This window comes from Chelonoidis abingdonii, chromosome 7 (assembly GCF_003597395.2).
Source record: "Chelonoidis abingdonii isolate Lonesome George chromosome 7, CheloAbing_2.0, whole genome shotgun sequence".
NCBI lineage: Eukaryota > Metazoa > Chordata > Testudines > Testudinidae > Chelonoidis > Chelonoidis abingdonii.
Window position 1 is genome coordinate 30105562 of NC_133775.1, and position 72089 is coordinate 30177650.

At 44.3% G+C, this 72089-nt stretch overlaps 2 protein-coding genes across 3 annotated transcripts in view; both read right to left on the minus strand.

Moving 5' to 3' along the window:
- Positions 1-6437: 6437 nt before the first annotated feature.
- Positions 6438-45896, minus strand: LPAR3 (lysophosphatidic acid receptor 3). 2 transcript variants are annotated; one of them, XM_075067770.1, is made up of 4 exons: positions 45842-45896; positions 28699-28744; positions 27988-28134; positions 6438-9347 (listed from the first exon to the last, which is right to left on the minus strand). In XM_075067770.1, the coding sequence occupies exons 2-4, from the start codon at positions 28721-28723 to the stop codon at positions 9016-9018; spliced, it is 504 nt and encodes a 167-aa protein (XP_074923871.1). In that variant the 5' UTR covers positions 28724-28744; positions 45842-45896; the 3' UTR covers positions 6438-9015. The 2 variants fall into 2 exon arrangements, with proteins under 2 accessions (XP_074923871.1, XP_032654749.1); XM_032798858.2 differs by having other exon boundaries at positions 27988-28744.
- Positions 45897-65285: 19389 nt separating this feature from the next.
- MCOLN2 (mucolipin TRP cation channel 2) overlaps positions 65286-72089 on the minus strand; it is a 38971-nt gene continuing 32167 nt past the window's right edge. The window contains exons 12-14 of the mRNA XM_032798857.2: positions 69626-69832; positions 67880-67998; positions 65286-65895 (exon numbers count right to left, since the gene is read on the minus strand). Of these exons, the coding sequence (XP_032654748.1) occupies positions 65859-65895; positions 67880-67998; positions 69626-69832 (363 nt within the window). The 3' untranslated portion in view covers positions 65286-65858. The remainder of the gene's footprint in view (positions 65896-67879; positions 67999-69625; positions 69833-72089) is intronic.

Sequence of the window (72089 nt, forward strand, 5' to 3'; positions counted from 1 at the left end):
TACTGTAAGAGTTTATAATATTTTGGAGAATCTTAATGAGTCAGGATACAAGCTAAAAGACTTAATTTTAAGCAGTAAAAATACAACATAAGAATTACTATATTTGATCAGACCAGTCAGCTACCTCGTCCAATATCCTGTTTCCTACATTTACCAGTACAAGATTCTTCAGAAGGTAAAATAAACCCTGTAATGGACAATTATAGAATAATCAGCCCAGAGAGCCCATGTTTCTTAACCCCAAGCAATCAGTAGCTGTTTTATGCCCCAAAGCATGATGACTGATCTCCCTTACACATTTTGATAAATATACATATGTGAATATAAATGTTACAGAAAAGGCAGACACAGTTAAACAAAGGGCTATTTCAGGGATGACATGATTATTCAGCCAGTCCCACAGATGTGTAGAGAACCTTTGCAGCAATATAAAACCAAGGACCGGATCCTCAAAGGAGATTATAAATTAAATTAGACATAAAAAATAGTGAGTAGCAATGACAGGTGATGGCAATAACAAATTAACATGGGTTTATTTTGTTGAGTATGTGTATTATATGTGATGATTTTCCTATCAGGTCATGAGAGAGAGCAGGAGAAAATGCACAATTGTGGAAGTTGGTGGTAGAAAGCTAATTCAAAGAAGTAAGTTCCTACACATTTTTCTCAGGTAAATATATATCAGATGTTGGGTCTTAGTATTCATTTATGCCAGTACATAAAATCAGTTTCGATATAAGATCCACTACTAAAGAATGTACTGCAGTATATAGAGGAGTACAGGACACAATTAAAGGGAGTGGGCAGGAGATTAGGAACTGGAAAATCTAAGTAAGTTAAAAAAAATAGGTATTTCACCTGATGCAGTGGGAAAAAATCTCTATATTGTAAAGAACTATTAAAAAAAAAAAAAAAAAGCCCAGGAACCATTATTTCAGAGATAAACAGGATGATTTGAAAAATGGATCAAAGTATAATAGTATTCACATTCATTTTCCAAAAAGATCTTGGGGGGAAAAGCCCAGCTTGACCCAGTTCCCTGTTTCAGGAATTATTTTTTCTGAGGGAGGCATGTATTTTCATTGCAAGGTTTTCTAATATTTTCAGGGCTTTTATTTTACAAAAATCCCAGAAAGCAAACCATCTGCATGAATTTTTCTAACTCACAGAAGGCAATAACTCTTCTTTTAGTTTGAGGGAAGCAAAAATTCCTCCTTAGATTTTAGTAATGCAAATAGGACCCCATCTATTCCACCCTCACTACAATATTGTGATCCAGACTCTCAGTTTCTCAGTGAAAGAATCTCAAATAAATAAATAAATGCTAAAAACAGTATTAATTCTACGCTAAATCTGTTCAATATTTAAAAAAAATCAGGCAATACAAATAAGGATCATCCAACAATATCAATTTGGCCTCACTGCTCATAGATCATATTTTTACTTCTCTTTTATATATAACAGTTATCTCGATATTTTACTGCCTTGTAGTGTAGGCTATAAAACATACAGCCTAGTTAACAGGAGGCAGGATGGCCTAGTGGCTGAGGCACTTGTCTGGGTTTTGAGAGTTCTGGATTCACTTCGCTGCTCACCACAGACTTCTTGTGTGATCTTGGAAAAGGCAGAGTCTCCATGTACCTCAGTTCTCCCCTCTGTTTAGAAAAACAAATGGAATCCTGACAATGAAAAATGTGTGAGGTGCTCAGCTGCTATGGTAATGTAGGGCGTGTATAAATCCGTAAGCTAGTAACTGAATTAACAGCTGCAATTCAGGTCTTTTGGTGATTTAAACTTTTTAACCTTAGGGCCCAGTTCAGCAAACACTACCATGAACAGTCTGACTGAAGACGTTGACCCTTCATGGTAGTAAGCAGTATTCCTGATAGACTGTGGTTGTAGGATGAAACCCATAATGTTTTATATACGTATATCAAATAAGTAAAGGCACTATGTTAGTGCACAGGGTTGTACAGTATGCATTTCAAATCACAGCTCACACACAGTTGAGTGTGTGGGATACAGACACACTAAGGCACGAGCACAAGCTAGTGGTAAGTAAAAGCACTAAGCACCATATTCATTTAGGTTGGATTCATCTGACTGCTCTATTGGCAAGAAAGCCTAGTCAGTGTTAACCCAGGTCACACCAACAATACACATCCTATTAGGGAGGGGAAAAGACACGAAGTTGCTAGGAACATTAATTACTCTACTTGCTTATGCAAGATCTAGCACTTAAAACAACAACAGCCCATTGTTCTTCAGAGGTCATCATAATCCTGGATTTTTTAAATGACATCGGTGAAAATCATGGCCATATAGACTTTATATGGGAACTAGCCAGAATATACGGCTCCCGCCCTCAAGCAGGCTGCAGAACTACAGTGCCAAGATCACACAGGAAGTCTGTGGCAAAGCAGGGAATCAAACCTAGGTCTTCCAAATTTGTCCTCTATCCACTAGCCTATGATGCCTATCCTATCTCTTGCTACATAGCCTCTATCTTTTGTAGCCAACATCTAATGACAAATGAATAGCGAGTGAGAAATTTCATATAGCATTCTGCTCCTTCTCCTAGCTACTGGGTCTGCGTAAATGGGATTTTATAGCTGTTCCTCCAGTAGTTTCACAGACTGGTCTTCCTGATGCACAGGAAATGTAAAGGGCCACCCGTGCATTGTCACTCTGTCTGTGCCTTCCCCAACCCACATGAATGTGTATCATGGGGCTTCCATGGCATGATAGTTCATCCAAGGGCCTTCCCTGAAAGAGTGAATTTCACCCTGTAAGGAGGTACAACACTGCTGGCACACAAATTTGGGGGCGCACACTTAATGTTGCTAGGACCCCATGGGAAAACATTTGCAGAAGTTATCATTCAATGGTTCCTCTTACTTGAATACAGAGACTGCTTTAATACATGGTCCTTGGGGCAAATTTTACTGACCTGCTGCAGTATTTGTGGTGCTAAATGGAATAAGGCAGCTTCTGAAGGAACAACCTCAATGTTAAATATTAGTGTGTAGAAAACATTTATAATTTGTAGGGAGGAACCCACAAGTAATACCAAGAAATTAGTATTTGACCTCTGACTTCTCTGAATTGCTTTCCTTGCATTTCAACCTTATATTAAAATAAAAAGGGACAGAAAAATCAGACTTCAAATCAATTCTCATCTGAAAAGCTCAGAAATATCCTTTCCACCAGAGGTCAGCATCTTAGTGTACCAGAAATACTACTGTTTGTTTGATTCTGAAAGTAAATGTTAATAGTTATCAAGGGTTTGCTGTCAAACTGGGAGTGTATACCCAAGGGGCTCTTTCCTGGGTCCAGTACTAATAAATAGTTTCATTAATGATTTGTACAATGGAGTTCAGGGTATCCTTATAACATCTGTGGATGACACCAAGATGGGAGAGGTTGCTAGCACTTTGGAGGACAGGATCATGACAATCAACAAGATGTTTTATTGAATTTCAAGTGCAAAATATATTACTTAGGAAGGAAAACTCAAATACATAACTACAAAATAGGGACTAACTGTCTAGGTGGTAGTACTGCTGAAAAGGATCTGGAGATTATAGTGGCTCACACATTGAATATGAGTCGTCAATGTAATGCAGAGCTCTTCCTCTGTGTAGCTCAAAAGCCTCTCTCTCTCTCTCTCTCTCTCTCTCAAACACACAAACAGAATTTGGCAAATTAAAAGATATTACACCTCAACCATCTTCTCTCTCACCAATGTAATGTAGCTGTGGAAAAGGATAACGTTCCAGGGTGTATTAACAGGAGTGTCACTGTGACACTCTGTATCTTGGAGGAACACCCTGCACCCCCATGTTCATCCTTATAATATGATTGTGTGGTATCCAATGCAAAGTTTGTCATGTCAGATGTCTTCAGAAGGCTCGTGATGCACTGAGCATTGTTGTTATAGTAATGTTATAGGTTGTAATTTCACAGATATAGTTATGAAGCTGAAAATGTGTCCTCATGTCTTAAAACAAGCCCAGGCAAAACTCTGCAGGAACAGAGGAGCAGTTCACACCTCATCAAGGCATGTATGGGGGAAACCCAGCCCAGCCTCACAGGAACGAAAGACATTGGCCTAGGCAGCAACAAAGGATCTGGTGGACTCTGGAGTGAGTCACCTCCCATCCCTTGGTCAGTTTGGGACTACAATGAGGTAACCCTCTCCTGATTCTGAAGGGGTGGGGAGTCAAAGCCAAGAGAGAAGAAAGAACATCGTAAAAGGGAGAGACATTTGCCGTGCTCTTCCTCTCTCTCCCATCTCCAGCTACAGACACCAGCACCACGCAACTGAAGCGCTGATCAAAGGGGAGAGCCTGGCTGAAGGGCAACCAGCCAGCCTGCGGGGAGAAGAATCTAAGTTTGTAAGGGCACTGAAAGTGTTAAGATCAGCTTACAATGTGTTTTCCTTTTATTTCATTTGACCAAATCTCATATTTGTTGTGCTTTGACTTATAGTCACTTAAAATCTCTCTTTGTAGTTAATAAATCTGTTTGTTTATTCTACCTGAAGCAGTGTGTTTGATTTGAAGTATGTCAGAGGCTCCCCTTGGGATAACAAGCCTGGTACATATCAATTTCTTTGTTAAATTGACAAACTCTCATAAGCTTGCAGCGTCCAGCAGGTATAACTAGACACTGCAAGATGGAGGTTCCTAGGGTTGTGTCTGGGACCAGAGATATGGGCTAGTGTCATTCAGTTGCACAATCCAAGCAGCAGCTGGCCAAAAGTGCTCACTCACGTAGCTGGGAGCAGCTTACATGCTAGAGGCTGGGCATGAACAACCCGGTAGTGGGGGCTCTCACAGCGAAGCAGGGTAAGACTGGCTCCCAGAGTTGAGGATTGAAAGTGACCTGACAGATCACTGGTCCAGATAACACCAGGGGAACATCACAGTCATATGTAAAGACACGGGAGGTAATTGTCTCACTCTACTCAGCAGTGGTGAGGCCTCAGTTGGAGCACTGTATCCAATTCTGGGCACCACACCAGGAAAAATGTAGACAAACTGGACAGCGCCTAACTGGAGAGCAACAAAAATTATAAAAAAAAAAACCTGACATATAAAACAGGTTAAAAAAAAAAAACTTGGCCTGTTTAGGCTTGAGAATAGCCAACTGTGGGGCGGGCCTAATAGTTTTCAAATATCTTAAGGGCTGTCATAACGAGGAGTTATTTAGATGTTTGCCATGTCCCCTGAAGGCAGGACATGAAGTAATCAGATTAATCTGCAACAAGAGAGATTTAGGTTACATACTAGGAAAAGCTTTCTAACGATAAAGTTAGTTAAGTTCTGGAACAGGCTTCCAAGGGAGGTTGTAGAATCTCCAACATTGGAGGTTTTTAAGAATAGGTTGGAGTTGGACACACCTGTCAGTGACCGTCTAGGTGGTTTACTTGGTCCTGCTTCAATGCAGGCGGATAAACTTGATGACGTCTCAAGGTCACCTTCTAGCCCTACATTTCTATGATTCCATGAATATGGAATAACCTCAGAGCTTGGAGTATGGTGAAGCCCAGAAAGAAGGAAAGCAAAAAAGTATGGAGGACAAGTCTTCAAATGGGACTAGAAGGTTTGTATAATGTTAGTTTACTGTCCCAGGGAATCTAATGTAAATATTTTTTAAAGTAAAGAAGAGTAACAGAATAACAGCAGCTCTGTATGGGAAATGTAATGCCAAAATGGAGGGTACATCATACAACTGAGAGGACTGTTGATATCACAGTTTTCAAGCTACTTTTTTCTTGGGTGGGAGAGTGGAAATACCACCTTTGGACTCGTTCCACTGAGGGTATTATTTATTATTTGCATTATGATAGCTCTCAGAGCTTGATCCTTCTTGGGAGTGCATTTTGCTAGATGCTGTACAAACATAAAATAAGACAGCTCCTTCCCCAAAAAGCTTGCAATTAGTCCTGCTTACTGAAAAAAGTGTCCAAATACGGAGGTTCTGAGGGCCAACTCCCATGTTCCCAATGGAAGAGAGAGGAAACTCTGCAAGGCTATTTTAGTCACTTACGTGGATTTTTCCTCAAGATGCTTCAAAAGTTGGGTTTGCAAGAAATGAGTCACCCAAAGTTAGACTGTTTTTGAAAATCCTAACCTAGAGCTTTAAATATGGCCCTGATTAACACACAGGGATTTTCTCAGATTTAAATTGAATCCTTTTTAGGGCTGATCCAGCTATGATTGTAGACACTTCTGTTAATAAATATAATTCCACTGAAATAAAACATATAAATATTCCTTATGGTTATTCAGGGGTAGGAATTACCATTTCCCACTCTTATGTCAAGCTTTGATTAGTCTTCACTCTGAAGACCTACAGGAATATAAAATATCAAGAGTATTCATTTTTGTTGTAATAGGAAAGCTAACCAAACATGAAACAAAATGCATACATTATTTTAAAGAAGTATTTTATTTTTCGGTAGCTTTGTGTATGAGCTTCAGCCTAGTATTATAAACAGTTTGTAGAAAGTAAGTCTACAGGCGTTAATATTTGCATCTCATGTCTTTATAGTGCCGTCACCTCTAAAAAATCCACAACCACTTTTCAAACCTTCCAAACTACCAAACCACAGAAGTAGTCTTTGCACAAAAACTTTCATTACAATGGCAAAAATACAAGTGTAAACCTTTTCAGCGAGTTATATAAATACAATATTTACTTTGAAATGTTAGGGGCCACACCTACAACCCAGTAATAGGACTACCTAAGTGACTAAGAACTGCTTATACTACATGGGGGTTTTGGAATGTGGTCCTTATTTAAGATAAAGAACTTTAATAGCTTACATAGCATTGTTACTATATCCTCTGATCCAAATTCTAGTCTTACTTCCACCAATACAACCCACTGATGTCAATACATGGGTGGAATCAAAAGCAGAATCTGACCACATCCTGACCACAGAAGTATTGTGGAAAGGCATCTGGGGGTCATAGTGGATCACAAGACAAATATGAGTCAGTGTAATGCTGTTGCAAAAAAAGCAAACATCATTCTGGGATGTATTAGCATGAATACTGTAAGCAAGACACGAGAAGTAATTTTTCCACTCATCTCCTGCCTGCTTAGGCCTCAACTGGAATACTATGTCCAGTTGTGGGTCCTACGTTTCAGAAAAGATGTGGCCAAATTGGAGAAAGTCCAGAAAAGAGCAACAAAAATGATTAAAGGTCTAGAAAACATGACCTATGAGAGAGGATTTAAAAATTGGGTTTGTTTAGTCTGGAGAAGAAAAGACTGAGAGGGGACATGATAACAGTTTTCAAGTACCTAAAAGGCTGTTACAAGGAGGAGGGAGAAAAAAATGTTCTTAACCTCTGAGGATAGGACAAAAAGCAATGGGCTTAAATTGCAGCAAGGGCGGTTTAGGTTGGACATTAGGAAAAACTTCTTAACAGTTAAGCACTGGAATAAATTGCCCAGGGAGGTTGTGGAATCTCCATCATTGGGGATTTTTAAGAGCAGATTGGACAAACACCTGTCAGGGATGGTCTAGATAACACTTAGTCCTATCTTGAGTGCAAGGGACTGGACTAGATGACCTCTCAAGGTCCCTTCCAGTCCTATGATTAACAAGTTACATTATCTTTCAACATTACATCATCTGCTATTGAGTTTGTTCTCTGAAGGCAAAGGCACTCTGATCTTGATTGACCAGCTTAAGATTCTTCGGGCCTGATTTTCTGTAGTGCTGAGCACCCACAGCTCTGTTAACTTTAAAAGGAATTGCAGGGCTCAGTACTTCTGAAACTCAGGCCGAAGGGGCTTCAAAAGTTGGGTTCCCAAACACTGAGACATGCAAAAATTAGGGACCATTTCTGAAATAATTGCCCTAGAACTTGAAATATGTCCCTGATCTAAACGCAATGCACAGGTAATGCAGCCACTTTTAAAAACACAAAGAATGGAAGTTATTCCACACATTAAATTTGATTAGTCACTGATAAATTCTTATTTTTAATCTAAATCTTCATTGTCTGCAGTCTCACGGCCTCTCCCCCAAGATCCACAGCTCTAAATCAGAGGATTAAATCTGTTCCAGTCTGATTTTTATACAGTGTATGAGAGATCCATTCATGTTCTGGCTTGTATCATTCCAATACACTTAGCTTTAAATAATATATATATATCATATATTAAACAGGCTTTGTTCATGGTGTTTTTGTTGTAAAAATTTGAATGTGAAATCTATTTTCAGCCACATTTCCCACCCAATAATGTCCAGAATTCACATGTGCATGTGATCTCGCCCATTGGCCAGATGGGGGGGGGGGAGGGGGGAAAGGACTTACTACTTCCAGCTAGTGCAATCACTCCTGCTACTCAAGTAGCAGTGGCTTGTGCTTTTGGTAGTGTTCTACCCCTGCCGACAACCTATGGTGGGGGTAGTTGCACATGCACACCATGGGTTGCTATTATAGACTTGCCCTTGACTGCCAAGTTGCTGGCATTAACTAGTTTTAAGGGAGTATAGAATTATTTGTGCTGAAGTGGGGGAGGGGTATGTATGAACTAGTATATACATTTTGTAAACAGAGGCAGCAAACAGGGTACATTTCTGGCCTACCAGCCCCAAAAGTGTCCCCTTGAGATACATAAGAAACTGATCAAATACATAACTTCAAACAGCCACACATGCATTGTTTAGCAATTAATTCTTCCTGCAGGTGTCTAGCAAGGAGAGTTCCATTATATTGTTTGTATTTTGTTTCCATGCATAGAAAGTCTCTCGCAACAACTTTATTCCCCTTATAGAGAAAACAATCTCATGTACTTAAAAAAAAACAGCACAGAAAGTTTTTTTCTTCAATACAATGTATTTTCCCTTTGAGTAATTATTTACAAGGACTTCACGTAACACTGTGGAGTTTGGGCTTTGGAACAGAGTGAACATATTCAATGATCTCCTGTTACAAGCCACTCCCCTCCTACCCCATATCTCTTAGGAAAAGTATATCCCAGGTTAGCTCATGAGTTTCCTTTGCCACTGATAGTCCCTTGAATAATGCTGTCTTCAATATATTGACCGGTAGTATCTGTGCTCCTGCTGAGCACTGTTGAAGGAATCCTTGAAGATCGTCTCTCCTGGCTTTTATCATCAGAAGAGCAGCACATGATCCGTCTCATGGTATTGGACATTTCATCATCTTTGTAAGAGTAAATGACTGGATTCATGACAGAGTTGAGCAAGGCCAGGAGAAGGAACCATCTTTTCACATGCTGAACCCCACAATGAGTGCAGTTCAGACCATCAAGCAGCAGAACCACCAACCCAGGGGTCCAACAGACAACAAATGCACCTAGAAAAAGAAAAAAAGAAAAAAGTGTTCAGACAAATAAATCCTGGCTTTGGGCACACAAGTATTTTTCCCCTCCAAGAGCACCAGATTAATTAAGAACAATATACACCAAATTGTACAGGGAAAAAACAACAAAAATTACGTCTATTAATTTCCACAGAAAGCACTTAAAATGTAAGAGCTTAGCATTTGAAAGACTACAAAGAGCATGAACTGGGATGCTAAGAGTCCATTGCCTCTTACAACAGGCAGCGAACGGCCCTTATAACATTAATTGGCTACTCTGACTAGAAGACACAAATAATCCTTTGGCACAAATACAACTGAGCTGATGCAACTGGTGCTTTGGCAGGTAGAAGGAACTCCTCTGTAAATCACATCTCTACTCTGTATGCTGGAGGCAAAGAGACCGCCATGCTACACCCCAAAGAGACAGCAAATCTACTGCCTGTTAGACTACAACTGATTGTGTTTGCAAAGTATGCTACTAATTTCATTCAATAGGAAAGCACATACTTTAAATATGCACAGAGAAATGGCCCAGCTACCCCAGGCTGCAGTACTCACTGTGGTATAAGCAATATTGAACCCCAGAACTTTTTTGGTACCCTGCCACACAGTGGCGTATTACTGCCTAGGCCAACAAGGCCTAGGCCTAGGGTGGCAAATTTGCTCACGCACCCTCCCCAACTCTGCCCCTTCCCCAAATCCCCGGCTCGCCTCCTCCCCCAGGCGCGCCACACTTCCGTCCTTCCTCCCAGGCTTGCTGTGTGAAAGCGCTGGGAGGGAGGGAGAAGCGAGTAGCGGCGCTATCGGAGAAGGTAGAGCAGAGGTGAGCTGGGGCCCACAGGTATAGGGAGTAACCGGTGGGAGGAGGGACCAGGAACTGCTCCCTGCCCAGTTCATCTCCACTCCACCGCTGCCATCCCCCGAGCATACCACATCTCCCCTTCTCCCCCTTCCCTCCCAGGCTTACCACGTGAAAGCGCTGGGAGGGAGGGAGAAGCGAGTATCGGTGCACTTGGGGGACAGTGGAGGTGACCTGGAGCCGGTGGACGCAGGGAATAACTCTTCGGGGGGCGGGGGCAGGGAACCGCTCCCTGCCCCTGCTCACCATCACTCCACCTCCACCATCCCCCGAGCATGCCACAACTCCCCTTCTCCCCCCTCCTTTTCAGGCTTGCCGCGAGGGAGCAGAGGTGAGCTGGCACGGGGGCGGGGGGGGAGAGGCGGCAATTTTTTGTGGGACTGGGGTGGCAAATCTGTTAATCCGCCACTGCTGCCACACCATTCCATACCAGAAACTGTCTCTCCACACAGCCCACTCTATGATCTTGTGCTATGAGTGCCAAGGCTACGGGCACATTTTCCTGCAGGATGAAGTGCATGCCAAGTACCTCTCTCATTTCCCTACCTATCCTTCTCCACAGGGCTCAGCACACTGAGGCAGAGGGGCCAGGGAGCAACTGAGCCAAGAGGGAGTTAGGGAGGAGATTTTGAGAAAGGGCTCCTGGGGGTAGAGTGGAGAGACGAGGGTTGTGAGGGGAGGAATTAAGATCTAAAACCAGGGAAGGGGGAAAAAACGAAAGAGATAGAAGAGATAAAGGGAAGTGAGAAATGGGCTGGCCAGGAGACAAAGGTCACCAGAAAGAGGACAAATCAGGAATAGCAGCGGAAGAAATGCAGATAGACCCCAACATTGGGGAGGGGAGAGAGAGAGGAAGGACTAGAGAACTGGGAACGGAAACAATATGAGAAAAAGTGGGGAGGATGAGGAGTTATTTTATTGAAGAGAAAAAGGCAACAAAAGGAAGTGAATGACAGAGAGCTCATGCCAGGCATCTCCTTGGCAGCCAAAGTGATGGGACTGAGCAAGGAGTAAAGAAACCACACACCCACACCCAATGCAACGGCCACCCGTCCTCTACACAAATATGCAAAGCCAGTTCAGGGAGGAGACACTACACAGAAAGGAGGAGAAAAGAAGAAAAGTGGAAACATCCAGGAAGGATGGAAATGGGAGAGAAAGAGAAATTAAGATGTAAGACTTATTTATATCTCTACCTGTTACTGCTATCCTTGTCAGAAGGGGCAGGAAAAAAAAAATCACACTTCTACAGGAGAAGGTGCAAGAGGAGGAGAATTTTCAGAGCGATTGTGGCATCAAACGGGCGATCTCCCTCCACCCCAACACGTACACTGCCAGCTTGTCATTCTTTGCTTTTAAGCCCAAGAAAAAGCAGCCATGTGTACCATAATACTAACCTACACAAGCCACAATTGCTGCCTGACTTGCAAAAATAGAAAATTACAACTCTGCACAAGTCACTTTGTGGATGATACAGTAAGGAAACTCTGCTTATGTATATAGATATAGTTTCCCTTTTTTGGGCTTTAAAAATCAGCAAAGAAGAACACTTTTAGCATTTATGCACGTCTCTGTTGAAATGCTCTCCAGATGGTCTTGGTATCCATTCAACAGCTTTGATATTAAAAAGGAGTCACCTTTATTTTCATAATACTGCTAGTTTTCCTAGATATAAACTGTGGGTGATGGGGTGGACTAAGAGTTCTGCCACACCCATCCCAGGCAAGGAGCAGTAAAGAGGTCCTCCAAGCAGGCTAGAGTGGATGCAGGGCAGGAGTCAGCAACGTGTCCATACACAAACACAAGTGTCCATGGTAAAAATTTTGAGGTCTGTGGAGGCGCTCACTTCAGGCAGTTTCCTGTCCCTGCTGTTGCTGGCGGAGGCATGGCTAGGCTGCTCTTCAGGCACCCTGCCTCCATCCCCCAGCCCTGAGCGCTGATGCCACAACTCCCAGCCCATTGGCCGGGAACTGCAGCCAATGGGAGCTGCTGGGGTGGCACCTGCAGATGGAGGCAGCGTGCCTGCAGAGCTGCCTGGCCACACATGCCTCCGCCAGCAACAGCAGGGACGGGGAGCCGCCCAAGATGAGCCTCCCTGCTGTTGCTGGTGAAGGCGCAGCCAGGCGACTCTGCATGCTGCCTCCATCCCTCCTCCCTGAGCACTGACTCCTAAGCTCCCAGCCCATTGGCCGGGAACCACAGTCAATGGGAGCTGTGGGGACAGTGCCTGCAGACAGGGCAGTGTGCAGAACCGCCTGGCCGCGCTTCCGCATAGGAGCCAAAACTTGCTGCTGCTTCCAGGAGCTGCTTGAGATAAGCGCTGGACAGAGCCTGCACACGCATACACCCTGCACCCCACCCTCCTGCCCCAGCCCTGATCCCCCTCCCATCCTCCAACCGCTTGGTCCCAGCCCAGAGCAACCTCCTACACCCCAAACTCCTCATCCTCAGCCCCACCTCACAGCCTGCACCCCTAGTTGAAGCCCTCACACACCCCCACACCCCAACCGCTTGCTCCAGCCTGGAGCCCCCTCCCTCACCCTGAACCCCTCATTTCTGGCCCCACTCCATAACCCGCATCCCCATTCCAGAGGCCCAACCACCTCCCACAGCCCAACTCCTGCCTCACCCCAGATCCCCCTCCTGCTCCACGCCAATGTCTTTCAGTAAGTCCAGTAATTTTGCCAAGTGTCCATCATGCCACATGGCGGTACTGACCCCTGCTGCAGGAAAAGCAGCCAATCAGGGCTCAGGATGGCCATATAAAAGGAGCTGCAGAACAGAGCAGTAGTTAGTTGCTACTTGGAGCTGGAGAAGAAAGGACTGCATGCCTGGCTGGAAGAGCAGGAAGACCATCGGCAATCTTCTGGGAGGGACCAGGGAGCAAGAGGCTTCTGGCTGGCTGCTAGGACTGAGCCAAAGACAGTTTGCTAGCAGAGACCAAGGGAGCAATGAAGTAGCTGTTGGCTGGCTACTAACTGAGAAGGGAGTGACCCCGGCAAGGGCCACAGGAAGACAATATCTCCAGGGAGGAAGCCCTGGGGATATGGCCCCATACCAGGGCCAGGACTTAAAGACTCAGCTCAGAGAGGGCTAGACAAACACTACCAGAGGGGTACCGAGATAGACCCTCGTGGACTGTATACCCCAGAAGGGGGGTGTGCTGGTTCACATGCAGATATGAGTGTCTGGCTCAGTCAGAGGACAGAGTCACTGAAAACCCACCTAAGAACCACCAAAGGGGGTCTCCAGACCATAAGAATGCAGACACACCCAACCAGCAAGGGGCACTCATGAGAGGTGGGTGCCAGTCATGTTACACTGTGTAAATACAACACTGAGGATGCAGTGCACAGTTCATTTCAAAGAACTTGGAAATGCAAGAGTTATAATTCTAACAGTAACATCAAAATACTGCATTGTACATACAATACACACACACACACACACACACCCAACAAGCTACACAAAGAAGTACATGGCGTGATTTCAGAAATGATGAGCAGCCATCGCTCCCATTGTTTTTAAGAGAAACAGATTGCTCAGCACCTCTCAAGAGCAGGCCAGAAGAAATGAATTCAAAAGCTTTAATAAGTGTTACAATTTATGAAAAACCATGCACAAGGCAAAAAGGTTGTAATAGTTGTTAGGAGACTACAAAATACTTTCTAAACTATCCTTTCACTAGAAACCACTTCCTAAAGTAAGGAAAGAAAATTCACCCACCAGATTTATATTCCTTTTTGGATAATATACCATGGAATGGAAAGATTAAAGGCTGGAGCTTTCATAAAAGATGCATTTAACTCTACTGTAGCTCGAGTCTGGATTTTTGTGGCCCTAAATACCAATTTTATAGGTTAATTTTGAATTAGTGGTCAGTAGCAGTTATTTGTGAATTCTGTTGCTAGAAGGTTATGAGTAGATCTCTAAGCAGGGTGTTCAGAGCTGTAGCTCACAACATCAGATCTGGTAATCAACTTTGCAGCATGGATTATGGTTCAGAACCAGAACATTGCATAAATAGAGATTTATTGCACTGAGTCTTACCCAAAGCCCACTAATGTCAATGGAAAGCCCCCTTTCACTTCAATGGGCATTAGAATAGGCCCCAGTTAGGAAGAGACCACACTCTACATTGACATCAACTGTCACGGAATGTTTCTGGGCCTCTGGGGTCTCAGTGCAACTTTTTATGAAACATCAGGGGCTAAAGGAGGATGCCAAGTCTCATGCTCCTTGCAAAGAAATATAAATTAGCATGTGAACCATCTCTGCATCCAAGTAAAAAAGGGGGAAGCAGTTTACCACATTATTTATTCTTTACCATATTGCAGGACCCCATCCTGCTTCCACTGACGTCAATGGGAACAGGAGCAGGCCCCAAATTAGTGTATAAATGTGTTTTTTAAAAAGTGTCAGCTAGTAACTTTTTGCAGACTAAACATATGACAAACTCTAGGAAATACATCTACTTGCACAAACAACATTGTAAAGAGAGTAATGGCAACCCACTGGACATAAAAAAAAATGTCCTTTGCAGAAATTTCTCTAGTATCTGTGTGATGCACAACATCCCCTCACTTCCCCGATGGAAAGTTGGAACTCCAGACATTTAGGCAAGGTCTACACTGTGAGCTAGGGGTGTGATTACCCTGCCCACAATCGTGCTAGCTCTCATAGCATGGAGTATAAATAGCAGCATAGCTGCAGCAGCTATGCCAAGTACATACCCATCAGTTTCAGCCAGGTTTGTACTTGGCATGCCTAAGCCAGTGTCTCTGCTGCTGCTGCCCATACGACCATAGCCATGCTGCTGTTTATACTCGCACTAGCTTGATGACAGCCATGTGCATGCAAGAACGGGAATCACACCCTTAGCTCATAGTGTAGATATAGCTTTACACAGCTAAAGAAATACTATAGTGCTGTACACGGTAAAGAACACCATTACAATTACTGGGCAGCTCTTTCAAGGGATTGTCTTACTTTGGATCCACTGCCACCAAAATACATTTAATCATGTGTACAAACAAGGTTAGTGTCACACCCTATCCTTAACATTGCACACACAATGGGTTATGGTCCAAACTTGTTTCCTTTCTAGGATCTGCCTCTATTTTTACCTTGTGCAACAAAGCGTTCAGGCAGACTGTACTTAAACTGCAGCCGTGGCTCCCTATTAATTTGTCTGTTCCCAGGATTTTCACCCTGCAGGATCCCTTGTTGTTCACTCTAGGTCTGCCAAGGCAGAATCCTCACTCTGTCACTTCGAGTGCAGAAAGTGGGGGCCCACAAGGATTTTAATAATTAATACTTGTCACTTCAGGATTGTATTAAACACCCAAGGTTACAGCTTCTCTCTGACCTTGCCTTAGTAAACTCTTCCACCACCAAATGCAAAAAAAACCTTGAACCCAGGAAGGAGCACTTGGGAATTCTTCCCTGTGGAGTACTCTCAAGCCCTTTCACCCACCCTCTGGGGAAGAGCTGAGAAAGAAAACAAAGGAGATTAGCTGTGGCTATCAGCTAATCAAACAACATGCACAAACTTTTTAGGACACTAAAAATCCAATCCTGTTCTTAAAAAAGGTAAATTTTATTAAAAACAAAAAGGAAAAAAAATACATCTGGAATTTAGGCTTTTTACTAGATCTTAAAAGAAACAGTTACAAAAATTAAGCACCCAAAATAGCTTTCTTGGGGGTTCAGCTTAAAGGTTACAAGCAAACAAAGCATCTGGAGATCCACAAGAGGAGACAAGAGGAAACAAAGAGGAGATCCACAAGCCAAAATAAGAAATAAACCTGATAGCGTCTAACTAAACATTCCCTATGCAAATTATTTCTTCTAGTTATGGAAAATACTTACACAGCAAACCTTACATAGTATTTTTGCCTGTAGCATTGCTTCTCCGTGTCCCTTAAGCTCAGAGCACAACAGACAAAGGGAAAGTTTCTTCCCCCTTTTTTTAAATTTCTAGCCTTCCCATTGGCTCTTCTGGTCAGGTGCCCACTTCCTTTTCTTTACCTGGGGGACTTTTAACCCTTTACAGGTAAAGCAAGCAGAGAACAGCTACCAAGAGGGATTTTACAGCTAATTGGCAGATTGGGTGTCCATAAAAGGGAGTTACCCCCCACTTCATTTATCACAAGGTGTAACATGCCTCAGAGAAACTTTCGGTTTTTCATACCTTTTAGTAGGACTTAAGAGAGCCAGCTGATCTGGATGACAGGGTGAGTCAGAAGAATAGCTCTGCATCTCACATAGGACATGCAAGACTAGGGACATGTCTACACTTACCAGGAATCAACATTGCTGTGATCGATGCAATGGGGTCAATTTAGTGGGTCTAGCTCTCCAGTCAACTCTGGAACTCCACCAAAACTAGAAGATAAAGGTAAGTCGATGAGAGAGTGTCTCCCGTCGATGCAGGACAGTGTAGACACTGCAGTAAGTTGACCTAAGCTATATCGACTCCAGATACATTATTTACATAGCGGGAGTAGCATATCTTAGGTTGACTTACCCCAGTAGTGAAGACAAGGCCAAACACCTGGTCACAATGTGCCATTAACTGTGCTCCCAGGTCAATTTGGGGATTTTCCACTAAGCCTACTGTGAGTTTCCTGTATATTGCACCACTTCAGTTGCACCAAATTCCTACACATCTGGAAGATCTGCATTTTTTATGCTTCCGCTGTGCCCTGCCATAAAGCTCTCCATATACTAGCACTGCCTTTCAGAACCTATGTTTAGGGCAAGGAAAAGGTGATAGCTTTTTAAACAACTGCCTTAACAAGATGTACACTTTTGGTTAAAATGGTAGAAGTTATAAATTTAAATTCTAAATGTATTAGACTAAAATCCCTGAACCTCAGAGTAATGAATGTTTCTGCTGAAATACTGGTAGGCTAGGATGAAGTTGGCCTGAACAAACTAAAAATCATGTATAGACTTGCATGGCAGTCATGTCCTTTCCTTTCAACATATGTATGTTTAGCTGGGATGATGTCACAAAATGAATCAGTGAGAGATTAAGCCTTTTTCAGACCTTCCATCTTCCAGTCTACATAAACCAGACACTTTTCAAAGCTCAGTAGGTCGGAGATAGAATCATGTCAGCTACTCCTATCAAACTCCCCATACCATACATCACCACTGAACAGATCGGCCTCAGTCACCTCCAGGGCCGGCTCCAGGCACCAGTGAAGGAAGCAGGTGCCTGGGGCAGGCAATAGAAAGGGAAGATACTCCGTCCATTGTTGGGACGGCACGTCCAGGTCAGTGGTGGCAGTACTTAGACGGCAGCTCAGTCAGCCCACTTCAGTCTTCTGCGGCAATTTGGCGGCGGATCCTTCACTCCCTGTCTTCCTCTTTGGCGGTAGTTCAATCGGGGTTTGGAGAGGGGGGCGCATTCCGCCGCTGGAGGCGGCAAAAAAGCTGGAGCCGGACCTGGTCACCTCAAATTATACCCAGTAATATTCCTCTTTCACAAGAGACAGGATCAATTGCCAAAAAAAAAAAAAAAAATCTAGCGCCTTGAAGGTTTACAAATCTGGGCTCTCACATGAAACCCAGACACAAACACACTGAAAATACTCCTACAATGTGTGACTCAGATGAAAAATTAATCTTTAACCAACCATTAAACAGTGAGCAGCTATAATAAATGTCATAAAAATACAACCTCTTCACAAGGCCCGAAAAAATACTGTTTCCTCTTACATGAAAAATGAGAGCCATGTCCTGCTATTGATTTACACCTAGTGGGTGCAATGACCCTCATGGCCAGGACCCAGGCACCGATCTGAGCTGCAGAATGAAACTGCTCGCTGGAGAAAAGAACTGGAGTTCACACAGGTAGGCACTCCATGTAGGGGAAGATGTGAATGTAGCCCAACAGTCCTGTCTTTAAAGGACAAATCCGTCTGCCCACGTCCATCTGCCTGTGGGGTTTGGTCAGGCTGAGGGACAGCAGCCTGCGCTGAAGTAGAAGTACAAATTAGGTCTCTGAGCTGGGAGAGGAGCAGGAACTGGGATGTGGGGGGAAGCTCTTTTCCCATAAGCAGGGAAAGGGATTTTCACCATAGGATAGGGACAAGTGTTGATGGCCAGTGTCAGAGTGGGGCTGCAGGAAAAGATTGCTGAGTAGTTGGAGAACAGGACCAGAAGGAAACAGGGTGGGAGGGTTTTGGGAAGGGGCAGTTTGATGCCTTGAGGGAGAAGGGCCTGCTGTTCAGACTATTGTGGATCCAGCAGTCACACAGCCAGTTCAAAGCCCAACCTATTATAATTTACACTGCAGGATCCATCCCACAGAACTCAACACAAAGAGGACAGCAGAGGCCACCTTATTCCACACCCCAGAGAAGGAGAAGCAAACAACTGAGACCGGGGCAGGAGAGGGATAGCAGAGTGCCAATGGCACATACGACATTTTTACTCTTGGGGCAATTCTGCACCACTGCACAATGCAGAATTTTGCAGAAATTAACATTGTGCGTGCAGATTTTCCTTTCCCCCACAGAAATGGGCTGCAGTGCCACTGGCTACCACTAGGGGCCTCTGGACACAATGAAGCCCAGCTCACATATAGAAAATACTGCCCGGAGGGGGTGGAGGGGTGGAGAGAGGTTGGGAGCTAAAGAGTTCCTGACAGCTGCAGTTCCCAGCATGCCCTGAGGGAAGGAAAAGATGGTGCACAGGAAACTCTGTGCAAGCCTGGGACTGAGCATCAGGCTGTTTCTTCCTCTGGATCCCTGGGCTCCGGGTGTTGAATGTATTAGCTGGTAGGGCCCTGCATGTGGGCTTGGGGGGTTTGGGGTGGAGAGATTGAGAGTGTCTGCCCCCTCCCCCCAGCAGGGCTCAGGGAGAGGGCAGAGAACAGGAACTGGCTTGTCTTTAACTCTCTACTCCTGGGGGACATTTTTGGTGTGTCTGTATTGTTACAGACAGACATACTTGCTGACAGGTATTTTGAAATAAATTACCAAAATAACTGAAACTGGTGTGACTATCCGGTATTATTTTGACAACTAAAATTTGCAGAATTTTAAAATACTGTGCACAGAATTTTTTATTTTTTGGCACAGAATGCCCCCAGGAGTAACACAACTACAAGCCATCTTCCCATTGCGTATCTTCTGCTCTCTGGTACTCTTCTATGCAGAAGAGCTGAGCTGACCAGTAGGATTTCACTGCAGCCTCCCAGCTGATACTGACAACTGCTTATTATGCTTCCTCCTGCAGCAAAGCATATCTGAGATATCACAGCTCGCAGCATTGTGATGTCACATGTGCAGCACTATGGTTTCACTGAGAGGTCAAATAGAGTAGGGGACCTGTGAGTGGAAATCAGTGTTTAAAAACACAAGCAGCTTTGTAAATGGCAAGCAGAGTAAGCAACGAAATCAGAAAAGATGAACATTAAGAGTGGTTTTTTATATCTAAGTCAAATATGCCTGAAGTTTCTCCAGCAGAAGAGTCCTTAATTAATAAGAAATCCAGTCTCCTTATTTTGCCAAACAGTCTTGACTTATAGCTTGATCCTGCTCACGCTCAAATCAATGGCAGTTCTGCCATTGGCTTCAGGCTGAGCTGGACCAAGCCATTATACTGCATCTAGTTCAAGTAATTTGCACCAGCAAACACAAAACGCAGCATGCTAGGAATTATCTGTTTTTGTTAGGTAACGCAACACTCTGTAAAGAATGCAAAGACGTGCAGTAGAGCCTTAGCCAGAACAATTAGTTTTATGGCGATGATACATACAATGTAATTATTATAAACAGTGCTTGCTAGAACCACTTCTAGTTAAGGCTGTGTCAGGCACTCTCTATTTCAGAATATGTTCAAGGATTTAAGCACATGGCATTAAAAATAACTCCCATGGGCTAAAATCAGCACTAAGCATGGTGACGTGTTGGTTCCACAATGTACAAAATAGCAATATTTGAACTATTGGTTGGGCAGATTATTTTGCACCTGAAAAAAAACAGGAAAGAAGTTAGTGATTTAGTTTCCACTACTTTTTGCACAGCACGTTTAAAAAATAGCCTGCCTGGTCATGACTGCATGTTTTAGAGCATCCTAAAAAATTCTTTTCAAGATAGCTTTAAAAGCTATGTGTTATGAAGTCAAATTTTAATTGCTGATTTGAACGGGTGTTTCACCATGCAGTACGATATGCTCACTACAACATGCTGATGTATATTTCCTATGACATCAGTTGGGACTCATGGTACACCCAATGAAGTTAATGCCCAACTTGTTGTCCATTTCAATGAGAGCAGGATCTGTTTTACTTAAGCGATTAGTGAAGCAAACTGAAATGATACTCTTTACAATTATTGTGTAGCCTTTCTGAAATTTCAGGAATAGTTTTGTGCTGGATCAGAAAAATATGATCCACAGTTGTGTCATCGTTACAGTTCAAATGGACAGCAGTAGGACCATATCTTATGAGAGATCTTAGCTACACAAAATTAAGGCCATCTACTCACTGCCTTCCCTCCCCAACCCCAATGCTTTTTTGGGCTAGAAACAGGGCCGGCTCCAGGCACCAGCAAAGGAAGCAGGTGCTTGGGGCAGCCAATGGAAAGGGATGGCATGTCCAGGTCTTCGGCGGCGGGTCCCTCAGTCCCTCTCTTCCTCTTTGAGCTGCTGCCGCAGTGCCGCCGAAGAGGAAGAGAGGGAGCAAAAGACCTGCTGCCAAATTGCCGCTGAAGAATGAAGCAGCACAATTGAGCTGCAGCTGAAGTACTGCCGATTGGATTTCTCTTCCGCCCCCACCCCACTTCGCCACTTGGGGAGGCAAAAAAAGCTGGAGACGTCCCTAGCTAGAAACAAAGTGGCTGGTGCTTTGCCCACTCCCAGAGAGTGGGCGTTTAAAAGCATCCTAAAAAATTAGTTCCAAGCCAGTCCATAAAATTTTAACTTATGAAGTTATTCATTAATTGCTGATGTGAAGGAGTGTTTCACTGTGCAGTACAATTTGCTGTGTGAGATGCTAAAACAATCAATGGGACTAGAAAGAAACAGGAGAAGATTCACTCTGACACAAAAAGACAGAAATTTAAACACATTTTATATGTCCCTTTTTTCTGGGCCTTGGGCCTGATCCTACAGGGTTCACTTGTGCATGTGTCTACCTAATTACCTATTTTATATGGTTCTCGTCACCATAGTATATGAGCATCTCACAACCGTTAATGGATTTTTATCCTCATAAAACCCCTAAGGTTTGTTAACACTACGGAGGTGGAATTGAGGTACCGAGTAGATGAAGTGATTTACCCAGTGTCGCACAGAAAGCACGTGGCAGAGACAGTTATGGAACCCAATCTCCTGAATCCCAGTCCAGTCCCTTATCCACTTCAAATTATGATCGCCTTTGGCAGTAATCTGTATCGGGACCCCTGCCCAGTGCCAGCTGAGGACTAGTGGTGGGAGGACAACAGTGCCCCTTCTGCCAAGTCTTGTACCAAGCAATCAGTCTGAGCTGTGAAGAATCTGGTCCTATATTTTTTGCTGTGTACTATACAGAAGACAGGAAGCATCAAAACCTAAGAGTCATAATTTCAGGATTAAGCACACGCTGACATATTTTGTTTTTGTGATGTCAAGAGAATATTAATATAAATGAGAAGCCTTTTCAGTGCATGTTTATTTGTGTGTGGCTTCTCAGAACGAAATGTGCAACTATGGCTTGGGCAGAAAGGTTCGGATAATTGCTTATTATGAGTGTTTTTTAAAAGCAGCACTTATTTACAATCTACTGCACAGTTAAGCATCTAGTCAAGATCATGTTTGGCACATGTTTGAGAACTCTGCAATGGCAATTTTCTCCTTCCAAACGGGAGGGTTTTCTAAGATGAGCTTCATTTCATAAACATCCCACAGAAAACCAGAGAGAAAAGACTTCACGCTGCTCCCTCAAAAAGAGTCCCATGGACTTTCATCAGAGCAGGATTGGATCCAGCATTTCATGCCATCGCTCCCAACATGTTGTAACGTGAAAGAAACATGGGAAAGTAACAGAGGAAAAAATGGTCTAACAATGGACGAATGAGTCTTTCACATGAACTTTCACATCAATAAACCATTGAACATGAATGACATGTTTCACATGAACTTTCACATCAATAAACCATTATTCTTTGCTTTAACCACTAGTCCATGCGTGTCCTGAGAAAGCCCTATGCTGTTAGGCTGTCTTACAGCCCTTTGATGTCCTTTCATGGAAGGTGCTATACACAAAAGTGCTAAATATTATTTTGCCATTTTTGCCATGATCACCAGGTGAACAGGGCGAGTGCAAGGATGTTTCACGCCCTAGGCGAAACTTTCACCTTGTGCCCCCAACCCCTGTGGCAGCTCTCCGCCCCCTCTCTGCCCTGAGGCCCCGCCCCCCGTGGCAGCTCCTCCCAGCCCAGGGACCCATGCAGCAGCTCCCTGGCCCCAGCTCACCCCTGCTCCACCTCCTCCATGAGCACGCCATTGCTGCTCCACTTCTCCCGCCTCCCAGGCTTGCGGCGCCAATCAGCTGTTTGGCGCTACAAAGTCTGGGAGGGAAAGAAGCAGAGCGAGGCAGCGTGCTCAGGGGAGGAAGTGGAGCAGAGGTGAGCTGGGGCAGGGAGTGGTTCCTCTGTGTGCCACATACCCCCTTACTTGCTGCAGGCAGCCCTCCCCATGCCCCCCTGCTCTAGATCCCTCCACCTAAATGCTGATGACGACCGGGGTGGCTGAAGATCTGGCTGCCGTGGTCACCGCCGCCGGACCTGAAATGCCACCCCCCAAATGCTAACAGGTGAATTTGCCTAAAAATGCCATGACAAATCAGTAGCCAAGTGATTCCTGCAGGTACTGTGAGCTGCACAGTGTGATCCCTACATCCTTGTGGTTTTTAGTGTTGGATCAGAGTGTTAGGGTGTTACTTTGGAAGTTCAGTGCGTAAAGAAAGAAGCAGCATTCCTGATGGTTTTTACCCCAATATGTATAGAGAAGACTTGGATTACAAGGATGACAAAAGATTACAATGGTTTAGGAATTTTCAGATGGATACAACGGAAGTTAAACATTTAAATCGTAACTTCTTTTCTAATCTGACATGGTTTTATAGATAAATATTGCTTGATTTTTGGTTAAACATTAAAACAGATAAAGTGAGCTGCAGGGCATAAGAATCAGAGGATTCTTTATTTTGCAGTCATTCATTCTCAAATATCTAAATTCTTCCCCTCTATTTATCTTAAAGGCTGGCTAACCCCATCTGCATGCCTATCCCCTAGAAAGGACAGCAGTTTGTATCTGCAGCTTAAAGTGATGCTGTTTTCTACCCAGCCAAGGAGATGATAATAAAAGGAGCCAGCTGCTTGCAACACAAGATGTTTAAGCTAAATGCAGTACCTTCGTGTCACATGCAATCTCTCACAGGCCGGAAGGAACTGATGTTACCCATCTGAGTAAGTGGGGAAAATATATTAAAGGTGACTGTGAACAGATGCTGAGTAGTTTCTGTTGAAAAAGATCTCCCTCTGAAGAGTTACTATGTGTGTGCATAACATTAAGAGGTTGAAAGCTTTGTCGCCATGCCATTTATAGCCCAGTGTTATGATTTTTCAAAGCTCAAACACAAATCATAAACACATTATTAGGACAGCAACAGTGTATTAATTACTGATTAACCTAAACTAGAAAGGGATGAATTAATTTTAACAACAGGTTTGGAGCAATATAATATTGGCCACAGATGACAAAAGCACTGTATTCTCGAAATTTCCTTGAAGGACTAGTGGTAGATCTGAAAATCAGGTGTTATTTAGGTATATTTCCATATATGCATAATTCATGATATTTACCACAAATGGTCCTTTAACACTACAACCTTCCACTTGGTGCTTCCACTAGGACCAGAGATGCTAGCATGAATCAGACTGCCAGACTCTGTAAATAATGCCCTTGGGCACAGCCTAAGAAAGATAACTGTTCTTAGTTTGTAAACTTCTTGTGCTGGAGACACATGCCTCCTCCATAGCATTGCTATCTGAGAATTATATAGTACACACAGAAACTGTGTTCTTTACAACAAAACTATTCCTTCTTAATAGCTGCTACAAGACAAATGCACTAAATACCATTATATGTGCAGGATGGTTATGAAAGAAGCTATTCATTGTTGGACAGATAAGATATATCTCCACCAGTTACTAAAGCAGGATGCTCAGGGTCATCTTGTTTTCCTTAGCATTCTTAAGTGCTTACTGCAAAGCTTGTATCTGCAACTTTTAAAATCCTGGGAGCAGATTTATATTTGAAAACTGAGGAGTCCAGTTAAACAAAACATAAATTTGGCTTTTGCACTGCTACAGCCACTGAAGAATCACGAAACCACCTCCCACGCCCCTCAAGCCTCAAAACCAAATGTTCCTGTGCTGTCTTTTATGGCATCAGAGCTGGACAAAGTCTTTACTAAGTCAGCCCCAAAGAAACGGAAAGCCTTATTCATAGATTTTTAAGTCTAGAAGAGACCATTAGATCACCTACTCCAACCTCCTGTATAATACAGGCCACAGAATTTCCTTCAGTTACTCTTGCATTGATTCCCGTAACTTTCATTTGACTAAAGCATATCTTCCAGGAGACATCCAGCCTGAATCTGAAGTCTTCAAGGAAATAAAGAATCTACCACATCCCTCCATTAGTTTCTTCTAATGGTTAATTACCCTCACTGTAAAAAAAAAAAAATTGTGCCTTATTTCTCATTTGAATTTATCTGGCTTTAACTGACAGCTTCTTATCAGTTGGTTATGATTTAATTACTGGTGAATATAAGATGACTGAGTTATTAAAACAGAATGGATATTTTCAATATCCTTTTAGAAAAAACCAATTGTTGATTAGGTGACACAGAAACTGGATGATACAGGGGATTCATAATGAAATTCTGAGGCTTTTTGTTTCTGGGTCACTAGACAAAATCTAGCCCCAGTCTGTAGGAACTAAAAATTGTTAAAATTGATGGGGTTAGTGTAGTATTTGAAATGAGTTAGAGATCTCAGACTGGATTCCCCACTCTGCGAAGGCCACTTTGCATTCTGTAAGGAGATAACTGGCAATCTCAGCCAGTGGAAAGCTGCAGAAAGTGATTCCACCAACTGCAATCTTCCTTCCCCAGTGGAAAAAGAGTTGCATTAGGGGTGGGAGAACTGAGCTGTATCCTCCATGGAGTACAAGATCACCTCAGCACAGCACCTGTGCAGCCCAGACTGTGATGAGATGGGCAGCCCTGACTCAGAGAACTGCAACTCACTCCTTACAATGCCCCCAGACCTCTTTACTCCCTCCATATGCAGCTTCTCCTACCACTTCCTAATTACACTGCGAAAGCACCATCACCACTGAAGCTGTTTGGACCCTGAACAGTGAATTACAGAGGCAGAGATCCCAATTGGCAGAGTCTCTTTTTCTCATTCCCAGAAACAACAGAGCCCAGGTACATTGGTGGGATAGGGGAGGCTAATACCACCGGCACCATTTGTCAGTCCTTTGTGGCCAAGTGGATGCAGTGTCACCAACTTTCCTGATTTCTTCATATGTCCAGCTAGAGCTGGAGTTGTCTTGCCAGGATGCCAGCAGCTCCAGCACTCCTGTGAATTTCAACCCTGCCTAGGGGGAGAAATCCACTCTGATTGGCTGCCTTCACCACTTGCCCGGGGACGAGCAACAATGAGGGCTGCTGTTGGAGGTATGCAGAGTTCTCCTCTTCTGCCACTCAAGAACTGAATGGAGTTCTGGGATAGAAGAAGGGAGACACCAGTCTCACAGGAGGGGAAGGGGAAGCTGAAAGAGCCGAGCAGCTCAGGGCAGCCCTGCTCCATCCTCCCTCCTTGTGAACAGAGGGTCAGTGAGCTCTGTTCCTCCCTCCCCGCAGCACCCAGCTTGGGAAGGGGGAGAAGGTGGTGCAGCACTCCCATCTCCTTCAGAAGCTTCCAACCTCAGAAGCTTCAGGAGAAGAACTGGTGTGGGAACTGGGCAAACGTAGGGGGTGAAAGCACCTGCGGCAGAGGCTAAAATCACCTGACCCAGCAAGATTTGGCAACCCTAACTGTCACACGCACACTGAGAATGGGCAACAGGAGTTCAAAAATCAGATGACAGGCGAACACACAATCCAGTAGAACCTTAAAGATATGAACACCAGAGTTACGGACTTACCGGTTAACCAGATACCCTGTAAAACCAGAAGTCCTCAATCAGGCAGCAGCACAACCACCAAAAAAATAAAAAAAGCAAATATTGCTTCAGCCACAGGGGAGTTCGGGCTGCAGCCACAGGATAGGCGTGGGTGGGAGTCAGGGCTCCGGGCGGAAGGGCAGCTCAGGTCTTCTGACCCTCAGGAGTACCAGGGCTCAGGGATTTAGACTGGGGGGGCAGCACTGGGGCTTGGGGTTTCAGCCCTGTGGCTCTGTTCCCAGCTTCAGCCTGACGGGGGGTGCCAGGGCTGGGGGGTGCCAGGGCTTGGGGCTTTAGCTACAAGAGGAGCACTGGTTTCAGTCCCAGCGCTCTCTCCGTAACTGAAGCCCCAAGCCCCGCCCCCAGTTGAAACCAAAGCTCCAATCCCTGGTGCCCTACATGGGGCAGTAGCAGGGAGTGGAGCCACAGGTTGAAGCCCCAGTGCTCCTCCGCAGGTCTAAATGCCGAGCCCCAGTTCTACCACAGGGCTAACCCTGGTGGCCCGTAGGATCAGTAGCCCCCCGCCCAGAGTCCTGCAGCCCCAACTCCTCCATAGCTGAAGTCAGTAACATCTTATTCAGAGTTCCAGACAATCTCAGAGTTACAGACAATAGAACAATACACCCATAATAGGAGTATTGTAATATTTGGTGCCCTGTTCAATTTTACAAACCTTCATTATCTATTTAAAGTGTTAAGAGAAAGAAAATAAAGTACCCATCCAGGGCTCTAGATGACTATAACAGTAACATTAAAATACAACATAAAACCCAGCAGTTCTCCCAAAAAGGGAATAACCAATCCACAAACATTCCCTCAACATGCACTCCACTACAAGCCCTTATCACAGCTCCCCATCTCCAAAACTTGGGCAAGAAGACAGGACAACCTGTGTGTCCGGAAAATCAGCAAAACTGAGCTTTTACAGATTAACAGTGGAGAAATTAATCTAAGGTTGAGCGCTCCCCATTGACAGCTCTCTCTCTGATACGGAGGGAAGTTCCAGTTGAAACACCTCTGTGGGCTATAGCTGTAGCAATATAGCACAGTGAAATAGGCAGGTCTCAAGCAAGTTTAGAGTTTCATTGGTCAAGTCCTACACCAACAGGTTAAATACCCACAAAATTTACTCTCTGGCTGGGATTTTCAAATTCAATGTGATTTAGGCACCTAACTCCCTTAGATTCCTTTGCAACTCCCAGTTTTTATTATTTTAATCCAGACAAATATGTTGGTAATGTTGCTGTGGATTTTGTCAAACCTTCTCCTTCCAGAGACCTTTCTGAATTTTTTTAACTATGGAAAAAACACATTTTGTAGCATTCTGCCTACATCCAAACTGTCTAAACCAGCTACCAGACGAAGAGACATTTGGTCTACAACTTGATTGGCCCTATCCTTTGTAATTTTTCACGGTGTGACATCTTGAATCGCCTAAGTGGGCAAGCAAACACTGGCATGTCAATATCCAAGAGATTTTAAGTTATTTTTGACAGGCACACGGATCCTTATACATAATTTTCAATATTGTCTTACCTAAGACGGTCATGACTGTCTTCATAAGCTTCATTGGTGTCCTCCTACGGCTGATGGATCCACTAGTGTGTGGAGATAAGACATTAGTTTTCCTCTGGACGTACATGTAGATTCTTAGGTAAACCACCACCATAATGAAGAAAACAACTAGATTGGAGACAGTCCAGAATATCAGATAACTTCTGCTATAAATAGGAGCCAGGGAAGAACAGGTTGAGATATTGCAAAGGCAGTTCCAACCCAAAGTAGGCACAGCCCCCATAAAAATAGCAATGGCCCAGATCAATAAGATTAAAAAAGTGACTCTTTTCTTTGTGAGGTTACTGTGAATCCTCATCCGCACTACTGACATGTGTCGCTCAACAGCTATCACAAATAAATTAGCCAGAGAAGCTGTCAGGCTGGTGTCCAGAAGCCCCTGACGCAAAAACCATCGGTTAACAGTTAGCGTTTTGGACACAGGGCCAGTGTTGAACATCAAGTATACATAGGCAATGCCAGCAAAAAAGTCTGCAGCAGCTAGATTGGCCAGCAGATAGTAGAAGGGGAAATGAAATCTTTTGTTTTTGACCACAGCTGCTATGACCAGTGAATTTGAAATAAAAATAAACAGGCAGAAGAAGGTCCCAAAACATAAAACAACAACAAGGTTTGTCCCTGACCACTCATCTACTGTGTCAGTGTTGCTCATGTTATAAAAAAAGTCCATACGTTTATCATAGTGGCATTCGTTCATCCTGGATCTGGGCCTTACATCCTAGGGGGGGAAAAAAAACATGAATTAAATTTCATACCTTGTCTTTGCTTGAAGCACTATGCTACAAATACTTTGAGTGTAAACGTTCCCAGAGAATCATTTTCATATCCGGTAGAACTAGTGCAAAAGGAAATGCAGCCTGAAGGAAAAACTGCTCTAATATAGTCACTCTGATTAGGCCCCAATTAAAAAAATTAAATCACATGCTTAACTTGATCTTGATGTCAAATGGGACTTAAGCAGAAGCTTAAAGTTAAGCAAGTGCTAAACTGCTTTGCTGAAACAGGGACTTAAACATTAACTAGTTAACTCTTTTGCAGATGATGAAGCTGAAGCTCAGAGTTTTAGTGATATGCTTGAAAATACACGGAGAGCCAAAAACAGAACCCTGATCTTACTCCCAGTCCTATGTTTGAACCACAAGCCCATCATTTCTCCCAATACCCAGCAAAACACAGAAATCCTACATCTTTTCCAGTTTACTAACCTAGCAACATCAAACTTTTACTTGTGAAGTATTTTCCTGTTTCTGAAGCATGTTAATAGATATAATATGTAAATATACACTATTTAAGGCACATTCTCAATGCATGCACAAAACTCCTATCAGTAGTAAATTAGTTTATATGAATGGATTTCAAGGTGAAAATATGTGGTATTACATTTTAGAATAACTAGGTCCAAGGGTGCAGAGGACAGAAAACTGGTGGGAGAAGGGGCTTTGGTTTGTGAAAATAAAAGTGAAGTGTGGGCCATGGGTTCTGGATTGATAGCCCTGTAGAATAAAGTCTCCTATTCACCCACAAGGAAGGTGAAGCATAGGTAGCAGCAGTGGCATGAGCTTTCATATACTGTGTCAACATTGTTTTGAACAGATCGCTACTAAAGATGGAGAGGGGGATAGTTCATTCTCCCTATTACGTCTCACTTTGACCTGTCTGGGTTGACTATCAACATCAGCCAGGATAGTGTTATTGTGATGTGTTCACTAGCAACTTCACTGAGCGCCAACGGATTTAATGCAGAAGATTAAACAGCCATCAGTTGGTACTGACTTTCAATAATCTTGGCACAAAAAGTGGAAGTGTGCTAGTAAAAATCAGAGGACGCAGAGTTAGAAGGTATTGCCAATACAGAGGAGGAGAGGAATTTCATAAGATTTGGATGACCTTGAAAACTAGAACAACAGAAATAGGATGAAATTTAATAGTGCAAAGCGTAAGGTCATGCACCTAGGGCAGGGGTGGGCAAACTATAGCCCGTGGGCTGCGTCAGAGTTTTTAATCCAGCCCTCAAGCTCTCACTGGGGAGCAGGGTCTTGTCCTGCTCCTCACGTGCCGTGGCTCCACACAGCTCCCGGGAAGCAGCCAGCACGTCCCCCCTTTGGCTCCTACACGCTGGGGCAGCTAGGGAGCTCCACATGCTGCCGCTGCCCCAACTGCCAGCTATGCAGCTCCCATTGGCCAGGAACCACAGCCAATGGGAGCTGCAGAGGTGGCATGTGTGATGTTATTGATATAAACTGGGGCCATATAGAACATGGTTTGCAACCAAGGTCCTGTAGTGGGACCAAATCTTATGTAAAGGGGGTCATATAAGGTGTCTAAGACCAGGTTATGGGTTGCTGGTTATGATTATGCTGTCTGTATCATTTTGTAGTTGAAGTTATAAGTATTGGCTGTATACTGCCTGTATTTCAAATTGGTGCTGTAATTCTGGGTGACACCCCTGACAAGTTGGTGTTAGCTCTGCTTAGCCTGCTTGATGGCCCTTTAAGGACCATCAGCTACACAATTGACCCATTGAGAGGAGGCAGATACGCCTTGTAACTCAGCAAAGTATGCAGGGACTTGCCCATGTGACTCCAGACTCCATTTTGCTGTAACTTTCCACAGTAAGAACAAAGAGGTTCTTACACCTGGAAAAGTCTATATAAGGCTGATGCCTCATCTCCATCTGGTCTTCAATCCTGCTTCTTACCTCTGGAGGGACTTTGCTACAAACTGAAGCTCTACACAAAGGACTGATGCCCCTTCTTTGTTGGATGTACTCCAGAGACTTGATTTGAACCTGCAGTTTACTCCGTCACTGCTACAAGCCTGAACTAAGAACTTTGCCATTACTGTATGTAATTGATTCCATTCAACCAGTTCTAGCTCTCATCTCTTATCTTTTCCGCTTTATGAATAAACCTTTAGATTTTAGATTCTAATGGATTCGCAACAGCGTGATTTGTGGGTAAGATCTAAAGCGTATATTGACCTGGGTCTGGGGCTTGGTCCTTTGGGATCGAGAGAACCTCTCTCTTTTACTGGGGTGTTTTTCATAACCATTCATCCCCAAGATGGGTAGCACTGGTGGTGATACTGGAAGACTGGAGTGTCTAAGGAAATTGCTTGTGTGACTTGTGGTTAGCCAGTGGGGTGAAACCGAAGTCATTTTTGTCTGGCTGATTTGGTTTGCCTTAGAGGTGGAAAAACCTCAGCCTTGGGCTGTGACTGCCCTGTTTGAGCAATTGGTCCTGAACTGGCACTCTCAGTTGGGTCCCACCAGAACCGCATTGTCACAGCATGGTGCGCAGAGCCGCCTGGCCACACCTCTGCATAGGAGCCAGAGAGGGACAAGCCACTGCTTCCGGGAGCTGCCTGAGGTAAGCACCAGCCAAAGCCTGCACACCCCTGACCTCCTCCCATGCCCCAACCACCTGCCCCAGCCCCGGTCTCCCTCCCACCCTCTGAACCCCTCGGTCCCAGCCCAGAGCACCCTCTTGCACCCCAAACCCCTCATCCCCAGCCCCACACCAGAGCCTGAAACCCCATCCAGAGCCCTCACCCCCCCAACCCAACCCCCTACCCCAGACCAGACCAGAGCCCCTCCTCTGCATCCCAAACCCTACCCTCAGCCCCCTCCTGCACCCATCCTGAACCCCTCATTGCTGGCCCCACCCTGGAACCCTCATCCCCAGTCTAGAGCCCATACCCCTCAGCCTAGAGCCCCCTCCCATACTCCAAACCCCTCTGCTCCACCCCAAGCCCGCAGCCCCCTCCTGCACTCCAAACCCATCATCCCTGGCCGCACCTCTAACCAGAGCCCTCACCTTCTCCCGCATCCCAACCCCCAATTTTGTGAACATTCATGGCCCACCATACAATTTAAATACCCTCAGGCCAAAAAGTTTGTCCACCCCTGACCTAGGCTCTAACAACAAGAGTTTATGCTATATGCTGGAAATGTATCAGTTGGAAGTGACAGAGAAGGAAAATGACCAATATACCCAGGTCTATCACAGGGTGACTATGAGTCACCAACATGATGCTCATAGTCATGAAAAAAGTTAATGCACTCCTAGGATGCATCAGGTGAGGTATTTCCAGTAGGGATAGGGAACTGGTATTTCCATTATACAAGGCACTGGAGAGATCTCATTGGAATACTGTGTTCCATTCTGGTCTCCCATATTTAAGAAAGATTAATTCAAACTGGAACAGGTGCAGAGGAGGACTACTAGGATGAACAGAGGAATGGAGAGCCTCCCTTATGAGAGGAGACTCACAGACCTTTGCTTGCTTAGCTTAACAAAAAAAAAGACTGAAGGAAAATATGATTCTCTCTATAAATATATCAGAGAGATAAATACTGGGGAGGGACGGGAGTTATTTAAGTTAAGGGTCAATGTAGGCCTAAGAAAGAACAGTTACTCACCCTCTCATAACTGTTGTTCTTCGAGATTTGTTGCTCACATTGATTTCAATTAGGTGTGCGCACGCCACGTGCACAGTCGTCAGAAAGTTTTCCCCCTAGCAGCACCCATTGAGTCAGCTGTGGAGCCCCCTGGAGTGACGTCTCCATAGCGCACTATATATGACCCTGCAGACCCGGCACCTCCTTAGCTCCTTCTTGCCAGCTACTCTGACAGAGGGGAAGGCAGGTGGGTATTGGAATGGATATGAGCAACACATCTTGAAGAACAATAGTTACAAGAAGGTGAGGAACCGTTCTCTCTTCTTCGAGTGATTGCTCATATCGATTCCAATTAGGTAACTCCCAAGCCTTACCTAGGAGGTGGGGTCGGAATTACAAAATCGCTGATTGGAGCGCTGCTCTGCCGAAAGTTGCATCATCTCCGGCATACTGGATGATGGCGTAATGGGAGGTGAACGTATGCACCGAGGATCAAGTTGCTGCCCTGCAGATTTCTTGGACTGGGACTTGGGCCAGGAATGCTGCCGATGAGACCTGTGCCCGTGTGGAGTGTGCCATTAATGCAGACACTGGGATTTTGGCTAACTCAAAGCACATGCAGATGAAGAACGTGATCCAGGAAGATATTCTTTGCGATACCGGGAGCCCTTTCATCCGGTCTGCCACCGCTATGAATATCTAGTTCGACTTTGTGAATGGCTTAGTGCATTCGATGTAGAAGACTAGTGCCTGCCTAACATCCAGAGGCTGCAATCTCTGCTCACAGTTACTGGCATGAGGCTTAGAGAAGAAAACAGGCAGGTATATGCCTTGACTCGTGTGAAAATGTGACACAACCTTAGGAAGAAAGGCCATGTGAGGCCTAAATTGCACCTTATCCTTGTGGAAGACCGTGTAAGGTGGGTCAGAGGTGAGGGTCTTCAACTCAGACCTGCACGTTGAGGTCACAGTGACCAGAAAAGCTACCTTGTATGATAGATAGAGGAGGGAGCAAGCAACTAGCAGTTCAAACGGAGGCCCCATTAGTTTGGAGAGGACCAAGTTAAGATTCCACGTAGGGACTGGCTGTCTAATCTGGGGGTGGAGGCGTTCCAGGCCCTTGAGAAAACGTCCCACCATGGGATTGGCAAATACTCCTGGATGGAATGCCGAGATAGCAGCGAGCTGTATCTTGATGGATGACATTCCTAGGCCTTGTTGTTTCAGGTGCAGAAGGTACTCTAGGATGAATGGTATAGGCACCTGGATTGGAGGTCTGTGATCCTGGGCACACCAGCAAGTGAACCTCTTCCACTTAGCTAGATAAGAGGCCCTGGTGGATGGTTTCCTCCTGCCAAATAGGACCTCCCTTACAGGTTCCAAGCACAGATGTTCCATGGAGTTTAACTATGAAGCTTCCAAGCCATGAGATGGAGAGACTTGAGGTCTGGGTGGAGCAGGCGAACGTGGTTCTGAGTGAGCAGGTCGGGGTGGAGGGCAACACAATTGGGGTGTCCAGTGACAGTTCCAAGAGAGTGGCATACCAGCGTTGTCGAGGCCACCAGGATTACCTCCATTCTGTCCCTGCGGACCTTGAGAAGAATGTTGTGTGCCAGAGGGAACAGTGGAAAGGTATACAACAGGCAGCCTCCCCAGGGTTGCAGAAACACATCCGTGACCAAGAAGCAGAACATTGGGCACTTCCTGGTGGCAAACAGGTCGACCTGGGGAAACCCCCACCATTGGAAGATGGAGTGTATGATGTCCGGACAGACGGACGACTCGTGATTGCGGAACGATCTGCTGAGGTGGTCTGCCAGGTCGTTCTGAGCCCCTAGGAGCTAGGATGCTTCCAGGTGAATGGAGTGGGCTATGCAGAACTCACAAAGCCTGTGGACTTCGACACAGGAGGAGGAATGGGCTCCACCCTGCTTGTTGATGTAAAACAGGGCAGTGGTGTTGTCTGTCCTCACTGCCACACACTGGCCTTGCAGCCAGGCCCAAAAATCTTGGCATGCTAGATGTACTGCCCTGAGCTCCTTGATGTTGATATGAAGGGAGAGCTCGTCCCAAGACCATATGTCCTGCATTTGTAGACTTCCCAAATGTGCACCCCAACCCTGAGCTGATGCACCGATTACCAGGGACAAGAAGGGCTGGGGGCTGTTGAAGGGGACTCCTTCACACACTATCCAAGGGTTGAGCCACTATTGGAGGGACTCAAGTATGTGCTCTGGTACTGTCACTACTAAGTCCAAGTTGTCATGTCCCGGGCGATAGGACAATGCAAGCCACGCTTGCAGTGGTCTGAGCCTCAGCCGGGGCATGCTGGACCACAGAAGTGCAGACTGCCATGTGGCCGAGGAGATGTAGGCAACCCCTTGCAGTACTGGTCGGGAATCATCTGAGGCCATGAATGATGTTTGACATGGCTTGGAATCGTGTCTCCGGCAGAAATGCTTGTGCCTGCACAGAGTCCAGCACTGCTCTGATGAACTCTGTTCTCTGGGTTGGAGACAAGGTTGACTTGTTCACGTTGAGGAGGAGGCCCAGTCTCTCGACAGCAGATCTGACGAACCGGACCTGAGATTCCACCTGCTCCCTGATGCACCCCCTGAGCAGCCAGTCATCAAGATAGGGGTGTACCTGTCTCTTGCGAAAGAAGGCTACTACGACTGACATCCCCTTGCTAAAAACTCAGGGGGCTGTCAACAAACCAAATGGGAGGACCGTGAACTGATAGTGTTTGACCATGAACCTTAGAAACTGTGCGTGGGGCGAATGGCTATGTGAAAGTACGTGTCTTTCATGTCGAGGGTGACATACCAGTCTCCTGGATCCAGAGGAGGGATAATCGTGCTCAGGGAGACCATATGGAACTTCAGCTTCACCAGGAATTTGTTGAGTCCTCACAAGTCTAGAATGGGTTGGAGACCCCGCTTTGCCTTGGGGATTAGGAAATAGCTAATTTAGCTCCTGAGGAACCTCATCTGCTGCCCCTATGGCAAGGAGAGATTACACCCCTGGGTAAGGAGCTGCTCATGAGAGGGGTCCCTGAAGAGGGACAGGGAAGGGGAGTAGGAAGGAAGGGAGGGGAGGAGCAAATTTGGAGAGAATATCCCACTTGTACCATGCGAAGAACCCAGCAGTCCAATGTTATTTGGGACCAAGCACGGTAGAAGAGGGATAGATTTTTCAGAAAACAAAGGGAAGGATCCAGTGCTGAGATTGGTGTTCCATCCTCGGGTGCACCTTGAAAACGACTGCTTTGAGCCCGATGAAAGTAAAGTCAGGCCTTGGTGCCCAGACTGAGGATGGGAGGGCTTGCGCCTGCCTTTCCTGTCCCTGCGTCTGTAGGGATCCTGCCATGGCCGAGGAGGTTATGACCACTGTTGCTGCGGTTGGGGCTTAAAGGGCTTTCTTTGCATTGCTAGGGTGTGCATATCCAAGGATTTCATTGTAGCCCTGGAATCCTTTAGGCCAAGGGTAGGTAACCTATGGCATGTGTGCTGAAGGCGGCACGCAAGCTGATTTTCAGTGGCACTCACACTGCCCGGGTCCTGGCCACCAGTTTGGTGGGCTCTACATTTTAATTTAATTTTAAATGAAGCTTCTTAAACATTTTAAAAACCTTACTTACTTTACATGCAATAGTTTAGTTATATAAAAAAGTTAAAATGTATTACTGGCACACGAAACCTTAAATTAGAGTGATTAAATGAAGACTCAGCACACCACTTCTGAAAGGTTGCCAACCCCTGCTTTAGGCTAAGCAGCTTGGAGTCTGTCTGTTCAGCAAACAGACCCACCCAATTGAAAGGCAGGTCCTGCATAGTTTCTTGAACATTGGGCGGAAGCCCCGAGGCCTGCAGCCATGAGCTATGCCTCATGGCAATGCCTGAGGACAAGATGCACGCCGCCAAGTCCACAGCATCCAGTGAGGCCTGTAAAGAGGTCTGTGCAATTGTCTGTGCAGAGGTCTGCTGATTGGCAATCCTGAGTTGCAAGCCTCCTGTGGAGTATACTTTGCGCTCGAATAAATCCAGGTGCTTGGCATCCTTGGATTCAGGTGCTGGGGCTTGCTTCCCCTGCCTCTCCTCATTCACTGTAGTCACCAACAGGGAACAGGGCTGCGGGTGTGTGAATAGGTACTGGTACCCTTTAGAGGGAATGAAATATTTCCTCTCCAGCCGCTTGGAGGTGGGAGGGATGGAGGCAGGGGTCTGATAAATGGTCTTTGCATTTGCCTGGATAGTTTTGATGAGTGATAGAGCGATCCTAGATGGTCCCTCTGGTGCCAAGATATCCACCATAGGATCCTCGGACTCTACCACCTCCTCAGCCTGCAGGTTCATAGTCCATGCCACCCTCCATAGGAGTTCCCAGTAGCACAGCTATCTATAGAGGGAGGCCCGGAGGTCGAGGTGCCCGCCACAGCCTCATCCAGGGAGGAAGACAAGGAGGCCAGAGAGGGAACTGGGTCCCCCTGACGTTCCCGGTCCTCTGCTACCTCCTACCCTGCCTCTAATCCAGGGTCAGCCACCCCAGGGTCAGGGTGAGGAACAGAGATGGGTTCCAGGGGAGGTGGTAGTGCTGGTAGCTCCTCTGCATCCCTCGGGGTGGGATGGCTGGCTGCTGCCTCCAGAACCCTTGCCTCAGATGCCGCCGAATGGGAGCCCCTGGACTGGGTGCCCTGGGCCTGGTGGTACACCTAAAGGGTTCAAAATGGCCACTCTGCTGTCCCCTGACATAGCATGGGCCATGGTGCCACACACCTGTCTGGTCTGCCCTTTGCCAGCTTGCATCGGGCCTGCTCCAAGACTTTAGATCCCATCTCCGAACATGAAGATGTGGACTGTGACCATGAGGGCCAGGGCGATGCGGAGTGCTGTTGGCCAGGGAGCAGTGCGCGATGACCTGGAATGGTCCCGAGACAGACTGTGTCGGGACCAGGAACTACTGCATGACAGCGATCGACACCACGAATGGGAGCACTGGCAGGACCTGGAGCAGTGCCGCGAGTCACATTGGCACTATGAGTGCAACCAGTGCCACGAGTCTGATCAGTGCCGTGAGTCCAAGCAGTATCTTGCCTTCGATGGCACTGAGGGGAAGAGCATTGCAGGCTTTCCGCAGGATGATGCCGCATGCTGTGGCATCGGGATCTTGGCACAAAGGGCAGGGAACCGTGGTGCCGTCATGTCTATGAGGTCTCTCATAGCCTCAAATGTGTCTGGGATGGAAGGCAGTTGTACCTTCTCCACCACCTAATACAGGGAGTCCAATTGCACCGGACTCAATGCCCCCCTTGCGGGACCAAAGTCAACGTTGCTGGCTCCAAAATTTTCTGCACTGGGGGCTCTTCCCTGGCACATGCCCCACTGGCCAGTTCTGAGGGGTTGGGTCCTGAAGTTGGGGAACCACTCCTCGCTTGTTTCTAGTGCTGTTTCTGACCCGGGGAATGGGACCAGTGCTGAGTCGTCTCCAATTGCTTCTGTACCAGAGAGTGGAGGTGCTGCAGGTCTCGTCCAGAGTGTTTCTGTGGTGCCGTCTCTGCTACTGCCGGGGCACTGCGCACTGATGCACTCGGTGCTGGGCCCTGCCGCACCGATGCTGGTTGCAGTCTAAGTGCCACCTCCATGAGAAGCTGCTTCAGTCTAAAGTCCTGCTCCTCCTTTGTTCTTGGGTGAAACCCTTTGCAAATCCTGCACTTATCCACCTGATGGGTTCCCCCCCAGACATTTTAAGCAAGCATTGTGGGTGGTCACCCATTGGCATAGGCTTGTTGCAGGACCTGCAGGGCTTGAACCCCTAGGACTTGGGCATGCCAAGTCCCCAGGGAGTGTGTGGTTGGGGTGAAAGGGAACTCCCCCCAAACTCCCAACAGTGAACTATTAACACTACACTAACTAATAACTTACTAAAATAACTAAGGAAACAAATACTAAAGTAAATAGAGCTAGAGAAACATGGAGAACTTGCTGAGCAAGACGCCAAAGTTCCAACAACCGTCACTGGAGGTAAGAAGGAACTGAGGAGGCGCTGGGTCGGCAGGGTAATATATAGAGCACTATGGAGGCGCCCCTCCAGAGGGCTCCACAGCTGATCCAATGGGTGCTGCTAGGGGAAAAGCTTTCTGACAACTGTGCACACAGTGCACACAAACCTAAATGGAATCGATATGAGGAATCACTCGAAGAATAAATTTAAATTTAGGTATGAAATTTGACAAAGATATCTAACTATCACAGGAGCGAAATCTGGAACATCCTTCCAACAGGAGTAGTGGGGACAAAAAATTGAACCTCTTTCAAGACTGAGTTTGGAAAATTTATAGAGGGTATGGTATGATGAGATTGCCTACCATTGCCTATGGCTCCTCTGTGACTGCTATTGACAAATATTGCTAATGGCCGGAGATGGGACACTAGAGGGGAGGGGTCTGATTTACTACAGAGAATTCTTTCCCAGGTGTCTGGCTAGTGGATCTTGCCCGTATGGTCAGGACCTAACTGATTACCACATTTGGGGTTAGGAAAGAATTTCCCCCAAAAAATATTCAAACTAAGGCCTGCCCTTGCCCCTTCACCAAAGCACACCTTTATGCTTTTATACCTCCTCTTACCCCGCTTCCTCACTGCCTATTATTGCCATGGTCACAGGAGCCAAATGCATGCTACTGTAACACTGCCAGTCTGTTCCTGTCCTCCCTACACCTTACTTCTCCCCGCACACACACAAATCACAAGTAGGAACTGGGAGAAAAAAAGCTCAATGTGAGGGAGAGGCTGAAGAATTGAAAAGCAAGGAACCTTGTTAACCAGAGGAAACAGAATGAACAAAAGGATGAGTTAGGGGGAACATCTCAACTGTCCTTCCAGGTTGAATAATATGGCAGGATGGCCAACTGGGAAGAACGGGTGGAGAAAAGGAACACCCAGCCCAGGAGCTGGGTGAATACAAAGAAAACTCAATCCTTTGACTCCCACTGGCTGATTCCCCACTAGAGTTTACTCTCACCAGCTAACAACAGAACAAAGTAATTGTCTTCACAGGATTTAATACATATTCAACAGGTTAGTTAACATGTTTAAAATGCACCTTTTTACCTAGTGTAGATGTGACCTTTAATTTACTTGCTTAGCACTGTTACCAGATAAGCTTGGAAGATATTTAGGTGGTGGGAGGCCAAAGTTATGGCTTGTCTAGTTGGAATTTTTGACAAGGCTGGTTTAACATGACAACAATCCTTTAAGAAGTTATTGTACATTTATGCCCTTTGAGCATTTGATATTTTACGGCTTTTAAAAAAAAAAAATCTCAAGAAGGATGGAGCATTTTCTTTCCGCCATAACACATAAAAACTGTGCAAAAGGTCATGTTTTTGTGCCCAGAAATCTGCCTTCTTATGCTAGTTCTGAATCAGTCTCTCTCTCAACTTCTCAGAATAAAGGATCTCCTTCCTACAGCTCTTAATTTGAGGATGTTCTCAATTTCTGGCAAGAGGAAGCCTGCACTAGGTCTACACTGCAGTCATGAGTTGAAAATTCTGTCATCTCTACTCCCTCGTTCCATGCCAGGTAGCTCAGAAAAAAGTTGGAAACAGGAAGATCATTACAGCATATCTTATTTTGAGGTCAAACCACCAATTTCTAGAGCTCAATACCTTCAGTGTTTATTTTCCGGATTGAGCATTACCTTCAGCAGTAGCACATGTTGCTCAATAGGATTTTTTTCCCATATTGGAAGGACCATAACACAGCAAGACAAAAAAGAACTATGCACTTTCAGTTATCTAACAGGAACACAGGAATTGCTATACCAGATTAAGGCAGAGGAATCCTGTTTCTGATGGAGACTAATACCAGATGCTTCGGAGGAAAGTGCAAGAAACCTCACAGGACACAGTCATGTAATAACCAGCCCCTTGAGGAGGTTTCTTCCTAACCTCCCCCCCCCCCCCCCCCCATCTGCTGGACCTTGGTTTACGAGCAGAAGCATGAGGGTTTTCTAGCCCTTTTCTTTTATCTATGTAATGTAACTCTACATAATCTCATTGCAATAATAGTTTGGATAAACACGGAGTGCCCAAATCAGCTTTTCATGCACATTTATCCAAATTCTCATTCCATTTAGATCAGCGCAATCCCATTTCAAATCACTAGAATATATGTGGGGGGAAATTGTCCCAGTATGTTTAAGAGCTGTTGTAAGGCTTCAGTGTGGTTAAGTGGTTAGAACACCAGAGTAGGAGCCAGTGTTTTATTCCCAATTGTGACAGACTCCCTCTGTGTCCTCCATCAAATCCTTAACCTCTCTGTGCCTCTGTTTCACCGCGGTGAAATGGGGATATCTATATAAAATAGAGACATATATAAAGCACCTTGAAATCCGATAAAGAAATGTGCTTCACAAATAGAAACTATTATTTATGGCCCAATATTTTGGCCCAATAACTGAGATAAGTCTCCTGAACTCTCATACCTCATGGTTCTTCTAATGAAGCTGTCATTGGAGCTTGCAAAGCAGTGCTGAGCACCAGTGGTATCCAGCCACATATGTAGGTAAAGGTAAAACTGAGAAAAATGTTAACAGGGTGATGCAGATGGAGCTCACATTATTACTGAAGAGATTGCCTAGGCAATCATTGCCCAAACTGTTGTCAGAACTTCAGGTTATGCCTTAGGGAGTGCTTCCTCAATGAGAGATCTTCCTTGCATAGTCATTCCCAGAAAAAGGAGCTTTCTGCCTCTTCTACCTCACAAAGATATAATGTGCTTTCAGTCTGTAAGCTACCCTTCATTTTTCTGGTTAGAAAATTGATGTCATAACTCCTTTACTTTCCAATGTCGTAAATACATTGTAGAATGCCCCCCTCCTGAGATTGGTTTCAAAAACTGAAGTTTGGAAAAATGAAGACTGATAGGAACCACACTGTTCAATCTACATATAAAAACAATATCCATTTACCAAAGTAAGTGTGAGCTAATGCGTTTTTTATACTCCACTTGCACACATCTGAAATTGCATATGAAATAACCCAGCGGTATGATTGCACCAATAACTCGAGAAATGCATTCAGCTCAAAAAGAACAAGGAAGGGTGTGTAATGCAGCAGAAGCCAAAAATGTTAATATGTAACCATAACAGGGAATTTAAAGAGGTAAATACTTTGGGGTTTGTTTGGTTATTTTTAAAAGATCGAGTTAATTTTAAAAAGAATCGATAGATTACAAGTACAACTGAGAGAGAAAGTCTCGAAACACAAGTTTCAATTTACAAAAATCATGACCTATCTATTTTAAACTAAAAAAAAAACATGTAAGCTTGTCCAGGAACGTCTCAGAAGCTTCGATAACGGCTTTTCTATGTTACCATCCTTGGGAGTTGACAAAACCTTTGTATGGAAGAATCTAGAGAGAAGCACAGGATCTCAGAAGATTCATTTTTAGCACCTAAGTTGATGCCCTTAGAATTCCCTGTGGTTGAGATTTTGTGAGACTTAGTCCATTTTTCATGCAACTGGGAATATACATTTTAAAAAGCATTATTTTAAAAACCCAACTTGCACAAATTAGAAAACAAAAGGGCTGTAAAAAGTGTAACCAGATAATATTTTAAGCTCTTACTGCATGAGCAGCTAACCTTTTTATGTCCAATTTTGAATAGCTTTATTGCTGTTTCCATTAAAATGCTTCACCTATGTAATATTTATCTGGAATTATTCTCTAATTAGAGAGCCCTAGATTCCTGTGACAGCCCTATGCATTTCTGGGGTAACGCAGTTTTTTTAAAGGATACTTTTTTTTTTAGTTCAAATTGTGATGCCATATGGATTTGTATGTATGAGCAGCATAAGTCACTTGTCCTTGAGTTATTCCCTTTGGCGCCTAACATCTGAGGTTTTATTATTTACCAGAGAGCCTTGTATTGTACCCAAGATATGTCGAGTCAACAAAGGGCCTTAAGAAAAGACTACTCGGTTTCTATACCCTATTCTCTCCCAAGAGAGATTTGAGATCTAAAACTAAATATGTAATTGCATGGGCCGTCTGAGCAATGCTACCAGCCACTCACAGAAACTTGTACAGAAGACTGATGGATATAAATCACTAATTCAGGTAGCAACATTATTGGGACTCAAGTGGAAAGTCTATTCTGTGTGAATGATACCTCTGTTCCTTTATAGGAAGTTGCAGACGATGGAAGGTCTAGAGCTACAAGACACATTTAAAAGAGTTTTACCAAGGCACAGCTAGTCTGAAGTTTAGGCTCTTTGAGCTTTTAAACTTTATTACTGTCTAGTTTAAAGCTACCTTATCAGAGTCATTTGCAATGCCCTGATCCACTACGGAAAACTGTTAAGAGCAGATACCCAGTAACTCACTAGTTACCACAAGATTAGGTTCCAGGCTTTGGTAATTTAAGATCTTCTAAAATTATGGTTTAGGAAGTCTCCATATGGAGTCCAAAATAAAAACTTCATAGCAAAGCTTTCATTTAAAGTCTTCCTGAATGGGACTTTGAAAGGAGCTGGCAGGCTATCCTTTAAATGTGGAAACAATCTCAGCATTTTAAATATTTAAAAGCCAGTCAGACAGCTTTTGTATTTTGTTACATTTCTTCAGGCATGTTACACCAATACCTGTCCTCTAGCTTTCAAGCTGAAGAGCCCACATACCATTCTGTTCTTCAGAACTTTCTGCCCAGCTTACTGATGATCAACAATTCTACTTTTTAAATTAATTATTTACTGTTTTGTGCATAACTAATGTACAATGAACACCCACCCCAGCCAGAAACAAAGCCTCCCTTAAAACAAAATGTAATCAGTACAATTAATTGAACATGATTCTTTGGATAGGGTTGCTTTTTATCATCCCTCAAGGAGCTGACTCTGATCTATGGTAGGTACATAACTGTAGGTGACGTAACGTGCATGTCTCCTCAGCTCTGGCTTTTGCTCAGAATCATGTCATTTGAAATCAGAAGATATATGGCCATGAATCTGACTTATTATGAGAATAACTATAGCTCAGAGAGGAATAGATAACTTTTCCTTACATGACAAAAGACAAACAAAAAACCCCCAAAAGGACGATAAAATATGAAAACCATTTTCCAAAACAACTCCCAGTAGATTTTGTCTTACTGTGTCTATCTTCTGCTACATCATATACATGCAAGGGGAAACACTGTCTTGATTTGTGTCCTGTGCAGCACCGATCTATCAAACTCAGAAGCTGTATTTGTATAGCTGATAATGAACAATTGTGTGCACGTGGGGGCACAGAAATGACTGGACTTCACAACAGCATCAAGAGGGCAGACATGCACAGTCTGGTTTTTAAACACAGGTCTCTCACATTCATAGATGCTAGAACTAGGGGTGCTACTGCACCCCCTAGCTTGAAGTGTTTTCCATCAGATATAGTGTTTACAGTTTGATTCAGTGGCTCTCAGCACCCCCACTGTACAAATTATTCCAACACCCCTTCTCACATTACGGGGGAGGGAGGAACAATAAATATGATCCCTTCATGCTGATAGCAGCTGCCTCATTGTTGCTGAATGCTCCTGATTAAATTGCACTGAAATTAAAATAAAAAACGTTGAGGGTGACCTAGCCAACTCTCATTTTTGCACCATACCACAGGGTTTGTTTTGCTGTATGTTCTGTCATACTTTTGAGAACTGCACAAAGGAGGACAAAAACCAAAATGCAGGCCAGTTTTCTCCTGCTACAGCACAAAAGTTACATGTCTGGCTACAAATGGCCATTCTGGATTAAACAGCGCTCCAAGTGTAAGGAGCACTGTATTACAGCCCATACAATGTTCTCTTCTAAATTTTCATTGCAGGAGGATGAATATTATGCCTACCTGCCTGACCCTCCATTGCAGGGAAAAATAAAATACGAAGAAGCAATGTTTTCTCAAGTACACCCTTGACAAACACATATAGTAAATTAATGTCATTGCTTTTTTTCAATTTACTTTTCATTTGTGGAAACTTGTCATATTTTTTTTTTATGAAGCCCAAACCTGAAGCAGCAATTTATCTAAAACTGCTAAAACATTTTATCTGGAGTAAAATAACATTTTAATTAACATAATATTGTAGTGACTAGTCTGTTGATGCATGAGTTGTGGAAATGTGATACCTGTAAATTCAAACATTTGCATAACAGACAACCAAAAAATATATGGTCATATTTACGTTAAGTTGTGGAAACTAATCATTGTCACCAGCGATGGTAAGAGTGTTGCAACAGTTATTTGTGACAAATCACGCAATAATTTGTAAACAAAGAACTGTAATTTCACACTCATGCTAGTGAGTATAAGTCTTTAAAACAATGAGTCCCATGAGTGATTTGCCCTTCCATTCACCAGTAAGTGGTATAGATTTCATAGTACATTAGTTCACAGCATCTTTTTAAATTATTCATTTATTCTTAACAATAGGTCAACACAGGAAGCATACATTTTGCTAATACGGCTTAATCGAGTGCTTAAACTACTTAGTGTATTTCATAGTCGTAGTATTAATAAGTTTATCACAAAGGTACTCTTGTAATGTGTCACCCCTGCTGCCAGTATCAGGACAGACTTTTCAGAAAGATAGGTTTGAAATAAGGTGCAAAATACTTGCTCCTCCTAGTAAGATAATGTTTATCTACCCTGACAATAGGCAAAACACTGCAGAACAATGTGTCTAGAATTCAGGTGATTAGATATCTGAGCACAGATGTTAAAGTGATCTGAGAGCAGGTATTGATTAGGCATTGCATTGCTTGAGCTATTTGTTCTAGCTATCCAGGTTCTTATACTGCACCCATCCCTGTGGTATCACAACTGGACTGCAATAACTAATAACAAACAGCATTCTGCAGCACGGAGATTTTGGTGGTCAATTTTCCGCGGACAGATCAGCCACTACCTGTGTTTGACAGCCAAGGGACAACAGTGAAAGGTTGGGTTTTTCAAAGCAGTGCCGGGGGATCTAGGTTCACAGCTCCGTTCCAGTGTAATACCGGAGGAGGGTTAGCCCCCCTGCCTGGATTTGAAAGTTTCAGCCACGTGCATGGAGGAATTGGGTGAAATGCTGGCCCCACTAACGCCAGTGGGTGTTTTGCCAGTGACTTCCCTGGGGGCACGACCCCCCCCCTACACCGTTCTACACGGCGCGCTGTGACCCGCCCCGGAGAGGTGCACAGCACATCCCACTCCCCGAGACCCACGGTGGGGCAGGTCCCCGCGGAGCAGCACCCTCCGGCCGGCTGCGGCCCCCGGGCCAGGCAACGCCCCAGCTGGACTCCGCGCGGTCGCTGCCCAGAGGGACTTTCCGCCGCTGGGCTCGCGGATCCCGCAGCCCAGCCCGGCCCTGGCACCCCCCGCCACGGGGGCTACTCACCGCTGGCCACCTGCTGGGTTCAGTCGCCGTCCCGCGTGCCCCGCTGGTGGGAGCCCGCCCGGCATCTGCCCGCCCCTTGCCGGCCCGGGCATCCCCCGAAGGGGGCGGGACGGGCGGGGGCCGCCTGCCTTCGCAGAGCCAGGCGCGTTTGACAGCGGCGCCCGGCTCCAGCCGGGGGCGTGAGCTGGCTGCGCTCACCCCTCGCAGCCCGGCCCCGCCTGCCCAGGTGGGGAGTTAACCCTCGCTCGGGGAGCTGGGGCTGCCTGCAGGAGCCTGTGGGAGCGCGGGGCGCTAGACACCGCTCGGAGAGGGCGGGGAACGCTGCACCGTCTCTAGTGGCCAAGGGCATTGCACGGGGCAGATGCCCCCTCGCCAGGGTGTTCCAAGCCAAGCCTGGCGCCCCTAGGTTGAATGGGCCGCCCCCAGCTCCTTTCCCAGCAGCAGGGTCCCTGACACCCCCAGGGGATGCTTCTCAGGGCCCTGCCCAATTCCCCGGCTACTCCTCTAGGTTTGGGAGTTGCTAAAGCCCAGCCCTCCCTGCAGGAGGGTGCTGAAGGGTGAGGGACATCAGGCTTTCCTGGGGAAGCTGGAGCCAGCCAGAGCAGAAAACAGGAAAGTGGAACAGGTCTAGCTGTCTCCTAGCCCTGTCCTGTGAGACTGTAAGGTGGGGGGAGCCGGCTCCATAAACTCAAAGCCATCGCTGTTCTCCATAGTTAGGATGAGAGGGAATTTACTTTTTGCTAAAATACAAGAGAGCAAGAGCCTGTAGCGAAGGTGGTCTCCCACTGCAGGGAGATGAACCACAAAGGAAGGGAATGTAAAGAAAGAGACCTGGGTAAACACCACAGCTTGTCTCTTTCACCAACAGATGTTGGTTCAATAAAAAAAAGAGGTTCTCTCACCCATCTTGTCTCCTCAGTGTGTAAAGGCAGCCTAAAACTTCTCACTGAAATACTGAACAACTGGTCTCCATCTATGGACCTGGGAGGAGGGAAGATACTTTCCCCTCCAGAACAGTCCTGTGTAGCTCTTTAAGGTTGGTACCTAACAGCACACTCATTTTACAAAAATGGACTAAAAGCCTATGTTTTCCAAAGCAATCTACTAATTTGTAAGCTTTAGGCCGGACCCAGAAAGCATAGGGCAGAGATGGAAGAGTCCATTGCACCCCAGCTCCTAAAGGATTGTTTCCTTCATTATATTGTCCAGTCTATGTCTAAAATGAATGGGGCATGATTACTACCCTGACAGCAGGGGTGGGGGAGAGGGGAGTCTGAGAAAATGCATACTCCCTGGAAATTAAACAACTAGAAAACAAAAACTATACATCAAAAATGTTCTGGCTTACTTTGAGATCTGTTATTTATCCTTTGAAACAGTAGGTGGTGGTCTGCAGTGAGGTGGCTGCTCACACGGTCCCTGTTCCTTGTTTCTCGCTGCTAAATTGCATTTAAAGATGCTACAGTTACATTCAACACTGCTAATATTACTTTCCCTGTCAGCAATGGCTGTAGTTGTACCCAGGATGTTATGTGATCTCCAGTGGGAGGGGAGGTGCCTGGACAACAAATCTCGCTATCAAGGTGTGGTACATCCTATGAAAAGATGTGGGATCCCCTGCTGTAAAAGATACTTGTATTGTTTTTAATTAATTAGTTAGTGATTACAAACACAACAAAGCACTTGGCAGAGATGAAGGGCTAAGAATTGTCACCTTATTGTGCAGGATAAAACTACTATGTAGATACTACTCTGCATTTGAGTGAAGACGATAAGGGGGGCATGCAAGGCCCTATCCATCACTCAAACCCAAGGTTAAGGGCTCAAAGAGCGGAAGGTTCTTACACAAGCTTACTGCCCTTGGTTCAATTTCATCCCTAGAGAACAATCCAGTTATAAACCAAGTTTTTCTGAGACTATTGATTCTAAGGCAATAAGAATTCAGGGGTGGGTCCTGCATTGGCATCTAGGAAATAAACCGTTTTTAAGGACATCATGATAAAGTCCTTCTACCCCCACACACCTCCCAACATCTCTTTGGAATCCTTTCTGAGCATCAGGCAAGGACAGCAGGAGGAATGCAGTAGCATAGCCTAGGCTTATATCATCTTGTAAAGATCAAAACACTAACAATATAGCCACAAAAAACAATGACTGAAGTCTGCATAAGAAAGACACTTTGTTCATGGTTTTTGTTTTTACTCTTTGCTATTGCTCAGGACTCAGAAGATCCCAAAAAATAAGTAAGACTTTGTATTTAAACAAGGAACCTACCCGGACACCAGAGCTGGAACCCACAGGTTCACCTCCAGAAAACATCATTAGAGCCATGGAAACAGAAGTTACAGTTAACTTGAAAGAAAACCATGTGAGCAGCTAAGCTAGAATACCAAGGGCTGGATTTACAGCTTCCTTCCCTCTGTAACACTATTACATTGAAGGAAAGCAAGAGAAAATTACACCATAGAAACCTAATTAGAGAAGCCATCAGATCAAACCGCAGTAGTCATGCAGCTAAAATGAATACAGAAACAAGCTTTGGCATTCTAAAATGGAAGCATCTACAACAGGATAAGTCAGAGACATAAAGGTGAAAGGAGATCTGATTTAACTAAGAGGTTAACGACATAAGCCCCCATCCTGCAAACATTTATGCATGTGAATAACTTCATACATGAACAGTCCCAGTGAGCTCAATGGGGCTACTTACATTCACGTTTGCAGGATCGGGACCTTAATTCTCAGTTATTCAGCAACCATGGGACGAGAAGGGAGTCTTGTAAAACGTCTTTTCTGAATGCAGGTGCTCAGACATGATGGTGATGGGCACACTATAAAAACCTAGAATTTGTTAAAGATCTCAGGGACACTCGAGGGCAGATTGTCACAGTGAAAGCTATCATGCTTGAACCTTAAGCAGCCTGTTTTAAGTTCTACTCATCATTAGAGGAAATCTAGAGCTAATTCATCAGACTCTTCATCTTCACTCGTTATCTACACACACACACAAATTTCCTATGTCTTTTTTTCCTCACTTTCCCATGCTCATCTCTTCTTCTCTGCCTCTCACCTTCCTCAATCTCCCCCTCTTTCCACTATTCTCTGCTTTCCAATTCTCTACACTTTGCCCATCTTCTCACTTCCTTTCCATTTTTCTCCCTCCCGACTCCTGTCCAATTCCTACCTGTGATAAACAGAATCCATTATTTCCCGAGCATACAAAGACAACTGGAAATGAAAGCTCATTCCCAGGCCCTTAGCAAATGGTTATATTAATGTCGCCCCGCCCACCCTCCACCAATACTGTGCACCACCTCCCAGCACTCAGCCGGAGCACTCACTTATAGTACAGCTTCTGATTTAAAGTTTAATATTAAAAGTATAGAATTAAGAGCTGGCATGTGCCAAATGCAGAGTTCAGTTTCTAACTTCACAAAATGAAAAAGCTGATGATGAGCTTCAGTAATGTAGCTCAATTGATAAAGGACTATTCCATCTTTTCCTTAAAACAAAAAAGGGAAGATGGTAAAAGGCATAAATTGGTTTCTGCAATACATTAGTGAGCTGCTGTAATGTGTTATGGGTCAAACAGTAATCTAGCCAGTAACAAATACAATAAAAAAATCAATACTGGAGGAAAAAGCTTTATTACCACATTATAGAAATCAAGTTCTGAAAAGAACCATTAGAATGTTCTGCATTCCTTAGGTCAATCCAGTCCCACAGTTCTTGACCTTTAAAAAGGAAATAAATATTTATCTAGGCCAAAGATTTGGAAGGTAGGAATCTATGTGCTACAACAACATGGAAAATGGAGATTGAGGCAGACCTCAGGTTCTCTCCCTATGGCACACTACATATTGGCTAAACAGTTTTTCATTGTTTGTCTTCTATTGACTACAGAATCAACAGATGCTATCATCTTTCTAGGGGTACGTCTACACTACAGGATTATTTCAATTTTACAGAAACCGAGTCGAGTGCACGTGGCCACACTAAGCACATTAATTCGGTGGTGTGCGTCCATGTACCGAGGCTAGCGTCGATTTCCTGAGCTTTGCACTGTGGGTAGCTATCCCATAGCTCCCGCAGTCTCCCCCGCCTCTTGGAATTCTGGGTTGAGATCCCAGTGCCTGATGGGGCAAAAAACATTGTCGCAGGTGGTTCTGGGTACAGCCTCACCCCTCCCTCCGTGAAAGCAGCAGACAACCATTTCGCTCCTTTTTTCCTGGGTGAACTGTGCAAACGCCATAGCACAGCAAGCATGGACCCTGATCAGATCAAGACCGCAATCGTGGACGTTGTAAACACCTCGCGCATTCTATCCTGAACCAGGATCCGCAAAGCCAGGTGAGGAGGCGGCGGCTACGGCAGCGCGGTGACAAGAGCGATGAGGACATGGACACAGAATTCTCTCAAACCGCGGGCCCCTGCGCTTTGGAGATCCTGCTGGTAATGGGGCAGGTTCTAGCCATTGAACGCCGATTTTGGGCCTGGGAAACAAGCACAGACTGGTGGGACGCATAGTTTTGCAGGGTGGGACGATTCGCAGTGGCTGCGAAACTTTCGCATGCGTAAGGGCACTTTCATGGAACTTTGTGACTTGCTTTCCCCTGCCCTGAAACGCCAGAATACCAAGATGAGAGCAGCCCTCACAGTTGAGAAGCGAGTGGCAATAGCCCTCTGGAAGCTTGCAACGCCAGACAGCTACCGGTCAGTCGGGAATCAATTTGGAGTGGGAAAATCTACTGTGGGGGCTGCTGTGATGCAAGTAGCCAAAGCAATCATTAAGCTGCTGCTACGAAAGGTTGTGACTCTGGGAAATGTGCAGGTCATAGTGGATGGCTTTGCTGCAATGGGATTCCCTAACTGTGGGGGGGCGATAGATGGAACCCATATCCCTATCTTGGCACCGGAGCACCAGGGCACCCAGTACGTAAACCGCAAGGGGTACTTTTCAATGGTGCTGCAAGCACTGGTGGATCACAAGGGGACGTTTCACCAACATCCACACGTGGGATGGCCAGGAAGGGTTCATGACGATGCTCGCGTCTTCAGGAACACTACTCTGTTTAAACGGCTGCAGCAAGGGAATTACTTCCCAGACCAGAAAATAACAGTTTGGGGATGTTGAAATGCCTGTAGTTATCCTGGGGACCCAGCCTACCCCTTGATGCCATGGCTCATGAAGCCATACACAGGCAGCCTGGACAGTAGTCAGGAGCTGTTCAACTACAGGCTGAGCAAGTGCAGAATGGTGGTAGAATGTGCATTTGGCGTTTAAAGGCGCGCTGGCGCACATTACTGACTCGCTCAGACCTCAGCCAAACCAATGTCCCCATTGTTATTGCTGCTTGCTGTGTGCTCCACAATCTCTGTGAGAGTAAGGGGGAGACCTTTATGGCGGGGTGGGAGGCTGAGGCAAATCACCTGGCCGCTGATTACGCGCAGCCAGACACCAGGGCGATTAGAAGAGCACACCAGGAAGCGGTGCGCATCAGAGAAGCTTTGAAAACGAGTTTCATCACGGGCCAGGGTACGGTGTGACTGTTGTGTTTGTTTCCCCTTGATGACCCCCCCCCCTTGATTGACTCATTCCCTGTAAGCAACCCACCCTCCCCCTTCGATTACAGCTTGCTTAAGGAAATAAAGTCACTATCATTTAAAAATCATGTATTCTTTATTAAAAAGTCATTATAAAAAGAGGGAGAGAACTGACAAGGTAGCCCGGGTGTGGTTTGGGAGGAGGATAGGAGGGAAGGAAAAGGCCACTAAAAAATTTCAAAGTAATGACAGCCTTTTGGTTGGGCTGTCCATGGGGTGGAGTGGGCGGGTGCACGAAGCCTCCCCCACACGTTCTTACACGTCTGGGTGAGGAAGATATGGAACATGGTGAGTGGTGAGGGTGGTTACACAGGGGCTGCAGCGGCACTCTGTGACCTGCTGCTGCTGTTCCTGAAGCTCCACCAGACGTCGGAGGATGTCAGTTTGATCACGCAGCAGCCCAGAGTTGCATCCGCCACCGCTGATCTTCCTGCCTACACCTCTGATCTTCCTGCGCCACTCTCTCATCTCGAGCGTCCCTCCTGTCCTCACGTTCACTGGCATCTTTCCTGTAATTTGATACCACGTCCTTCCACTCATTCAGATGAGCTCTTTCATTGCGGGTTACTTCCATGATTTCCGAGAACATTTCGTCTCTCGCGTCTTTTTTTTCCTCCGCCTTATCTGAGATAGCCTTCGGGATGGAGTAGGGAGGCTTGAAAATTTGCAGCTGCATGAGGGAGGTAAAAAAGGGAGAGAAGTATTTAAAAAGATACATTTTACAGAACAATGCTTATACTCTTTCACAGTGAACAACACTATTCACCTTACATAGCACATGTGATTTCACTACAAGGTCGCATTTTGCATCTTAATATTGAGTGCCTGCGGCTCTGGTGTTAGAGATCTCACAGACGCAGGTCCAGGCAGCAGAATTCAGCTTGCATGCGGCCATGGTAAGCCATTGTCTTTCGGCTTCTGCAGCCTTCATATACAGTGCCCTCCTTTCCCAAATACCAAGCAAATCCCGTTCAGTGCTGCTTCTTTCCTGTTAACATGCAGCAGCAGAAACCACCCCCCCATCCAATTCTCTGGGATGATCGCTTTACCCTCCCCCACCGTGGCTGGTATCATGGAAGATCACTGCTAATCACCCCCTTCCCCCCCACCGCATGGCTGGTAGCAGGGAAGATCCCTGCTAGCCAAACGCGAAAAAGCTCAGCGCCATTCCCCCCCTCCCTCCCCCGCTTGGCTACCTGCAAGGAAGGATTTCTTTTAAGCAACAGGCAAACAGCCAGTAGGAATGGCCATCTCTGTCCCTTAATTAAATTCCTGAATTTCAACCAGGTTACCATGAACGATATCACTCTCCTGAGGATAACACAGCGAGATAAAGAACGGATGTTGCTTGAATGCCAGCAATCACCGGGACCATACGCAGCTAGGCTTTGTCATGCAGTGATACCAGATTACTTGCTACATGCATGGCGTGGTCAAGTGTCCTACCATGGTGGACGGAATAAGGCTGCCTTGCCCAGAAACCTTCTGCAAAGGCTTTTGGAGTACCTCCAGGAGAGCTTCATGGAGATGTCCCTGGAGGATTTCCGCTCCATCCCCAGACATGTTAACAAACTTTTCCAATAACTGTACTGGCGCGTGAATGCCATCCCAAGTCCTCAGGGCAAATCAAGCATTAAAAAACGCTTGCTTTTAAACCATGTTTTATATTTACAGAGGTACACTCACCAGAGGTCGCTTCCATGGCTTAATTGTCTGGGCTAGTGGCTTGGGAGGGCTGGGAGGGTAATTCCGTCTGGGTGAGAAAAAGCTCCTGGCTGTTGGGGAGAACAGAGTGCTGTGCGCCCTCTGCAAGCTCATCCTCCTCTTTCTCCTCCTCCTCATCTTCCCTGTCCGCAGAATTCTCAGCCATGGCTGAGATTACAACCGCCACCTCAGAATCCACAGACGGGGTGGGGTATGGTGGAGGACCCCCCTAGAACTGCATGCAGCTCAGCGTAGAAGCGGCATGTTTTTGGCCCTGCCCCGGACCTTCTGTTTGCTTCTTTGGTTTTCTGGTAGGCTTGTCTGAGCTCCTTAACTTTCACTCTGTACTGCACTGAATCCCTGGTGTGGCCTTTCTCCACTATGGCCTTGGAAATTTTTTCAAAATTTTTTTGTTTCGTCTTTTGGAACGGAGTTCTGTTAGCACAGAATCCTCTCCCCATACAGCGATCAGACCCAGTATCTCCTGTGCGGTCCGTGCTGGAGCTCTTTTTCAATTCTCAGGAGACTGCATTGTTACCTGTGCTGATGAGCTCTGCGTGGTCACCTGTGCTGGTGAGCTCTCCACGCTGGCCAAACAGGAAATGAAATTCACAAGTTTGCGGAGCTTTTCCTGTCTACCTGCCCAGTGCATTCAAGTTGAGATTGCTGTCCAGAGCGGTTACAGTGGGGCCAATACCGTTGATTTGTGGCCACACTAACCCTAATCTGATATGGTAATACCGATTTCAGCACTCCTCCCCTCGTTGGGGAGGAGTACAGAAACCGGTTTAAAGAGCCCTTTATATCAATATAAAGGGCCTAGTTGTGTGGACGGGTGCAGCATTAAATCGGTTTAACTCTGCTAAAATCGGTATAAATGTGTAGTGTAGACCAGGCCTAGGCCTCAAATGTTGATGAGTAGTGTGGTGGCTGCTGCTAAAGCACACAGAGTAGGGTATATGCAAAAGTGTCTAGTCATACAATGCAAGAGGAGGATGAAAATCCTACAGCTGCCTATTTCTACCCAATGTTTGAGTAATCATCTAAACTCTAGATGGTGGCCATTTGGGGGTAAAGTCAGCTCAAGACACTCTTCCAAATCTAAACTTGAATTTCTCCCCTCACTCAGGTCCAAAAGTCAAAGTTGCAAAGATGCCACAGACACAGAGGTTACCCTTGGGGTTACTTCAGATCAGAAGGTGTCCTAATCCTCCTTGGCTTCTGCTGGAGCTGCTTCTCTTGTTCACAGTGGGAAATCCAGAGGAGTAATAGTCCAAGTCTGGCACATTCCAGTGGACCATGTTCCATGTGTACGAGCACGATAGGCTGGTTTTCCAAGTGGCCTCAGAACATCAGTCTGTTTAAAACCAGATGGAGCTGGCAGTGTCTCTCTAACAAAAATTCATACATAAAATTTAATGGAAACATTTCACTTGTCCCTGGGTTTTGCAAAAAAGAATGCACGTGTGTAGAAACCTGAAATTGACCTCAAAGTGTCCCTTTAAATAGACTCTCCCCAAAAAAACAGGAATTGACTCTACAGCTACTAACTCTGGCCAAAATGCAAAAGGAATCAATATCCCAGGACCTTTCTCAAGCAAAATCCCACTGAAGTTAATTGACATTTGCCTCAGTAAAGACTCCAGGATTTGGTCTATGGAAAATAACACTGAGGGCCATGTTCTGCTTTTGGACGTTTGCTTGGAACAGCCATTAATATCAATGGGATTGAGCACAAGAGAAGTCAGATTCACCGAGCCCAAATTAAGGGACTGCTGATAAATGGTGGTGCCATTGCCTATCTCCCAGAACACAGTGGTAGTATGTGTAAGTGGGAAAGTAAACCTTTAAGTAGCCACTTATTGTAGTTGTTGAATCACATTTATCATGTTATCTACCTAACTTTACCTACAATATTAGATAATTCATTGTTCTCTAATTGTTTCTCCTTGACTTAAACAAACACTTCAGGCATAAACTGACTTGACTAAGGAAAGCAGCAGCTAAATGGTATGTTTAAAACTGTGCTGTTTTCATGCTTTCAGAGGACAAGGCAAAAATTAATCCAGCCAAAGGGTCTGTGTGATGCACCTACTGTTGTTAAGTGTTTGCATTTAGAAGTGTAAGTGACATTCTAGTGACGTCAGATGACCATTCTGAATGTGAACATAAGGGCATCTTATATTTTTTTTTTCCAAAATATTGTTATTAAAGGGCTCCTGTCTGAATGAATTCCCTGTGCATCACCCAGCGTAATAGTACATCCTGGTGGTGTGCGCGCAGGGGAGCTCTTTGTTAGAACTTCAACCCTTTCTGCCTATACTTGTAATTTCAAAATAATAAAAAAAATGTGAGAAGCTTGATTGTCTCTCCCCCTGCCCAATTTTTCAAACATGTGATAAACATTGGCTTCACTCTGGCAACAAAGTACATGGCTTTTTCCCCTAAAATGTTGTGTAATTCCCCAAATGGAGATACATTGGGGCATGAGGAGGTAGGTTTCTATTTTACTGTTTTTCTGTTCCATTTGCTATTGTGTATGTGCAGTGGAGGCTAAAGTGATCTGAATTGTTCGGTGAAACTGACACTTAGGTGTGCACTTTGAGCCAGTTTACAGCAGCAGGTAATGATCAGAATGTATTTGATTCAAAACAGGAGGCAGCTCTGCCTGCTCAGAGGAGGCAACATGGTTTATGAATTGTGAAGTGTGGGGTAGTGGCTGGAATACTTTCAAAAATGCTGCCTTCTTTAAGTTTTGAGGCCTGAGACACTTTGGATGTGGGCACTTCAAGATTAAGAAATCATTATTATTTAGACCTGGCTTATAAATTAACCTGTGGAACTCATTGCCACAATACACTACTCAGGCCATCTGGTACTGATCTCTGTCAAAGACAAGTTACCAAACCACTGGTGTGGTTCCATATGGCAGTTAGTGACAATGCATCAAGCCAAACTTATCAGGAACACTAAAGATGGTGAATGTTAAACTTACCAGTAATAAGCAGAGAGGTTCTCCAAAGCAGCACACAGGAAGGATGCAGAAGAAAATAACTCCAGCAAGAGAAAAATATCTGCACAACACAGAAGAGGAAGCAGCAGAAACCCATACAGGAAGCTGAGGCAATAGAAATACACAGAAGCATCACTCTGGTTCCCAAAAAAATCCATGATGCAGACATTTTTCACAAGGATATCAGCTACAGTTATGAGAAACCAAAACCTCCATTAGTTGTTAGCTTTGAAAACCACATCTTCACATTTTCATAGAACCGTGAGCATGACTATTTCAGTCCACCTTGAACCACCTTGGCCAATTATCTGTTTGCAAAGGGTTTTGTATGCTCATGCCACAGGTATAAAACCTCCTCCCTGGTACACAGCTGGCAGATCAAATACCATAAAATAATAAGCATGTTTGTTGACACTGGGAAGGGTATTCATTTTATAAGTGCCTAGTCTTTCTTTTCTCACTGACTAAATTTATACTGGGAACCACAAACTTTGTTTCTCATCCCCATTTTTGCCATTGTTTCTCCAGAGTTTTATTTTTAATGAGCAAAAGAACATATTAAAAAGAGACTTGACAAAGAATAAGTTTTCAAATCCACACACAAGATAGAAAATTGGGGAAACCTTTAATTCCTGACCCCACTCGCAGCAACAAACTGCTTTCTCTCAGAGTTATTCTCTCTCTTTCTGCCCAATTCATTTAGTCACAGCATAGTCCAGCATAACTGATAAATTATCATCCTGGCAGCAGAGCTGATGCCAGACACTAGCTGTTGGCTTTTGGGAATAAAATGGGCAAGAAGAGCATTGGCGCAGCTACAGGGTTTTAAGTGTAGAACTGCCCTCCATACATGGGCACTGGTGAGACTGATGCCAGAGTACTACATACAGTGCTTGTGTCCACACGCCAAAAAGAATGTTGAAAAAATTGGAGAGGGTGCAGTATGGAGCCACAAAAATGTTTCAAGGGCTCGAGAGAAATGTCTTACAGTAACAGACAAAGAACTCGGTCTGCTTAGTTTATCAAACAGAAAATTGAGAGGTGACTAGATCACCATGTATAAGTGCCTTCGGGGGAAGAAAATACCAAGACTAAAGAGCCTTTAGTACTATCAGTTAAAGGCTAACAAATACCAACGGCTGGAAGCTGAAGCCAGACAAATTCACTAGCACAAATAATTAATATTGTTCCGATGTTTAAATGCCTTCAAACTACCAAGAGAAGTGGTGGACTGTCTGTCTCTTGATGTCTTCACATCAAGACTGAATGCTTTTCTGGAAAATATGCTTTAGCCAGACAAGTTATTGGGCTCCATACAGGGGTAACTGGGTGAAATGTAATAGCCTGTGATACACAGGAGGTCAGATTAGATGATCTAACAGTCCCTTCTGGCCTTGAATTATAGTAACTCCTTGCTTAATGTTGTAGTTACGTTCCTGAAAAATCAGCGAAGAATCCTGTGGCACCTTATAGACTAACAGATGTTTTGGAGCATGAGCTTTCGTGGGTGAATACCCACTTCGTCAGATGAAAAATGTTACTTTAAGCGAAATGTTATTAAGTGAATCCAATTTTCCCATAAGAATTAATGTAAAAATGGGGGGGACGGGGGTTTAGGTTCCAGGGAATATTATTTTTTTGCCCGACTTTTTTTATATATATTAAATTACACACACACAGTATAAGTTTAAAACAAACAATTTAATACTGTACACAGCGATGACGACTGTGAAGCTTGGTTGAGGTGGTGAAGTTAGAGGGTGGGATATTTCCAAGGAATGCCTTACTGCAAAATGATGAACTAGCACTCAGCTGAGCCCTCAAGGGTTAATACATTGTTGTTAATGTAACCTCATACTCTACAAGGCAGCATGAATGGAGGGAGGAGACACAGCATGGCAGTGGCTACAAACATTCCCTGTGGAAACTGAACAGGATGGTGTATCCATGCCATCCCACTGGCACACACCAATCCCTCCATTTTCCAAAGTGCCAGGGGGAGTGGTGCGTGTGTTTGAGAGAGAGACACACACCATGTTTGTGTGTGCGCGTGAAACACACACATACTGTGTTTGCGAGAGAGATGTGCATTGCCCCTTTAAGTATGCTGACCCCACTTTAAGGGCTGGTCTACTCTGGGTGGGGGATTGATCTAAGATATGCAACTTCAGCTGTGCGAATAGCATAGCTGAAGTCGAAGTATCTTAGTTCGACTTACCTGGCTATCCTCATGGCAGCAAGTTGACTGACACGGTTCCCCCGTCGATTTCACTTACTCCTCCTGCCAAGGGGGCGTATGGGCATCGATTCAGGAATTGATTTATCGTGTCTAGACAAGACATGATAAACTGATCCCCGATAGATCAATTACTACCCACCGATCCAGCGGATAGTGTAGACATGGCCTAAGTACACTGACTTTTTAAGTAGATCAGCAAGTTGAGACAGAAGCTGCTGCCAGCAAGCGCCCTCCATCTTGAGCCCTGTCGTGTCGTATCCCCCCTTGCTCTGTGGCGATGGGGTAAGGAAGCAGGGAGAGGGGGCATCCTGACATTAGCACCCCTCTTTCCCCCCTTGCACAGCAAGCAGAAGGCTCCCAGGACAGCTCTAAGGCAGAGGGCAGGAGCAGCACATGGCAGTGGGGGGGAGGGACAGCTGAACTGCTGACAATTGCTAGCCTGCTGGGCAGCTGTCACACAGGGAACTTAGAGTGGGGAGCTGCTGGTCCATCTGGTGCCAAGCCCTCACTAGCTAGCTACAATGGGCTGCTCTTTCTGCAAGAAGTGGACAAAGCAGGCGGCTGCCAAACAATGTTATAAGGGTATATTACACAACTTTAAATGAGCATGTTTTCTAATTGATCAGCAATGAAACAATGTTAGCCGGGATGTTAAGTGAGGAGTTCCTTTAGAATCACAGAATGTCAGGGTTGGAAGAGACCTCAGGAGGTCATCTAGTCCAACCCCCTGCTCAAAGCAGGACCAGTCCCCAGACAGATTTTTGCCCCAGATCCCTAAATGGCCCCCTCAAGGACTGAACTCCCAACCCTGGGGTTGGCAGGCCAATGGTCAAACCACTGAGCTATCCTTCCCTGTGTGTTACTGTATCAATCTATGAACATGCACTGGAACATGAAAAGCATCTGTTTTCTGCTTTTGTCTATTTAGGCCCTGATTCTGCATTATGATCCAAATTATGGGATTGCTGAGCCCATATGGGGCCTCACTGACCTTTATGAGGTGCTGTATGGATCACAGTCAGGGCTTAATTGTGAGTTGTTTGGGACAGTGATTGTGCCTTCCTAAAATAGTGATTTTATTTTATATAAACCATGCCCATATATTCAGTAATAACAAATGTTACAGCTGCCTGATTAAATTAAGACTTCAAGGCCCGGATTCAGATCTCCATGCTTTTACAAGTATATCCAGGGGTAAAGAAATACTGGGAGAGAAAGTAGGTCAATTAGTGAGGAGGATACAGTTCATGACTACACTGACAGACACATTGAACTGTTTATTTTTTGTTAGTGGAGACAAGTTTGGGCAATTAAGAAGGGCAAAGACCCTGTAAAAATAGCTATTGATAAAAAGTAGTTAAAGGAACATGAAAAAATTGAATTTATTAAGAAATAGGTCAAGATTTCATGCAGCATAGGCTAAGGGGCTCTGCTAACAAAACCACCAAGTACTGTTATTAATCTTAATTATTTCTAAAGCCTTTTGGATGACTGGGCAAATACAATACAGATGTGCAAGAAGAGAGAAGGGTGATCCTGGCAATTTCCATGTGGTAAAGTTTACTTCAATATTATGAGAAATTACATCTGTAAAATTTGATAGTGTAAGGACAGCACGAGCAATAATCACTCACCCAGATTAAGCACTTTGTAGAAAACTGGGCTTTTAATGTGTTTGATGAAAAATGCCACACACACAAACTTTTTTTTTTTTAAAGAATATAATTTTTGAAAACACAAAGCCCTGGTTATTAGTTCTATCAGTAGTTTGGGGCTTTATTATGATCTATTGTTTGTACTGTGGTAGCACCTAAGAGCCCCAACCATGGAGCAGGACTCCATTGTGCTAAGGGCTGTACAACAGAATGAAGAGATGGTTCCTACTCCAGAGAGTTTACAATCCAAATAAGTTCCCACCACCCCACCCCAACTGTGTTATGCCAATGCATCTGTCTCTCTGTCCAGAATCAGCAAAGTGAGGAGACTAAATTAAAATTTAAAAAGCAGGGCTTGGAGGCCAAAGAAATCTGGGAGTTTGCTAATGCAAGACGTAAGATGAATGGGGAAGTTTACACAAAAGCTACCAGTTCCATAGTCCACCCTGCTGAAGCCAAAACAAAAGAGCAGAGCATTCATTTGCAGCATGAAGGCATCTTCCTTCCCAGAAAGGTGAGGAATAGGGAGATTTTCATGAAAAAGATTGTTTACAGACCATGTATATTGTGCTCTGCTTCCAAAAATGTCACGATTCATGACCAACCACCACTGAGGCATGAATATAGGTTAATTCTAAATAAAAGGTCCCATTTACACCTGTGGCATCAGCACAGAACATGAGGTAATACAGCAAACACCACATAAAGACTCTAAATCTGGGAACGTGGATACCTTGTCCACCAGGTCAATAGAACACTACGTTGTAGATACTGTAATACCTGGGCATGATGCAGTGAGCTAAAAAGTTTATTCTCTCTTGCTGATATTTGTAGATCACCAATCACCGTGGTATCTAGGTCTAGCTTTCAGTCCTACCACTGCCCTTCCTTGCTTTGGAGTGTGTGTCAAACCCTATATATTTAACTTTAATTATTTATTGTTTTTCTAAGTAACATCCCAAGTAGCTTTGGGATAATGTTACCTTGCTTGGTAATGGATGAGAGTAACTTTCTTGCTGTTTCAGGATCATCAGCATTTTACTTCTACATTAGGATGACTTCATCCATTATATTTTATTCCTAGAAGTACACTTAAAAAAAGATACCAATAATGATAAACCACATCACCAAATGTCAAATGCAGACTCCTGCCAAACCAGGAATTTAGAAAGTTGCCATTCTTCTTAGCTACACACTGCCCTGCACTCCCCTCCCCGAACCTGAAATTAAATATTGATACCTACACCTTGTCACCCCACCCACAGACATCTAGAGAAACCCATCACTTCATCCTGTTTCGCAATCATCATTGCACTCACTCGCCAGCCAAGACCATTGGAGACTGCAGAAGTTACTATTAACACCTCTTCAATATTTACCCCACCATTGCTGGAGAATAAGACCTTGTCTGCAAAGGAAATTTTTTCAGTATAATCTAAAAGGTTTGAATTTAAAACGGCAGTTATTCTGGTATAACCCTCTGTTGACACCCTTAGGCCAGGTCTACACTGGAAGCACTTTGCTGGCATAGTACACCAATATTCATATCCAGCCAAAGCCTTCTAAGCATAGGGCTGGCCTTGGTAAGATTATTGTGAGGGCTACCGTCCTGCAATTAATGGTGGTGGTGTAACACACACACACAGCTTGTAAAGGACTGCTTTAAATATTGGCCTTGTGGCGTTTGGTTCTTTCTGATGTATAAAGGCGGCCCAGTAACGAAACAATAAAATTATGATTCTATGTGGCTTTCTTACCTTAAACTCAGGAATGTGAAGTCTGGTCTTTGCTGGCAGACCACTGGAAGGTGGAAATGATATTTATTGAGGGCTCTGAACACTGTCATTGAAGGGCTGCAAGTGTAACGCTTCCTATATTTAACGTGCTAATCATGGCAAATAGCGGTTAAAATGAAGTTTGAGACGGTACGGATAATCCCTTCCCCCACCAAATAGTTTAGTTTACACTCTCGTGGCTCCTGTGCTGCAACTCTTGCACTACTGTTCTAGCCATCAGAGTCTGCCAAAGACAGGATCTGAATTTCTAATATAAAAAGCAAGCAGAAAAAAGGATTTATTTTTTAGAAACTCACCCTTTTGCTACTTCTTGATGCCTTAAGACTGTCAGCAATCAGGCACAAGCCCAGGTTTTTTTGTTCCTTCTCAGGACACTTTAAAAGTCAGGTATGAAATACTATTAATTTGGATAATTTCTCTCTCAAAGGCAAGAATATGTCCAGAACCAACCTACGTGTCTCCCCAGTCCAGCATGACAGAGCCAAAAAAAACCAAACCCCTTTGTTTGTATATTTCTGTACTTACAAGAGATGCACAGAAGGCAACCAATCATCCAGGGCAATCCAAGTATAGGGAGCATGGTGGAAAAAGGTCTAGAGTCAGGAGTATGAGAAGGGTCTGTTGTGGCAGATGAGTTGAGGAGCACAAACAGATAAGTAGCAGGAGTGGTAAGATGGGGCTTGGAAGCGAGAACTATCACACATTAGGATCATTTCACCCACTTTATATGGCAACAACTGTCATCAGTAGCACAACAAATGGAACAGGTTTTTTTTTAATTCAGTCTTTAAATGCCGAAGACATATTAGAAAGTTGTATATAATTTGACCTTGCCTTCTCTAACAAATTCATAGCAACATATATAATTTAAAAACCCCAAAACCTACCAAAAAACAAAAAACTCCACCACACATTCTGCTCCCCATTGGGAAAGGATGAGAAAACCACCAACCACCATCACCACCACCACATGACAGATATTTGGCATGTTACTTAATGCTCTACTGCAATGCCCTCATTCTATGGCAGCGGTTCTCAAATTGTGGGTCAGGACTCCAAAGTGGGTTGCAACCCAGTTCTAATGGGGTCACCAGGGCTGGTGTTAGACTTGCTGAGGCCCAGGGCTAAAGCTGAAGCCCAAGGGCTTCAGCCCCGGGCAGCAGGGCTTTGGCCCGGGGTGGTGGGGCTCAGGTTACAAGCCTCCCACTTGGGGCTGAAGCCCTTGGACTTGGGCCCCCTTGCCCAGAATGGCAGGGTGCAGGCAGGCTTAGGCCCCACTTCCTGGGGCCACACAGTAATTTTTACCATCAAAAAGGGGGCCGTGGTGCAATGGAGTTCTCTGTTCTGTGGTGATGAGCATGGTATAAGAGCCTATAGGGAATAGGCCAGCAAAGCATTCAGGATTTTGATTATGCTCATTTTCAAACCTTCCTTGCGTCTCTCTCTCTCCCTTTCCTCCCCACAACCAAGAGCCCAGGATGCTCAGCATCCACAGCACTTATGGATAATGTAGCTCAGTGGCAGGTCCAGCTGTAGCAACGGGTTAGCTCCCACAGCATGAGAGGAATTCTTTCGAGGCTGTGATCAAAGTGCCAGCCTACAGTTTAGGAGGAACAGAGCTTAGCTTTATGTAGCTCATTCCATATTCACCATTTCCATAAGGTGCTTTGCAGAGTGAGGAGTAAAGGTTAATAAATCAATCTATTTTTCGAACTCCGATAGTGGGTTTGCCATAGAAGCATCCGTTGGTTAGGACCTGGGTTCAGACTATCACGGCTACCATTCATTTTCTATCAACATTACATTGTAAGCTATTTCTAGGAGGGGCAGTAGCTCAAATCCTGTTTACAGGAGTAAATCCAGTGCAACTCCACTGACATCAAGGGAGTTCACTCCAGTTACACAGCATAACTGAGCACAGAATTTATACTGTACCATCTCACGTGGTATGTTCATAAAGTGCTGTGCAAGTTACCAGTAATTCAAACCAAACCTGTTTTTGTGTTTGATTTTTTGGCAACACATCCTGCAGTTAACACCATCTTTATATAAAGGAACACATATTTTCAGGGATTATTTAATCAAGGTGCTTCAGTTGGAAAATGTGATATCTAGGCCGCCCAGCTCCAGAATTAATGTATTCATCATTTAACAGTCTCAGCAGAGTTTCACTCTTCGTCTGACAACTATTTGTAAATAAATCACAGCCAAAATTTTCTCTTAACTCGCTAGACCATATTTAAAGGCTCTCACCACGACCTGAGTTATAATCAAACAAAATATGGATAAACATTGTTTTTGAGAACTTTAACAGTAACTAGTAGTTCCATACACTGAATATGGATTTTAGCACTTCTTTATGAAGCTATTTTAGTAACAAACCTTTTTAATCCAAAGAGGATGGTATGTCTAACTAGGGGGAGGCAGCTTCACAGTAAAGTGCCCAGTGCCTATAAAACATTTCATTTTTTATAGCAGCTTTTATCCAAGGCTCTCAAAGAGTGTTTTACAAATGCTTTTGGGGGTCTCAATACTCCCGTTACATCAGATGTAAGCACTTTCCTTCCCACTCGGAAAGAGGACCTAAGCTCAATAGCAGAGCCAAGAACAGAATGCAGAAAACCCAAGTCCCAGTTTGCGCTCTGATCATCAGACCATACTGTCTTCCTAATTGGTGACTAACCACCTTTGCCATTAAGCAGTGTATGCTTGCTCAGATTAATCAAGATGTTTGAAGCAGTAATCCATCTCATCCAGGGACAGCTGTTAGAGCCAAGATTTTCAGAAGTGAGTAGTGATTCTGAATGCCTCAATTTTTGAGTACCAAACTTGAAACACCTTAAGAAACCTGATTTGCAGAAAGTGCTGAGAATCCTCCCCTCAGAAAAATCAGGCTGCTTTAAGGTGTCTCAGGTTGGACAGTCATATAAACACAAAATCACTAACCACTTGAAAATCTTGGCCTGTATGAACCGTCTTTGAATCTGCCACTATATATTCTCCTTCTTTCAACATGTGATTGGAACAGAAACATCAGTAAGTCAGTGCCCCAAGTAACGTACTTTAAGGGGATTTATTCAGTATGGAACTACCACCATGTCAAACCTGAAGGGTAAACCAGGCAGAACTTATCTGGGTTTTCATTAAAAAGTTATCTCTTGTGTGATATCTGTGGTTAAAGCTTCCATTCACATCATATGTGACTTTTTTACCAATAAGTAATATGATGAAGTGCCCAAACGAATATACTATGTGCCTATCATACACACTGAAGATTTTTGATATAATGGAGTAAGCCCATCGCCAGAAGACAAAAGGAAGTGGGCAACTACAAATTGCTTTTGTTTTGTACAAGATCTGGTAAGTAAGCTTAGTGATATATAAATGGCTTAACAGTTTTAAATCAATGTAACGCACATGAAGACATCAATTATTTTGCATTTTTGTGCAGCTCTGCATTACACAAATTTATTTCATGCAACTGAATCATGTTTTATACCAAATAGGAATTACAATCTCCATTTCCAATACATTACTTTAAATGAATGACCTGAAACACTCCTTACCAATAATTTCAATATTCAACATTCTACTTAAAAACAAGTGTGTTCAATTCTTTTTAAATATGTTCCTTAATATAAATATTTAAGAATCAGATAGATAGTTTGGGGCCTGATCTGAAGAAGGTGCTGAGTTCCCACAGACAGGGTCTCTCAGTTCAGGACTAAGACAGTAGAACACAGAGTGGGAATCATCATCAGTTCTTCATAATTCTAGTCCAAATAAAGGTAGCTTTTGAGTTTCCAATACGGTCAGCCAGCTGACACCAGCCATTAGCAGCTTTTTCCCCTGCTCACCTCCCCAAACTACTTAAGTAAATAGGGTCATAATGTTTACAAAGAAATAGCCCCAAATGACAGATCTTCTTGAAATTTGGGGGTTTGTTTTTCCACAACAGTTTGTTCTTTCTGAACATTCTTGAGCAGTGACTTTCAGCAGTAGGTTGTCAGTTAATAAGTATCAAGTTGTCATCACTTCTTCGTCTGTAAAAAAGGATCAGAGAAAAAAGTTGGTATTTTTAAATTTTGTACTTAATAAGGACAACATAAAATCCTTGGTATATTAAAAGTTAACCGTGCTGAATTTCCTATATATCTCTTAGATAATTAAGAAGGATCCACCTATACCCCTTGCCTTTAATTATGCTCTCAGAAAAAGCAAACAGATTTTTTATGGATTGACCTTTTGCAAGAAAACCTAATATGCTAAGTAATCATGAAATCAGTTAGGTTCCTGTAATTTACCAAGGTCACTAGCAATCTCTGATTAGACTGAAGTCAAAGCATCTATCAGCCAGATGGATGTTCAGGAAGACAGAAAGAGGTAAAAATGACTAAGCCACACAACTGAGACAACAGATCCACTAGCCAGAACTTGTTATACCATTTAGGGCTCCCCTGACTGACATGTTCAGCTAAAGACATGTGGAGGCGTGTAGTTTAAGACAAGATGCCTTTCATTGAGCAGCAGTACTGCAACATGCCTTGCTCCCTAGCTCCGGGGCAGGAGATAATACCCGTCGTTCCCTGCTGTGTTTTGTATTTTCCTACTGCAGTGCCTCAACACCAAGCCCCAACTAGTTTCTGCTAACCAATAGCAAACAAGTGCACTGGAAATGCTGGGAAGCCAAGGAACCCAAGTCCCTTAGCCCAAAAGAAGTTCCAGGTTTCAAGACAGCTGCAGGTCCCCTGCTGTGGAAGCTGAACTTGTTTCCATCTTTCAGTTAAGTCAGTTAAGGAGAAAAAGATCTATAAGTCTGCTTGCAGCTTTAGAGAATAAGTTTGAAGCTGCAATTAAGTTCACTGTACCTCCTACCTTTGAAGTGTCCACAGCAGCTATCTGGAGATTTAGATGTTCTTTTATTCTCTCCCCTCAAGCCAGCAGTTTCTCTCAAATGTCTAAAAGACACTTCAGCCTCAGCCGGGGCACATCAAAAGCAGAAAGCTGTGGTTCACAAGAACCTTACTATGTAAGATCCATTGTTATAGATCATTCAGGAACACAAGATTTGCCACACTAGTTCGGGTCAGTTGATTACCCAGTTCTGCTATACTCCTCACATGACATCACTCCCTCAGGCTCCATCTGCCTCCAACCCTGCTGTGCATAAACCTCAATGCAATTGCCACCAGGGCCTTGCTACAGTTGTCAATGACACCAGGCAGCAATCCACAGCCATCTACCTACCACTTTAGCAGGGATTAAGAGGTGGGAGTGAGCTTGGTACTATAGGACAAATGGTCCCTACTCCTCTTCTTCCCACCAGGAGAAAGAACATGACAGCCTGCTACCGGCCCCTTAACCCCTACAGGGGTCTGAACCAGATGAAATACCTTCCAGTCCCATCCACATGGTCCAAACACAGGCCCTGCTCATAATGATGGGCACTTCCAGGCAGCTCAGTGGAAATGACCAAGGTCCTCAGGGAAATGCTCCCATTAAAACTAGAGGGGAGATTGCTGGGAATAGTTTAATCAGACAAATCTCAAGGTTTGGGATGAGGGATGGGTTACTTAAAATGAAAGAACAAGTTCTCTCTTGCTCCCTTCTACTGCTACCTGCCAACAGATCTCCTACCTGGAAGTCAAGATGGTCCTGGAGCCTAGCTTTGCTCCTAACAGTTTTCAGTGCTCTGTGCTTCTGTGACCTGATCAGCACAAATATTAATGATGCTCTCTCTCATACTATATATATCGTTTTTTTCAACTGCAGGTCTCCAAGGGCTTTACAAATATTACAGCCAAACTCAAAAAGGTATCTTTCCCTGCCCTCTCCCCTTAACAAATTAGCTATTTTCTAATGCTAAATACAACAGAAAGGGATAAATATATTTAAGAGTCTGAATATGCTATAGTTAGATTTCTGGGCGTGCCTACCACAGTGAAACCCATACTTTCCAACAGACAGCTAACCTCATGGGTACTTATGAGAATTACATAGCTCATGGAATCGAACTGCCGTACTGACCTCCTACAACAGCAGATGAAAGGCATGGAAGCCTGCGGTTCTTTACTATAGTCTGTGCTACTGCATTCTTTAAGGAATTCATGAAGATCTGTTACTGGAAAGCCGTTTTGCTGGTATTTCTGAAAAACAGGACATCACATTTACAGTGCATGAGAAATCATTCCTTGTGTCATTGCTCTAAACCTGTCTCCATTCTACACTGCTCTCCCACACTTTTATCAGCTCTAACATCTAGATTAATAGATGAATCAAACTGTCGCTACTACAGCAAACAAAGCAAGGCCAGGAGAGTGTGGCCGTGGGAACAGAAGAATGAGCTAAAAGAAACATATATTGAAAAAACAAAAGACACTATTCAGATATTCCTTTTCGTATGTTACTTGCATAACCATCCAGTTCATTCCTGCGTGGTTCTATTTCACTGTTTTTATGTTGATTTTTTCCCCCTACACATTCACCATAAATAAGTGAGTTCTCCATAAATTAAAAATCCCAAGCTCTACAGACCAACAGCTTTGAAGCAGAGATAGACAGCAGCCACTTACAAGTTTAGTCAACCTCTTTATTCAGAGGAAGTGCTATATAAAACAGAAAATCAACCCATTCTTTTCTGGGAATTTTGGGGAAGTTCCATGGCCTGTGTTATACAGGCAGTCAGACTAGATGATCACAATGGTCCCTTCTGGCCTTGGAATCTTTGAATACGGAGCAGCTTCTCCTTTAAACCATTGAATCCACATGAGATGATTAAAGGCCACGAGAGAGAGAGAGAAAAAAAAGAAGTGATCCCATCTCACTTTGAATATCAACAAAATTACGGCAACCCTATACAGAAAAATTTGCAGAATCCTAGAAAGCTGTGGTCCACATACTGCCACTATGCTGCACACCTATTTACAAGAACTAAAACGAAAAGACAACAGCCAAAGGCCAGTTACTGGATGCAGCCTTCTCACTGGTCATTCTAACCACCAGGACTTAAGTATGTAGAAATATATGTGACTAGAAATGTAAAGAAAATACTGATGAGGGGCAAGAATGCAGGGAAGAGATCTAGAGAAGGGGATGTTTTTAATTCCACTCCATTTTTCACCGGCACTGGATGGGATGATTCTAGCTAGCAGTTCATTAGTACTACACTCAGTGGGTCTCTTTCATACCACGCATCCTACTAATTGAGCCAGTAATTTCTGTGAAGCACAGGGAGCACAGCTTTCAAATCTGTACTGCTAAGCAATTTTAACTGAATGGGTTACCCACTTGCCTCCTCCTCCTCCCCCAGCAGCGTTAACAGACATCTTTCAAACATCACTCTCCCCCACCCTCAGAAAGATTTTTTGATATTCCAGTTACACTCCTGCACTCCATGAAAGAATTCTCTAGCTGTAAGCAACTGCATTCAATGATTTTAAGCTTAATATATCTCCCGACTTCCCACTCAAGTCACTATTCTGACCCAAATGTAATACAGCCAGTAGAACAAATTGCGGGTCAGGGGGAGGGAGGTGTGATACCTTAGGTAAGTTTTCCAAACTAATGCCTGGGTGGAAATCACTTAAGGGAAATTCTCTCTTCCATTTTTTACCAGATCTTAAGCTAAAAGCTTTGAATATCTTTACCATACATCATAATCAGTCAACATCTCTAGAGAACTTCCATTTGTTCATCTTTATGGTTTAACTAACATGAAAGAACGCTAAATAATTGATTAGAAGAAAAAATTCCACTAAAGACAAAATGATTTACCTTTATGGTGTCGTAAGAGTCTGTAATGAGTGCAATAAAAAGGCTGAGGATCATGTATATAAATAGACTAATGAAGGAATACAAATATAATCGACTGAACAGCCACACCAAGGTGCTCTTCTGTTGGATTTGAGCAAATGTTGCAAACATGTCATCACCATTGACCAAAGAAAACAGACATTCAGCAACTGTGTTCAGATCTTCAAACTAGACAATATTGAAAGAGACTGACATTAGAACCCGACCACTACATACAATCAGATTAAAGGAGATAAAGACAGACGTTTTCACTAACAGTTTTCCCACAATTTTTTTTTTTTTTAAACACAGAGCCACTACTCTCCTGCAACCCTCAACCCCCCCCCAAAAAACCCTCTCATAACCACAATCTCTCTTTTTTGTGTATTTCATACATTTAAGGACTGGCATGATCATTTGGCTTGGGAAGCAGAGATAATTCTTTTTCCCTATGTACCTGAGTGTTTTGTATTGGCATCAGTTGTAGGAAAGGTGCCAAGGGGTTAAAGCATTTAACAACCACCACTAATGTTTAACACTTTCATTAGAGGGTCTCAAATTGCTCTATGCATGCAGGAAAGTATTGCCAATTTAGAGATAAGAAAATTAAGGCAGAGAGAGATTAAGTGACCAAGGTCACACAATGAGTAGGTGACAGAGCTGGGAACAGAATCCAGGTCTTCTGATCCCCCAGTTTTATTACTCTCTCAATAATTTTTTTTTAATCCCCTTCCAGCAGCACATTGGTAAGGATCTGTTTAATTTTTTCTGCCCTTGGGGGAAATAGGACACAAGTAGAGCCACTACAGTTCCTCTAGCCTTTCTGTGGTGAAATTATAGACTATACTTCTCTTTAACAAAAATACTGAGATTTGAAAGAATATTTTCCAGCTATATTTTCTCATTCCGTTATCTGGTGAAGAGGTTGGAGGTTATCTTGCAAATGATCAGGTACATTTGAACCAAAATTTAGGTTTGAATGATAAAGCGTTTTCTAAATCCCAATACAGCAGCAAGAAAAATAGGTATGGCAAATTTTAAAGATTTTATTCAGAAGGCTGGGTGCCAACAGCCCTCCACAGCAATAGCTAAAAACCAAGGGACAGTGCGAGCAGATTCAAGCCTTCTATTAAGCACCACTAGGCAAACTTCTATTTTGCTTCTTCACTTTACCTTAACCAACTCTACTACTCTCAAAACCTCCCCACAGTTTTACATTTTCTGGGTCCAAAAAGAATGCTGGATAGTCCAGAAACCCAAAGTAAATAGCATTTATGTCAGGCATTCAGAGTAGCTGGCTAATGCCATGTCAAACATGCCTTCAAAGAAGATCAAATGCTATATATGGGCAATTCCCACTTAAATGACCTATGAGGAATGGTTGAAAGAATTGAGCATGTTTAGTATAGAAAAAAGAAGGCTGAAGGGGACGTAACTGTCTTCAAATATATAAAACGTTGTTATACAGTGAGCAATTGTTCCCCAGGTCCACCGAAGGTAAGACAAAAAATAATCTGGTTAGTTTGCAGCAGGGGATATTTAGGTTGGATATTAGGAAAATCTTTCTAATTATAAAGGATAGTTAATCACTTGAACAAGTTATCTAGGGAGGTTGTGGAATCCCAGTCACTGGAGGTTTTTAAGAACAGGTTAGACAAACATGTGCTAGGAATGATCAAAGTATATCTGGTCCTGCCCCAGCACAGTGGGGGCAGGAGGAAGACTAGATGACCTCTTGAAGTCTCTTCCAGTCCTACATATCTATGATTATGTATTCTATGAAGTGTGGGGAAGGAGTAATACAAATGTGATCTAAGGGCTATTTGGAAAGGGTGATTTTAGAACATGGCGTGGTCCACGAGTGCCATCTAGAGATCCGAGTTCAGGTCTCTTGATTCTGAGCTGGCAGGGCTGCTCAGTGAGCCCTCTAGCAAAAGAGACAGCTAGGAAGGCTTCACCTTGCTCACTGTCACTCCTTGCAGTTGTCACATGGAAAGAGCAGAATCTAGCTCTTCTCTGATGAAGAGAGATTCTCTGCTACATGAGGCCCGAGAGAGGCTGGGTGGAAATATAAGCATAACCCTTGGGATTTGAAACTCGTCATGAAAAAAATTAGGAGGGAATCTGTAGAGTACTTTTCCCCACCCAACTGCAAGTGGCAAGGTCTGTAGCCGATGTAATAGATAGTAGCTGATTCAAGATGACTTGTGGGAGGACTGTCCTGTTTCTCTTACTTCTTTACCACTTATCAATCCTCCCTTATTTTAAAAATAATCTTCTACTACTCACTGCTTCGCATGAAATTTCTTGCCTGCATGTCCTACCTTTGCACTAAACTTCAGGAAACAGCAAATTTCACAGACAAGCAGGGAGTGCTGCTTCTGGGAGTGTCAAGTTGGTGGGACATCGAACTAGTACAACCATTAGACAGCATTAAGGGATTTTG

Coding starts and splice junctions, on each gene's coding strand:
- LPAR3 (XM_032798858.2), bottom strand. CDS start 28,723: ATGAACGAATGCCACTATGATAAACGTATGGACTTTTTTTATAACATG. Junction 9,348..27,987: donor GACAGTCATGACCGTCTTAG/GTAAGACAATAT, acceptor TTCTTTTTCTAG/GTGCATTTGTTGTCTGTTGG.